This window comes from Lactuca virosa, chromosome 8 (genome assembly GCF_052849685.1).
Source record: "Lactuca virosa cultivar CGN04683 chromosome 8, Lactuca_virosa_CGN04683_v6, whole genome shotgun sequence".
Lineage (NCBI taxonomy): Eukaryota > Viridiplantae > Streptophyta > Magnoliopsida > Asterales > Asteraceae > Lactuca > Lactuca virosa.
The window spans coordinates 147,581,151-147,653,239 of NC_136433.1; the positions used below are offsets into that span (position 1 = coordinate 147,581,151).

General features: G+C 36.8%; 2 protein-coding genes and 2 long non-coding RNA genes across 17 annotated transcripts; 2 read left to right on the forward strand and 2 right to left on the reverse strand.

Annotated features, from left to right (window-relative positions):
* Positions 1 to 11,089: 11,089 nt before the first annotated feature.
* On the forward strand, positions 11,090 to 12,798 carry CLH2 (chlorophyllase 2). Its single transcript, XM_079067938.1, has 2 exons — positions 11,090 to 11,542; positions 11,987 to 12,798. The coding sequence occupies exons 1-2, from the start codon at positions 11,297 to 11,299 to the stop codon at positions 12,662 to 12,664; spliced, it is 924 nt and encodes a 307-aa protein (XP_078924064.1). The 5' UTR covers positions 11,090 to 11,296; the 3' UTR covers positions 12,665 to 12,798.
* A 3,067-nt stretch (positions 12,799 to 15,865) lies between these two features.
* LOC145130928 (uncharacterized) lies at positions 15,866 to 33,344 on the reverse strand. Its single transcript, XM_079065679.1, has 2 exons — positions 33,209 to 33,344; positions 15,866 to 16,344 (listed from the first exon to the last, which is right to left on the reverse strand). Exons 1-2 carry the CDS (start codon positions 33,342 to 33,344, stop codon positions 15,866 to 15,868), a joined length of 615 nt encoding a protein of 204 aa, XP_078921805.1.
* Positions 33,345 to 53,225: 19,881 nt separating this feature from the next.
* On the forward strand, positions 53,226 to 56,505 carry LOC145132670 (uncharacterized). Of its 14 annotated transcripts, none has more exons than XR_013718193.1 (6): positions 53,226 to 53,988; positions 54,110 to 54,232; positions 54,301 to 54,726; positions 54,813 to 55,363; positions 55,488 to 55,540; positions 55,951 to 56,505. It is a non-coding gene; the product is annotated as an uncharacterized LOC145132670 (long non-coding RNA). The 14 variants fall into 14 exon arrangements; XR_013718190.1 differs by having other exon boundaries at positions 54,813 to 55,078; positions 55,331 to 55,363; positions 55,488 to 56,505; XR_013718192.1 differs by having other exon boundaries at positions 54,813 to 54,904; positions 55,012 to 55,078; positions 55,331 to 56,505.
* Positions 56,506 to 69,372: 12,867 nt separating this feature from the next.
* On the reverse strand, positions 69,373 to 71,205 carry LOC145129911 (uncharacterized). The gene is made up of 3 exons (XR_013717716.1): positions 71,100 to 71,205; positions 70,105 to 70,168; positions 69,373 to 69,502 (listed from the first exon to the last, which is right to left on the reverse strand). It is a non-coding gene; the product is annotated as an uncharacterized LOC145129911 (long non-coding RNA).
* Between the last annotated feature and the right edge of the window lie 884 nt (positions 71,206 to 72,089).

Below are 72,089 nucleotides of genomic sequence, written 5' to 3' on the forward strand. Positions count from 1 at the left end.
CACATCGTTCACAGCACCTACAGGTTGCAAGCCCGCTAGTGTTCCACTGGGCTGTCTAGAATAGTCCGTGGTTGTTATCTATACTCTGCCAGATGACTGGGCCATCGCTTGGGTCAAGGCTTCTCATCATCTTTCACCTCTCATCATCTATATCATCTTTCATCTCTCATCATTCATCTCATCTTTAGTCTCTCCTCTCATCTTAGCTTTAATCTACCCATCTTTACCCATCATAATTATAGGTATAAAATACGTATACAGTTTAAATCGAATAAAACATGTATATTTTGTTCATCCAGGATAGATATCAAGAACACATATAATATGCACACATAGCACGTAATTTATATTAAATACTTCATATCTATGTGTAAGATGAAAGTAACTATGAACTCACATAGCATGTAATTTATATTAAATACTTCATATCCATGTGTAAGATGAAAGTAACTATGCACTCACATAGCATGTAATTTATATTAAATACTTCATATCCATGTGTAAGATGAAAGTAATTATGCGCTCACTTGTTAAAGTGATGATTCCAAACTCGGGCAACGTTTCGCTTCTAATAATTCTATTTTCCTTCGGCGAAACCTAGTATCATTACCGCTAGAATTTAGTCTAATATTTATAGCAACTATTTATGAGTGATATTGTTTTATAAGTGTTAAACGATACTTTTTAACCACTATGTACAGACAGGGGCCAGACATGAAACACCGGAGGGCAGGACTATTTTGGCATTATAGCACTTCTGAAATCTAACAACCCTATGCGGCCCTTCAAACCAAATTCCCCGTACCGCGAGTAGTTAAAATATATTATAATAACACTTTGTATATTATATTTTACAATATATTTATTGTTTATAAGTTCATAATAACGATATTGAACTTAAACATAAGCTATACTGAAGTAGGGTAAGCATAACTCACTTACTGGGAGGTTTGGCTAAGAACCGGGCTCTGCGGGGGCAGAAATTCCGAGTCGAAAAGCTCTTCTTCTCAGAGCCTTCTAGCGCTCCAAGATTTTCCTCTAGCACTTGGGAGTTACTATGGACTGGGAGGGGTTTAGAGAAGTAATTGAGAGAGAAAGAATGGGATAGGTGTGAATGAAATGAAAGATTTGTGCCTCTATTTATAGGCTGGGAAATGGCCCAACTCGCTGAGTTGGAGCCTCCAACTCGCCGAGTTGAGTTCCAAGTGTCACCATCTGGTAGCAAGGTGTGGGAGGAAGCAATGGTCAGGATTGTGTCACGTCACCCCTTCGCAACAGCACCCTTCCGACTTCTAAATTCCGTAACGTTCGCATATTAGCTCTATTTTTGTCGTTCTTTATATCCAAGCGTAGGTATTGAAAATATCTACAACTCTTCTTTTGACTCCATCGGCTAATTCTCGACCGATTATAAATTTAACAGTATGAGAAAATCACACTGTTTAACGACAGTGTAAAATTCATAACTTCTACGTACAAACTCCGTTTTTGACTTTCTTTTTATCGTTGAGATCCTATTAATGAGATCTTCAATTCTCATTTAGGTTGTGTCAGATAAAAATTGATCGATCTAAAATTCAAATTCCGGGCTGTGCACTGTTATGCTAAATCTTAGAAAAATTATAACTTCCTCATACGAAATCAGATTTGGACGTTCTTTTTATGTACGTTCTCGGTTTAACATATAATACGAATTTCGTTTAGATCCCTAAGGTTAAAAAGTATTTTTTCGCAAACTCACTTTTTGCGATTCCTGGTGTCATGCCGGGTTTGCCGTAAAACTTCGACACGTCATAACTTCTTCGTTATAACTCAGATTTCAGCGTTCTTTATATGTACGGAACCCTTGTGACATATAATATAACTTAGTTAAGATTATTTATTCTAAATAATATTCTATCAAAAAGTTATTTTTGACGCTTATTGTCTCTAAATTGACTAGCCCGAATCTGCGGGCGTTACACAAATGTTCTCCAACCTACCCGACTACCATCCAACTGTCCATGCACCTTATTGAAATTGAAACTTAGGTGGTACCACCCACCACGTCCTCCAAAGCGCCGACGAGTCCGGGCATCCCTAAGGTTAATAGATATGTATAAAATAAGAAATATTATAACAATGAAAAAATCAAATATTATACCACTCTATATTTGGAGTTAGATGTTTAGAAAGTGTGAATATGTCATACAAAGGTTAAACAATATTAAATTGTGAAACCATGTATTAACGAGAAAATAAAGATGACGAGTCTATATGAAAACTTATCTATGTATAATTAAGGGGTGATAAGAAATTTAAGTACATTGTTATAACAAATACTTGGCTTCACTTGTGTTACAAAAGAAGAATATGGTTAACTTGTCAATTGCTATTTCTAATAAGGAGCAAAAGAAACACAATTAATGTATATGGTATTTATGTATCACCATTTCCTCTTTAGGACCTTAAATTTCACTATTTATTCGTTTAGGGTTTAAAGTGTTAACCGAAATCACTAAATTGGTAGGTAACTAAGAGAATTTAGGGTTTTGAGGTCAAATCTTGAATAACCATCGTTTGGTGTGAACTCAAATTTATGAGTTCGAGGTTTAAAAAGTATTAACTGGAAACTCTTAATTGGTAGGTAATCATGTGTGTATGTGTCACACCCTCGGCCGCCGACAGAAATGCCGAGGTGCACGGCATAAATCAGTGATCACAGTTATTGAACATACATTGAATGATACAAATATAATCTTCTGTTATTACCAAAATAGAAATTACATTGATGATTATTGCTAAATCGCGACACACACCTAACAAATTGGCGTTTACAAATGTATGCTACAATAACGAAAAGTCTTATATGCAAACTCTTCCAACCTATTAATAAATCGGAGAATACATGCATTAAGAAACGTCAACAAAAGTTGTTGGTGAGTTCTACAGGTTTTGACACAAAGTGTTTTTCATAACCAAAAGTGTTTTATAAAATTTATCTGGTTGACTAGTTTTTATATGTAACACCCGATCCATGCAGGTAAATTTCGTTCTTTAGTTATTAAGTTTAAGTGTGAAGTTTTGATCTACGCACGGCGTAGATATCCTTCTACGTGTTGCGTAGATGGATACTTAGAAGCGGGGTTTTAATGACTTAGGCATGGCATAAGAATGTGTACGCAGGGCGTACGTGGCCGGATCCCAAACCCTAATTTCAGGGTTTTGAGCCATTTTAAAGGCTCTAACCCCCTTGAGGCCTTTTATTATCAGCATTCACTCCCTTTAAGCAGCTACCTCGAAACCCTAATCTTCATTTGATAATTTTTGAGCTATTTGAGTGTTTTATGTTCATCTATGAAGGAAGGATTCCATTGGAGAGAATTTAGGAAGCTTCAAATCTTTTGGATCTGGAACTTTCAGCTCATAAGCATTCTCTAGGAGGTATAAAGTTCAGAAATTGATGAATACCTTGATAGATCTTGTTAGCTTTTAGGTTAATGTCCTTTTTCCCATATTCTTGGTATAGTGGGGTATGAGATACTCTAGACCTTATGAGTAGCCTTTCAGACGTTTTTGTGTGCATGGAGTCATAAAAATGCAGTCTTGGTCCTTTTCTTCCCATCCATTCATGAGTTATGGAGCTTGGGATTTTGTGATAAGTTAGGGTTTTGGATTTGGACACTTTCTAGCCATCCAAAGGCATAAAGTTGGAAAATTTATGATTTATAATGCTCTTTAGGGTTAGATCTGAGTATTGGGTGAAAGGTCTTACGCAAATAAGTGCTTAATGGAGAGTTTGGATTCAACATGAGTACATAGGGGTACTTAGGGTTACGCAATGCGTAACCTGGTTGGATCCCATATTCTGGGATGAGACTTTACGCCATGCATAAAGATTGAGTACGTAAAGCGTATTCGATTTGATGTTGACCTTTGACTTTTAACCGTTGACTTTGACAAAGTTTGACTTTAGGTCATTTGGGGTAATTTGAATTGTAGATTGAGACTGGACCCCTGTCTATTGCATAGGTGATCTGTAGAGATAGTGATCGGAGCAATGATCGGCTTAGCTATCTTCCAGTTTGTGAGGTGAGTCTTCCTCACTGCACTCGTGGGTCGAAGACACTAATGCCGACCCATTATATTGTGTTATGTATCCTAGTATATAGGATGTGTTATGCTAAAGTGACCTGTTAGATTAGCATAATTGCATGGTTACCTGTATTTTTTGATTATGGTTTATCTATTGCATATTTCGACATATTGGTGGTTGGGTTGAGGAGGAAAGCCTACAAACCCTGGATGGGTGGGTTGAGGTGGTACTACTTCGTGCGGTAGACTAACAAACCCTAGATGGTTGAGTTGAGGTTGTCGGCGAACAAACTCTGGACAGGTGGGTTGAGGCCATGGGCCAACAAACCATATTTGCATGTTCTGGGTTGAGGCTTTACTGCTATGTGCGTGATCCAACAGTCTAGGGGTAATCCATCTCAATGGCTGTGGACCCGAGGGTATTCTAGTCCGATGACTGAATGGGCTCGTTACATATTGGCATTCCATTCCAATTATTGATTGGGCATGTCACATGTTGGCATTCCAGTCTGATGACTGATCGGGCCGGGGGTAATCCAGTCTGATGGTTGTGGACGCGAGGGTATTCAATGGGCGATGATTGAGTAGACCTATCATGCATGATTGTATATGTTATCTGTTGTGTGGTGGTACTTTAGGGAAAATCACTAAGCTTTGGCTTATAGTTTGATTGTTATGGTTTCAGGTACTTCAGAGGACAAGGGCAAGGCGAAGGCTTTATCATGCGCATCATCCTGGATTTTTATGAGATTATGATTTTGGGATACTCTGATTCATGTTTATGACTTGTGGAAACTATGTTTTGTAAAGACTTATTGTTTTGGATTCGTTTCAAAAATGAAAAATTTTACCTGGATTTTTGGGATGTTACAAGTGATATGTAGATCTGTATGTCTACCTGTACTTGCTGGCAAGGTTCTAAAAGGCGTGAGGCATGGCGTGGCGGCAATGCCAAGCCTTAAGCTTAACGAGCCATGTCATTTTTCAAGGCGTGATGTAAGGCGGAGATTTTGTATTAATTTATAATTATATTACAACATAAGTATAGATTTATATCAAATATAACTAGTTTTTAGAAGTGTTATATCAACAACTAATAACAAAAGGTTAACAATAAACACAATACTTGTATGTGCGATTAGAAAAGGCATAAAAAGAGCAAAAAATGTGTTTCAAACGAAAACACATGTGCCATAATACGCCATGGCACGCCATATCACGCCTTGCCACACGCCACGCCTAAACATCAACGTTATGAGGCTTTTCGTAACGGCGACGCCGCGCCTTGGTGCGCCTTTTAGAACACTGCTTGTTGGTCATCATCTAGTGGAGTGGCCTAGGGGCTGTATGTAGTAATGTAGGATAGCCTGAGAACTCTTGATCTAGGCTTTCTTGCCCGTTCCTTGTTTAGTTGTGGCTCTAGAGTAAGATCATCTGTTCGGGTGGCTATCTCACCTATGGTTACTTATGGTTACACATTTCATGGAGGCTAGCTAGTAGCGGGACAATGTATAGTGTGAGGACTAGTAGGTGGTAGTGAACTGTATGATTGTTGTTTTCCTGTATTATGTGCCTACTTGATCCTTTACTGTTTACATGTCGACATATAGTGATAGTGGGTTGAGGCGGTCCTACTTTGTGTTGTAGGTCAAGATACCCGTTGCGGGATGGCTGTAATCCGTAGGCATGGAGGCTCAGGAAGAGCGGCTGGGTTGAGGCGGTAGGCCAATTGTAACACCCATAAAATTCAAGCCAATTTAAAACTTTTTAAAACATTTAAAACCGTTAAGTTATTACAATTTGTTTTCAAAATAGTTTAAATATCAGAGTATCCCTAGAATCAAATCATGAAAAATATAAGGAGGTGCATGATCATGACTTCGCCTTCCCGCGATCATCAGAATTACCTGAAACAATAATCGATAAATGTAAGCTCGAAGGCTTAGTGAGTTACCCCCAAAATACCAACGCCATAAAACATATCAATAACATATAAGCAAACAACATGCATAATGAGCCTTCAGCCCGACTGGACCGCCTCGCAGGCCTTCAGCTTATCTGGACCGCTCTCCGAGCCTTCGGCACGTCTGGACCGCCTCGCAGGGCCTACAACCTATCCGGACTGCTCGTCGGGCCTTTGGTCTGACTAGCATGCCCTCCTAGGCCTGTAGTCTATCCGGACCGCCCTAGGTCTGTTGGCATTCAGCACAAAGCAGGACCGCCACAACCCAAGCCCCAATCAACAAACATATGCACATAAATATCATACGTTAGCATATATAACAGTCAAGCCGATCTAACAGATTATCAATCATAGCAACATCCTATAACCAGGATACAAACCTAACCGGTCACTAACATAGCATCATCCTACATACCAGGATACCGACCTAACCAGGTCACTAAGCATATCACCATCCTAACTACCAGGATGTAAATCAATAAGCATATCATGCAATAACCCGAAAACAAATCCGAAAAGGGCCGGCATTGGTGCCTTAGACCCTGTCGATATAGTGAGGAGAACTCACCTCACATTGCTGAAGTCCCGCAGATAAAACTCCAGCTGCTGGATGACAGATTCCCGAACTGTCATATCAAACAACACCCAATTAATAATTGGGTTCCAATACATAATCACAAGTCCATGCTTGGGGTAAAAGACTACTTTACCCCCAACCTAGCTTGATTCAAGCCCAAGGCCCAACTCACACTCCAAAGGCCCAAAAGTCAAGTAATGGGCCAAAGCCCAACATATGGCCCAATTTTCCAAATTAGGCCCAGACCTCTACATGGTCTTTCCTTAAGGCCCATCCAATTATTCCACTCCAAACTTTTGGTATTCCCATGGCCCAATATCACATAATCATCAAGGCTCAGTTATGGCCCACCTATGGCCCAATTTTCCAAATTGGGCCTAAGTCCTTCACATGGGCCTTATCCTAAAGCTCATCCAATTATTTTGGTCCATTTACTTGTTCTTGGATAGCCCATCAATAGTCCAATCACCAAACCACAATAGAAAGGCCCAACTCAAGGCCCAAGTGAAATTAGGGTTTTCACATGAAACGACGATTAGGGTTAACTGTTCCTACTTAACCCATTAAGGACTTAATCCATTAAGTCCAATAGTGACTTAGGTTAATTGTAAATGATTATTAATTAATATTTTAAGTTTAATAAATAATTCCAGTGCGGGTCCCGATCAATTCCCAAAATTAGGGTTTCATGACATTAGGGTTTCCAAACCCTAATTAGGGTTTCTAACCCAAATACCAGCCCATTAGTCACATGGTTGGGCTTTTAGGTCAATTAGGGATTCATGGGGCCCATTAGAGTTAAACAAGTCGGGCACCACCCACTACCACCTCGGGTAGTGGTGGTCAACGGCGGCTCATGGCGGCGGCCACCACCTAGTGGTGGTGGTTATGACTTTTGGCTAAAAAACTATCCAAGCATCCCAAAATAACAATCACACACACAAAAGCACACAGCTACCCAAGGTGGCGGCTGGTGGCGGCAGAATGGCGGCGCAAGGTGGCAACCACCACCTCACAGCGGTGACCGATTGTTTTCTTTGATTATTCCGGCCATACAATGCATTTTACAACAATATCCAAATACACACACACATAAAATAACACACGCACACACAACCGCTCTGTAGCGGCAGGCGGTGGTCGAAGGTGCTAGCCACCACCTCACGGTGGTGGTGGTGGCCCTCTTGTGATTCTCGGCCAAGTATCACACCCTCACACGCTCTTCTGTTGCGAAATAAACCCAACCACCCACCTGGTGGCGTACGGCGGCGGTGGTGACACAAGGAGGCGGGCAACAACGGCGGTCAGCGGCAACAACTTCGTCATTGGCGGTAGCCATCATGGCCGGCTGCCATGGTGGTTCTTCACGATTTCCATTCGACAGAAAACCACACACACACGCAACTGCATCACAAACCATGAACCCAACCACCATTCCACGGTGACATGTGGCGGACGGAGGGCGTCAGCGGTGTTGAGCAGCCTCCAGACGGCAGCGGTGGACGCCGGTCACCTGCTGATTGAAACAGTGGCAAGGGACATTTTTGCCGGCCGTAAGGTCCTCGACAGCAACGGCACGGCGGCGGCAACAGCTACGGGATGGAAAAGAAGTGAGGGCAGTCGGGAAGCACCGGCAACTGCCGTGTTGCGTCTGCGGATGGCGTCAGAGGAGTAAAAATGTCGGAGGAATGGTGACGACAGCCATTCACAGTCGTCTTAGGTCCTGGAAGCTCCTCCCTAGCGGCGCTAGCACACGTCTGGTCGTGGGTTAGCAGCGATGGTCTTGATTGATCGGAACAACAAGGGGTCAGGTGGTGGCGACTGGATGATGAAGGAAGGAGGTATAAGGTGGCAGCTACAGTATCCGATTAGGGTTAGGGTTCCGGAGGGATAGACGAGTTATATACCCGTCTCACATAAAAATCTCCCCATAATGACGCAAATGGTCCCTCATTCTCTTCTTTTCTTTGAACTTAAGTCCAAATGTTACCAAATGGCCCCTCCATGACAAATTCTTTTCAACTTAGGTACATAATTTACCCTTTTAACCCCAACCATCCAAAATCCTTTCATATTAAATCCAAATGATACCAAACACCCACTGACTTCTAAATCCTTTGCAAAATAAGTCCTGAAATTACACTTTAACCCCCAGAGGTTCCAATCTTGTCATTTGGCTTCCCGAAACCAACACCCCGCTAATTATTATTTGATTTTGGGCTATAATAATTTAAAATAATAATAAAAATTACTTCTCAGGGTTCCGGGTTTATTATTTAATTATTCTATCTTAAACGGAATGTTACACCAACAAACCCTGGGTATTCTAGTCTAATGGCTGGTTGGACCTGTTGCATGTTGGCATTCCAGTCCGCGGACTGATTGGGTCTGGGTATTCCAATCCGATGGTTATGGGCTATTATGCATGCTTGTATGTTTGTCGTATGGGGTATTTTGAGGGAAACTCACTAAGCTTTGTGCTTATCCAGTTGTTTATTGTTTCATGTATCATCGGTTATCATGGGAAGACGAAGGCGTGACTATACACATTCATCAACTACAATGAAGATTCCGCGCTTTAATATTACTCTGATTTTTTCTTACCAATGTAATTTGGAGCAAATGTTTTCCTAATACGGGTCTTATTATATGGATTTTTACCTTAATAAAAAATGAAAATTTTTGGTTGTGAAAATGAGACGTTACACTAAAAAAACAGAACCCTAGAAATTGGAGAAGTTAAAGAAGCCCAAATTGAAATCATACTTGACCAAGAGTTATACCATTCAAATAAAACCAGAATCAAGGAGAGAAAAGGGATCGATGTTCTTTTGTCACCTCTAAAGTTTCCAAATATGATCCGGATTCCTCAAACACATCTCCATAAGCCCGAGGGTATCCTATGACGCCTGAAAAGTTAAAAATCAGATGTAGAAATTTCATTATCGACTTTAGTATCAGATAAAACACATAAAAACAAAGCATCTTACATATTTACATATTTCGGTTGAATCAAAATAAAAAAATACAACAACTCCATAAATATATTCACTTCTAATAGCCGGATGAAGAGACCATAGTCTTGATGTTTGTAGATTGTATCTCATGTTCAGAGACAACGTGAAGTTGAAGAAGGAAGCATGCTGCCTTAGTCTATTGAAATTGATTTCGAGATGATTTCATTTTAAAACACTAGCTTCCTTTAAAAGTTGTTGATTTGTAGTTGTTTGTGAGATAAAACGAAACCGTATGTAGAGGAAAAGTAGGAAACTTCATAGCATGAAAATGAGCAGGAAATGAAAAACACAAAGGAATATGGTAGTGACACGTGACATAGTGGAGGCTTAAAAGAGTGTTAGGTGGCGGTTTATGAATTCTTTGTGATAGCTATGATTAATAGTCTCTAATTAACCATCAATTCATTAGAGATATGCCATTATCATCGATATTAAAATAATCGAAATAGTAGTTTTTTAAATTATTTAATTATAACATTAAGAATTAAAAATAATATTAAATAAATTATAAATAATTTTATACTAGCACAACAAGACGATTGTTTAAAGCTGTTAAAATCATGTAGTTTAAAATAGATATTTATTTCAAATGATATTAATTTAAATTTGTTTTGAATTGTATTGATTATTATAACTATTTCAATATTCAACCTTCCAATGTACATCTATTTAATTATGAGTCAAGAAAATAACAATATGTTATATAAACTTTTTTTTATTTATTTTAACATTAATTTTGGAAAAAATTTAATTAAATAACTTTAATTGGCCATACATAGGGATGTCAACGGGGGTAAACGGAACGTTGAGTGCATCCCCGCTCCCGCCCCCGAAATTTCCCCGTTCCCCCGTCCCCGCCCCCGAATCCCCTTTATTACCCCCGCCCTCGCCCCCGTTCCCCGCCTCCGATTGATTTTGAGTTGTCTTTTTTTGGGCTAAAAGAAGTTATTTAGGCTAAAAGAAGTTGTTATTTAGGCTAAAAGAAACTATTTTTTAAGTAACAAATAATTATTTCAGCAGAATTTTACATGTTAAAAATAAAAAAGTTATGACATCTAAAAAAATATTATACTAACAACTTAAAAACATGTTTTTTTGATGAATTTTGGAAGTTTAAAATCATGTTATTGTTTATTATATTTATATAATTAATATATGTAAAGATATGTGTAATTTATTAGCGGTGTCCCTATGGGGGTTTCGGGACGGGATTGCCTACCCCCGCCCCTGCCCCCGAAATTAAAACGGGGATTAACCTTGCCACCGCCCCCGATATTTTTAAAAAAATTCCCTCAAACGGGAAGGGGCCCCCACAAGAACTGGGTCCACGGGACTTTTTGACCTCCCTAGCCATACACGGATGTTCACATAGTATAATTATAAAACTTAACTAAAATCAAGGATGCCAATGAAAATTGAAACAATTTTGTGCGAATGTATTAGACCCACGTTTTGGCATTATAGCTTTTTTTCATGATCTCAAAATTACATAGGAGCCCAGAAGTCCCAACCTCCCATACTTTTTGCGTCTCCACTAACCTTCAAGATGGGTCTATGAAGACCACACAATTAAAAAGGAGTGAACTTTATCTCAATATCATATTATATTAAATATAAATATCCCACCAAGAAAAATAAAAAATCTAAACTTGATTCAGTTCATCGATGGCTCCTTCTTCAGTTGCAGCTGTAGGTTCAGAAACAGAGGTGTTCGCCATTGGAAAGCATGAAACAAAGCTCGTAAAACCAGAAGAAGAAATCACTCCAAAGCCTTTGTTGATATTTACACCATTAGAAGAAGGAGAATTCCCAGTTCTGGTTTTACTCCATGGTTATCTTCTCTATAACTCCTTTTATTCCCAGCTCAGTCATCACATCGCCTCCCATGGCTTCATCATCGTCGTTCCCCAGGTTTCTTCTTTTCTTAGTTTGTACTTTAGTATATATACACTAATTTGAATTTATAAATAAAATAAAAGAATTATCACAAACCAATCGACATTTAATAAATTTATACTTTTTTTTACCGATAAAACAAAATAACTTGTATTTAATAAATTATCATTTTTTTGTGGTGGAAAAAAAGCAAGTTTCTTAATTTGCATGTGAAGTTGGTGGTCATTTTATAATAATAATAGTCAAAATAATGGTTAATTTGTTGAAGATGGTGGTTACGTACTTTTTTCCACTAAAATAAGTTATTTAGTTAGTACTTATAGATCAATTAGTGTAAAAAGATTGGTGCTACGTGAGAGTTCAACCATATTTTATATAAGATTGGTGCTATATGAAAAGATTTATATGTTCATATGAATACCAAAACATTAACGACTAATATTTGCTCCCATGCAACAGTTATATTCAGTCACAGGACCCGATGCAACTAAAGAAGTCGAGTGTGTAGCTGAAATAACTAATTGGCTACCTGAAGGACTTCAACAGTTCCTCCCATCTCAAGTAAAACCAAACCTAAAAAAGCTAGGATTGGCTGGCCATAGCCGTGGAGGAAAAGTCGCATTTGCCCTTGCTCTAAACAAGCTTAACACGAAGTTAAATTTGAAATTTTCTGCACTGATTGGAATCGGTCCTGTTGATGGAATGGACACAGGGAAGCAAACTCCACCAAAGGTGCTCACTTATGTTCCACATTCGTTTAACCTTGAAATGCCAGTTATGGTTATTGGTTCAGGTCTTGGTGAAGTCAGGAAAAACCTGTTGTTCCCAGCTTGTGCGCCAAAAGGGGTAAACCATGAGAACTTTTACAGTGAATGCTGTAAACCGGCTTGTTATTTTGTAGCGAAAGATTATGGGCATCTTGATATGCTTGATGATGAGACGAAAGGGATTAGAGGGAAGACTACTCATTGTTTGTGTAAGAATGGGAAGTCTAGGGAACCTATGAGGAGATTTGTTGGAGGGGTTGTGGTTGCTTTCTTGAAAGCTTATTTTGGTGGGGATTTAAGTTATTTAACGGGTATAAACGATGATGGAAGTGCACCTGTTTTGCTCCAGAAGGTTGACTTTATGCTTTGAAATTTGTGGTCTATCGTAGTAAGAGAATTTGGTGAACTTACAAATGTTGATTATTTGCTATCGTTTTTTGTTTAAGGATGGATATCCTATAAGACATTGCCAATTATGCATTTTGGATTCGTTTGTTGCTTGTTTCTCTTGACACCTTTTTGGAATCTTATTTTTAACCAGGGTAAAACTGACTTAATGGCTACAAATGATTTCATCTGTTGTGGTCTAGAAAGTTGACTTTTGCTTTGAGATTTTGGTCAATGGTAGTTACGACAGAGTTAAAGGTAGAGTACTTAATATACTTCCAAGTTTAATTAATGATATTGGCCTTATATAGCTAGGCTTACAAGTTGATGGTACTACCAAAAGAAAATAGAAATTAGAAAAATGAAAAGTTGTCAAGGTTCTAATTAACACTACTAATTAGCTTTTATGAAAGTATTCAAATCAAAAACTGAAAGGATAGTCTTTGAAGCATTGTATTAGCAATTAACCAAAACACCCCCTTGCTTCAAAGTTGTAAACAGCCATATGCATTCTGTGTAAGGTAACAGCATGATGTTGCCTTGATGATCAAAATATAAGTTGATCAACAGTAGAAAGAAAAAAAAACGAACAGAGGAAACTAGGAAATAACAGGAAAAAAAGGAACTTCTTTTACTTTGTTAACAAGGTCTATTTTCTAGAAAAACTTAACTTAATAACGTCTAACATATGTTTCTATATATACTAGACAGAAAGGTATCCAAATCAAATTTAAACACAATGCTCGCCTTAAGAATCGGTGGACCTCAACGTACTCTTCCTTATTCATCTTGTACATAAAGAAAACATTACACCCAAATGACCCATTTGAACTACCGACCCATTGACATGTGATACGCGTGATCCGCAAACAAACTTGATTCTCGACATTTCCCGAACACCCGACCTCCACCTCGATCACATCCAAAGTCTTTTCTCATTCCCTTTGATCATTTACAACACATGTAACATATAACATGACATCTAGTTGGACACGTTCATTACCATCTAGACTTTTCCCGGATTCACGATCTCTCCCCGACCACATCCAAAGCCATATCCGATTTGAACTCCAACGCCATAATGTTCATACCGTATAGTTTCTCCAATCTCTTCCTTTGTTTCAATCACCGTTGTTTAAAGAGACATCTCCACCGACTAAGAAAACAAAGCCACATGCTACACCATTTTCTTTCAACCTGCCAAACGAAACGAATCAAATCCAAAGCCACCTGCTTTGACGAATCCTTTATGCCCGCTTTTCATGCACCTATGTCAGTCTCCCTTATCACGAACAAGTCAATATGTCTTCCTCTCTAATCATTGCCGTCCGATTAATGTAAACACAATCCTTTGATTTTTCTATCTTCTGATTTCAACTGATCAATGTATTGTTCTCTCTTTTGACAACCCCGACCGCTTTAATCAAGCTTGTTTCGAGAGCACTCTTCCACCAAACAAGAAGACAAGGTTATAGCCACCTTTACCGTCTTCCATCACCCGCAAAATGAACCGAATCAAAACCACCTACTTTGATGTCTTTCCGCCCGTCTTTTCCATGCATCCGGTTAGTCTCTCACTACCTTAGAACAAGCCCGACAAAAGAAATCGAGGCTGCTGTTGAGACACTTCAATTTGTGATTAAAATCGACATACACCACCTTCAACCACCTTCAACCGAACCCGGTTTCCTGTTGCGTCTGCCCTGCAACGAAAGCTACACTTTTGTTGAAATCAACTCTCAAATAGGCCTTCTATGTCATCACCAGCCCTATCTGATACCAAGTGTAACGTAACAACCTGATGCTGCCTTGATGATCAAAATATAAGTCGATCAACAGCAGAAAGAAAAAAAAACAAACAGAGGAAACTAGGAAATAACTGGAAGAAAAGGAACTTGAATTTACTTGGTTAACAAGGTTTATTTTCTGGAAAAACTTTACCTAACAACGTCTAACATATGTTCCTATCTATACTAGACATAAAGGTATCCTAATCAAGTTCTAAAACTATCTAAAAAACCAACTTTCCAAGAATACTCTTGGGCTAAATCTGCTCCATATTTCTGAATTAATCCAACATTCTGAAGTCTTCAACTTTTGTCGAAGGTAACAACTTGGTATGCCACCTGTTGATTTGTACCAGAATACTTTAACTCAATCATCCCCTTTGCTGCAACATCGCGAGATAAAATGATGTCGCATATGGATATGCTTCATTTGCTAGAAAGACTGCATTTTCTAGAAAGATATTGTTGTCCTACCATAAAAGATCAGCGTTGCAGTGGTTTACTCTTGAAGGAAATCTACTAAACTCTATCTTCTAAGCAAAATATAACTTGACAATCTGTTGTTTATTGATGCATACTTTGCATTTAAATGATGACAACTCCACATGAACCAAAAGTGTATATATATATATATATATATATATATATATATATATATATATATACTTTTTCTATCATTTATACAACTTACCCGATCACTATCAGTGTAATCATATGGCTTGAAATTTGATACTTTAGAATATTAAATTCCCAAATTTGTAGTGCCCGCAATAAATTTCATGATCTTCTTTAATGCTCCAAAAAGATGCCTTGATGGACTATGTATAAATTTGGCAAATACGCTTAGACCTCATGTGAAATAATTAGTATTACCAAAGCATATTCCAACAAATCAACACATAACTCATCTTTTTACAAAAGGATTATGCACCACAGTTCAATTTTATTTTGTCCAAGATGAACTTTAATGACATTCACCGAGTTTCATCTTGGGGGGAGGATATCAAGATTACACGTGTACACTACTATTTGTATTTATTCAGTTAAATTACTAGGTGTGGGCAACATGTTATTACATGTTATCACACCCAAATTGTCCACCTCATCATCCTAGTCACAATTTGGTGTTATAACACCCAATGTGGAAATGGGCAACATCTAATAAATGTGATAACACCAATTATTTTCTATTTTATTTTTTATTTTTTTTTATGTTTATTTTTCTATATTTCGAATTTGTTTTTTTTATTTATTTATATTTGAAAAGTAAAAATAAAATTTTAATAAAACTTAAATTAAAAACAACATTAAAAAAATTACAACAAAACACAAAAACATTTAAAAACCTAAAAAGCCAGAAAAAAAAAGATGATAAACCTACATTTTTTGGCCTAAAACTATTCATCTTCATCTTCGTGACCAACATAAATGTAACCCGCCAAGTCTTCACGGAGTTGCTTGTGTTTTCGCTGATCTTGAATATCAACCACTCTATGTAAATATTCCGATGTCCCCGGCTGAAATTGCACATATCTTGGCTCCGTAGGCGAATACGTTGCAATATCGCGTCCTTTATCTTCGACAACCATGTTATGCATTATGATACATGCATACATGATATATCGTAGAGTATCTAACTCATAAGGTCTCGCCGCATGTTCAACTATGTGCCATTTTGATTTCAAAACCCCAAAAGCACGTTCAACGTCCTTACGTGCTCCTTCTTGTCGTCTCTTGAAATATTTGTCCCTTGGATCTATTGGGTGTCGAAACGCCTTCACAAACTTGGAATATTGTGGATATATTCCGTCTGTAAGGTAATACCCAAACTTATATTCATTTCCATTCACTGTGAAAGGAGCATCCGGGGCTTTTCCTGACAAAAGATCGTCAAATATTGGTGATTGATCGAGAACGTTGACGTCGTTATTAGAACCCGCAACCCCGAATATATATATATATATATATATATATATATATATATATATATATATATATATAGGATCCGGTGATGACTTATTTTAAAGTGAGTACTCGTGAGAACACCTTAAAAAAATTGAAAAAAAATCTAAAAAAAATACAAATAATAAAATCGAGCATAGATCTATGTCCAGGAGAAAAAAATTTGGAAATTTTTTTTTTGGATCATTAAAATTGAATCATGGATCATAATGATGCAAAATAAAAATTTAAAATTGAATCATGGATCAATTTTAATGATGCAAATTTTTTTTTCCAATTTTTTTTCTCCCGGACATAGATCTATGCTCGATTTTATGATTTGTATTTTTTTTTTGATTTTTTTTCAATTTTTTAAGGTGTCCTTACGAGTTCTCACTTTAAAAGGAGTCATCACAGGAACCGCACCCTATATATATATATATATATATATATATATATATATATATATATATATATATATATATATATATATATAGGGCTAGGTTATAATGTGGATGAACAACTATTGTGCGTGCGTGTTGACAGTGCTATTCTATGAGAATTACTAAGAGAATAAGTTGTTTAGTAATGTGAGTACGTTCAACCTCACACGACTATTGTCATTTTCATGCATTCTCATTAATTTTTATTCATTTTTGTTCTTACGAATCGTTTTTCACTCATTTTCATTTTTATAAAATACGACTCAATAAACATTCTGACAGAATGTGAATAATAAAAAAACAAGTCTATAATAACCTTTTAGATGATTTAATTAGTGTGAATGCGTAATAATGACAATAGGTATGTAACATTGAACGTATTCACATTATCAAACAACATATTATCTTTGTCATTCTCACAGAATAGCACTGTCCACACGTCCGCACAATAGATGTCAATCTGTAACACTAGTCAAAATAGGTCGATAGAAAATCACATGTGATTATGCCAATCATGCAATGTGATTTTGTTAAACTAGTAATGTGATAAGAGTGTTATGTAGTTCATGATAAATTCTAATACAAATATGAACCTTCTTTATGATACAACTCAAAGTATACGTCCATACGATTCAAAAAATATAGAGAATGTCTGAATCTGACTTCACATGAAGAAGTTATGATAAACCGAATAATATAAATCTCTATAATAAGAGAAATTTAAAATAGACTTAGAATTAGCTATTGGAGTCTAAAAGAGAGTTGTAGTACTTGTAAATACCTACACGTGGATATAAAGAACGTCAAAAACGGAGTTCGTATGCAAAAGTTACGACCTTCCGAAGTTGCAGCTGTTTGAGAACATGACACGTGGCAGGAAACCCTAATTGTCTGGATTCACGACGTGAACCTTAAATTCACGACGTGAAAGTAGTCCAGGACACATTTTCAGATCTAGAAGATGCGTGACGAGGCTACGAAGGGTATAAGTTCAATCCTCACGACGTGGACATCAAATTCACGACGTGAAATTGGAATTGTGACACCTTCCGAAGCTAGGAATGCAAATGGCAAGTCTACGATGATAAGATCCTAAGTCACGACGTGGGGGTCCAAAACCCACGACGTGGGGGTCTAAAATCCCTACTATAAATAGCAGGTCCGACTTCAGCCATTCTTACACCAAAACTTCTTTCTCCTCTCTCATTTGCTGAAGCCCTCTTGCATCCCGAGCCCCGACGACCTTGTACGCTGACATTTTCTGCTTAGATTACATAAAATCACGCTACTAGGGTGAGTTTCACGGCCACACTTTCTAATATTTCGGGGGAAAACGCATGCTAAATATTATATATACATTATTATTATTATTATGTATATATGATAGTATATAGTTATATTAGCCGGGTATAGTTGTTCTAAATATAATATTTTGAATATATATAAAACTATTATCAACCTGTCGGCATGTTATTTTACTAATGTAGATCTTGAGTTATACTTAGGATTAGGGATGAGATTTAGAACCGGAAAACCGGACTGGAACTGGAATCGGACCGGAACCGGAACCGTTTGAACCGGAATATGTAAAACCGGTCCGGGTCCCGGGTTTAAAGAATGGCTCTATCCGGGTTCCGGGTAATCCGGATTTCGGGCCCTTCGGGTCTGGGTAAACCGGGTTTAAGAACCGGAACCGTGTTTGGAACCGGAACCGGTTTTAGGGGCCGGAACCGGTTTCTATGAAAAGTTTAAAACATACATATCTCATTCGTTTGAAGTCGGATTGGCTTGAGGTTTTTTCCATAGTATAGTTTATAATTTTAACATGATTTTAGACTATAATTTTGTCATTTTTGGGTTTATATTCATCGACTTATAGTCTCTCAAAGTCGGGATATCAAAGCTGGAAATTTTATGTTTTTAAGCTTTTTTTTGTATTCTGTGATAGTTTTAAAACATGCATATCTCATTCGTTTAAAGTCGGATTGGCATGAAGTTTTTTCCATAGTATAGTTTATAGTTTGTACATGATTTTAGACTATAATTTTGTCATTTTTGGGTTTATATTCATTGACTTATAGTTTCTCAAAGTCGGGATATCAAAGCTGGAAATTTTATGTTTTTCAGTTTTTTTTTATATTCTGTGATAGTTTTAAAACATGCATATCTCATTCGTTTGAAGTCGGATTGGCATGAGGTTTTTTCCAGAGTGTATTTTATAGTTTTTACATGATTTTAGACTATAATTTTTTTATTTTTGGGTGTTTATTCATTGACTTATAGTCTCTCAAAGTCGGGATATCAAAGTTGAAAATTTTATGTTTTTCAGCTTTCTTTGTATTTTGTGATAGATTTAAAACATGCATATCTAATTCGTTTGAAGTCGGAATAGCATGCGGTTTTTTCCAAAGTGTAGTATAGAGTTTGTACATGATTTTAGACTATAATTTTGTCATTTTTGGTTTCATATTCATTGGTTTATAGTCTCCCAAAGTTAGGATATCAAAGCTGCGAATTTTTTTTTCTCAGCTTTATTTTTGTATTTTGTGAAATTTTAAAACATGCATTCGACCACTTTACCCGGTTCCCCGGGTTTTTCGGTTTTAGACCCATTTTACCCGGTTCCATTCGACCCACTTTGATATTTCCGGGTTTTCCGGTTCTAGACCCACTTTACCCGGTACCTTACCCGAAACCGAACCGAAACCGGTTCCTATATACCGGTCCGGTTTCCGGTCCTAAAAAATCTCGTTAACCGGTTCCCGGGTTTTCCGGGTCCGGGTCTACCAGTCCAGGTTTGGACCCACTCTCATCCCTACTTAGGATTCTATATATATGTTGTGTGCGATATAGTTCCGAAGTTATATTCGGAAGTTCTATATGTTAAGTTATAAAGTATGTTGTTATTGTTAGTTTTATGTTAAGATAAAACTTAGTATTGTTATTGATAGTTTTATGTCAAGATAAAACTAGGAACGTTATATGTTGTTATTATTGGTTTTAGGTCAAAATAAAACGTGGTTTTACTTCAAGATATAGCTGTTATACTGCCTAAATGTTATGAAGTTAGGAGTAATGTTTAAAAGCATAGTCTAGTGACTTAGGGTTTTAGACATGAAAATGCTTTTGTTGTTAGAGCTATAGGAAGCCGTCGAAGTCTACATGAGTAATTGTATTCATCAACTAAGATTGGGGATCTTAGCGGAAATCCTCTGAACTGTAACCATTAATCCCGTGTGAGCGAGGAAGTTGTGTATAATTAGTATACGGGTTGACCACCCCACTTGTGACTGTTAGCTACAGTCAACCAAAAGCGAGTGATGAACTATCCTTTTATTTGTTATTGTTCCGGCGTTGATGAAGCATACGATGTTGTTTCTCATGGTAAATAATGAGTGTGTTTGTTTCTCATGGTAAATCATGAGTGTGTTCTATCAGAGGTATTATGTCATAGCAGCGGTTACAGGCTCATGGTAGCAAATCGTTAGAAACATTATACTTTGTCGTATACAAGTATTAATGTTAAGTATAAGTTTCCCCCTACTTATACCTTAGGTTTAAGAAATGTTTAGGTATAACACTTAATTGATAAGTAAACTATTATACCTAACATACCTACTAAATGTTGGAGAGTCAAAATGATACTTTCAAAACTATACTTTTGAACGTGGAAAAATGTATTATTTTATGGAGTCAAAACCTGTGGACTCGCCAACTTTATGTTGACGTATTTTAAAATGCATGTGTTTTCAGGAACTTGAAAAGCTGGTATGTATTCGAACAGAAGAAGTTTTACTATTACCTTTCTGTTCATTAAGAAGTATGCCATAGTCGGATATTATGTAATAGGTCCTAGAAAAACAGTTATGTAACTTTCAGTTATCAATAAAGGTATGTATTTTCTTTAGTACTGTTCAATGTATGTTATATAATTGTGATACGAAGAATGTCGTTACACCACCCGGTGTTTCCGCCAATGGCTGGGGGTGTGACAGAGATTGGTATCAGAGCTATTAACTATAGTGAACTATTACTTTCTTAGGAAAGCACGTCTATAGTTTAGGGCCTACTCTATTAGGTTTAGGTATATCCCTTAGCCTACAATAAAAAGTATTATTAATTATTCTACTGAAGGACTACTTACGGGAGCGGTGACAAGGATAGACATGTAGATTTGGGTTGCTGGATTCCAGAACGGCTATATGCTAAAATGATCCCGCCCTTTCGACTGTCCTGACTGGCCGGAGCCTTATCAGATAGACCTGAAGTAACAAACAATAGTTTAAGCGTGAATACAATAAATAAGAATATAGAGTTATATATAAAGACTCAGACCCGCGATGAGAATACACCTTAATACCCGGAATGTTTTTGATCTCAAGGATTTAGATCAAATATTCCAACTAAAGTTTATATGTGCGTATATCCTATCACAATTAGGTGTAGGTGCACAACTACATTTTATTATGATCAGATCATATGAACTATTTAATTTGGGAGTAATATTTGATAGACTAAAACTCTTGGTGATCCAAAACGTATAGGAATTCGACATGGCACATTCACGAGAATGGATAATCATCGAGGATACGGATGAAGAAGAGGAAGTTTCATTCCCCATGATGGTAGGCGATCCTTACTACCCTATAAATCCAACCACCTTTCATCCAATACCTTCTGATGATGGAGCACCTTTACCCTCCAATGAATGGGAAGAGAGTGAACCAATGGAAGAAAGCGAATCAATGGAGAAGACAAAATCGGTGGCATCATCTTTACCACCACTGAACACTCTTTACCGTAAAGTTCCAGGAGGAGTAAAAATGAAAAGCACGACACGTAAATCCATACTGATATGGCAAAAGATTAAGAAGAATCAGAAGGCGACATCTTCAGGAAGTCATAGAGTTCAAGATGAACCTGCACGGATTGCACAAACCGTTGATAGGTGGGTGGCAGAAGAAAAAGCTGCTAAGCTGTATGAGACTGGTCAATCATCTCGACCACATCTCCCACATTCTTCTGAAGTTAACACTTTATCTCAATTGTTTGAGAAAAGTGTGAAAATTGAAGATAAGATGGAAATTATCGAAGGGAGGGCTACTCATCTCTCTGGAAGAGTACGAAGGCTAGAAGGACAAAGGACGCGAGATCAGGAATCGGTGATGGATGTCCATCATCGTATAAATTTTGCTTATAACGACATGATTACTCACGATGCAAGGATTGCAGAGTTAGAGCTCTACAATCAAACCTCAAGAAATGAAGAACGCACGGGAAGTCTTGAGCAGAGAACTCAAGAACTTGAGGAGCAAGTGGTTAATGTCACTGACGTGCTAGGTCATCACTTAAGTTACTGGTAGATAAGCTAAAACTAGTGGTTGTGTAAATAAGAGAAATCAGACTAGTTAAGGCGAAAAGAGGAAAGTTTATAGCAAGGATGTAGAAAACCTTGCAAATTTTGCAATGTTTATAGAAACTTTTCTCTTATAAGCCTAAATAAACTAATGTAACTGCTGGTAATAATATGAAGCATATATTACAGTAATCATTGTGTTATCCATTATGTTTTACACTTTGAAGAATAATTAAAGTATTTAGTACTCATATAGTAAATGACTAATTCTTCATAAAATTCTTATTATTTATAATAGGAACTAAAACAAAATGCCTAGAAGGAGTAATCGACTAAACCCTAACCAACCATCAGCACCACAACAACCACCAGAACCAAACCCCCCAATAGGTACAACACATCTGGAAGAAATCATAACTCAAAGAATTGTTGCGGCTCTATCTAATGTCACAAGAGATGGAGTTAGAAATGAAGGCCATGTAGGGACCGCTAGAACGTGTACCTACAAAGATTTTATGAATTATAGGCCAAAAAGCTTTCATGGAAATGAAGGGGTAGTTAATTTGACTAGGTGGATAGAAAAGACAGAGTCCGTCTTTCAAATAAGCTTCTGTCCAGATGATTGTAAAGTACGATTTGCAGCATGTACTTTCGCTGATGCAGCACTCACATGGTGGAACACCCATGTGAATACAATGGGAATTGATACTGCAAATTCCATGAAATGGGAGGAGCTAAAAATGATGCTAGTGGAGGAGTATTGTCCTAGGGAGGAGATACATAAAATGGAACAAGAATTGTGGACCCTAACCATGAAGGGTTCAGAAATAAAAGCTTATACCGCTAGATTTAATGATCTTGCAGTAATGTGTCCAACACTTGTAACCCCTGAATATAAGAAAATTGAGCGATATATCTGGGGTTTAGCATCGCAAATTAAAGGCATGGTGATCGCATCAAATCCTACGACCTATGACAGCACCAAGAGAATAGCTCATCACCTAACCCTCACAGAGATCCAAGGAACAGAAGTGGTCTCAAAGGCTGAGTCTCCCAAATCTGGTATAAACAAGCGCAAGTTTAATAGGAAGAATCCCAAACAATCATCTGAGAAAAGACAAGAAGTGGCAACCAATTATGCAGCCACGACAGCAGTACCTACACAACCAAAATCTTCATGGTGCAATCAGTGCAACCGTCATCATCCAGGTGACTGTTTTGTCAGCACGAAGTGCAAGAAAAAGGGGCATACTGCTAGTTACTGCAGGAGCGCAACACCTGTAACAGTCAATCAGCAAACAAATACTGGAACAGGCCGTGGTGAAGGAAGAAAGTGTTATGAGTGTGGAGAGGTTGGACACATCAAGAAAGAATGTCCAAAGTTAAGGAGTCAAGGAGGCATAGGACGTGGCAGGGCGTTTGTGATCGGAAGCAGAGAGGCTATCCAGTACCCTTCGGTCGTATCTGGTACGTTTCTCATAGATAATTTATATGCTACCATACTCTTCGACTCTGGGGCAGATAGAAGTTTTATAACTCTGACATTTAGAAAATTGTTAAGTCATCAGTCTAGTAAATTAAAAGAAATCTATGAAGTAGAAATCGCTAATGGTCAAACCGAGAGAACACATGAAATCTTAGAAAACTGTCTGTTAACTCTTAATAACTACCTTTTTCACGTCAACCTCATACCAATGCCTATCGGTAGTTTTGATGTCATAATTGGCATGTATTGGTTATCTTCACACCGCGCCGAAATTCTATGTCATGAGAAAGCCATACGACTACCCTTACCAAACGGCGAAGCCCTGATTATCTATGGTGATAAATCTGGGAAGAACCTCAAAGTCATCTCTTGTACTAAGACCTAGAAATATCTACATAAGAAATGTAGCGCATTCTTAGCCCACATTGTAGATAGGAGGAGAAATATAAAAGAAATCAAGGACATACCTCAAGTATGTGATTTCCCTGACGTGTTTCCTGAAGATCTACCTGGAATACCTCCCATCCGACAAGTTGAGTTTCGAATCGACTTAATTCCAGGAGCAGCACCAGTAGCGAAATCTCCTTATCGGTTGGCTCCATCCGAAATGCAAGAATTGTCTAGTCAACTACAAGAACTTCTTGACAAAGGCTTTATCCGACCAAGTTTTTCACCTTGGGGAGCACCAATCTTGTTTGTCAAGAAGAAGGACGGATCCTTTCGAATGTGTATTGATTATCGGGAGCTGAACAAGCTAACGATCAAGAATCGTTATCCGCTTCCAAGAATTGATGATCTATTCGATCAACTGCAAGGATCCAGCTACTACTCAAAGATAGATCTTAGATCAGGATACCATCAACTTAGAGTACAAAAAGACGACATTCCGAAGACAGCATTTAGAACTCGTTATGGTCATTATGAGTTCCTAGTTATGTCTTTTGGATTGACCAATGCCCCATCAGTATTTATGGATCTCATGAATCGTGTTTGCAAACCATACTTGGATAAATTTGTGATCGTATTTATCGATGATATATTGATATATTCGCGAACCAAGGAAGAACATGGTCAATACCTGCAAATAATCTTGGAACTACTAAAAAAAGAAAATTTGTACGCTAAATTCTCCAAATGTGAGTTTTGGATTAGAGAAGTACAATTTTTAGGTCATGTAGTTAGCAACGAAGGAATTCATGTTGACCCATCCGAAGTTGAAGCAATCAGGAATTGGGAAGCACCAAAGACGCCAACAGAGGTGCGTCAATTCCTAGGACTTGCTGGCTATTACCGTAGATTCATAGAGAATTTCTCCAAAATAGCCAAGTCGCTTACAACACTAACCCAGAAGGATACGAAGTTCAACTGGGAAGACAAACAAGAAGCTGCTTTTCAGAAACTGAAGCAAATGTTGTGTAGTGCACCAATCCTATCCCTTCCAGATGGGACAGAGGAAAAGTTATCGCCTATGCATCACGACAACTTAAGGTGCATGAGAATAATGACACTACCCATGATCTTGAATTGGGAGCTGTAGTTTTTGCACTAAAAATTTGGAGACATTACTTATACGGTACTAAGTGTACTATTTTTACCGACCACAAGAGTCTCCAGCACATCTTCAACCAAAAAGATCTTAATATGAGACAACGAAGATGGGTCGAATTGTTGAATGATTACGAATGTGAGATTCGTTATCATCCCGGAAAGGCAAATGTGGTAGCAGATGCCTTGAGCCGGAAATAATATATTAAAACTCGACGGGTACGAGCATTAACTATAACTATCCATTCTAACTTTACCGCACAAATAAGAGAAGCTCAACTTGAGGCTCTAAAAGAAGAAAACATCAAGAACGAAGCTTTGCGAGGATTGGAAAAGCAACTTATACAAAAAGATGATGGAACGCGACACTTTATGAATCGAATTTAGACGCCTAAGTTCGGTGGAGTCAGGGACTTGGTCTTAGAAGAAGCCCACAAGTCCAGATATTCCGTGCATCCAGGCTCTGACAAAATGTACTTAGATTTAAAAGTACATTATTGGTGGCCAAACATGAAGGCATAAATTGCTACTTATGTGAGAAAATGCTTGACTTGTTCTAGAGTAAAGGCAGAACATCAAAGCCTTCAGGTTACTTCAACAACCGGAAATACCTGAATGGAAATGGGAGCAGATATCAATGGACTTCATCACTATGTTACCTAAAACTCCTAGTGGGTTCGACACTATTTGGGTAATAGTCGATAGATTGACTAAGTCTGCCCATTTCTTACCAATTAAGGAGAACGACAAGATGGAGAAGCTGACTAGAGTTTATCTTAAGGAAATTGTCAGATTGCATGGAGTTCCAAATTCTATTATTTCTGACTAAGATAGTAGATTCACTTCACGATTTTGGCAATCTCTACAAAAATCCTTAGGAACACGTCTAGATATGAGTACAGCTTACCATCCACAGACTGATGGTCAGAGTGAGAGAACCATTAAGACTTTAGAAGATATGCTTCGAGCCTGTGTAATAGAATTTGGAAATGTGTGGGATACTTATTTACCGTTAATTGAGTTTTCCTACAACAATAGTCATCACACCAGCATCAAGGCTGCACCGTTTGAGGCTCTTTATGGACAAAAATGTCGTTCCCCAGTATGTTGGGCAGAAGTTGGAGATACACAGATGGCCAAAGAACGTACAGGCGATACCTTACCTACTGGACCAGAAATAATCCATGAGACAACTGAAAAGATCGTGAAAATTAAGGATCGATTAAAGGCTGCACGTGATCGTCAAAAGAGTTATGCTGACATAAGACGTAAGCCTTTAGAATTCCAAGTTGGAGATAAAGTAATGTTGAAGATCTCTCCTTGGAAAGGCGTAATTCGATTCGGGAAACGAGGCAAACTAAACCACGGTATATAAGACCTTTTGAAATTCTAGCAAGAATTGGTTCTGTCGCATACCAACTCAAGTTGCCTCAGGAGCTAAGTAATGTGCACGATGTTTTTCACGTATCAAATCTCAAAAGATGTCTTTCCGATGACACTCTTGTTATACCTCTCGAAGAGATACAAGTCAATACGAAACTCAACTTTGTAGAAGAACCTGTTGAGATCACGGATCGAGAAGTCAAACGATTAAAGCAAAGTCGTATTCCCATAGTGAAAGTTCGATGGAACTCTTTATGAGGACCTGAATTTACTTGGGAACGTGAAGATCAGATGAAAGAAAAATACCCCCAACTGTTTGATAAAACCCCATCCATAAGATAAATTTCGGGACGAAATTATTCTAACGGGGGGAGAATGTAACACTAGTCAAAATAGGTCGATAGACAATCACATGTGATTATGCCAATCATGCAATGTGCTTTTGTTAAACTATTAATGTGATAAGAGTGTTATGTAGTTCATGATAAATTCTAATACAAATATGAACCTTCTTTATGATACAACTCAAAGTATACGTCCATACGATTCCAAAAATATAGAGAATGTCTGAATCTGACTTCGCATGAAGAAGTTATGATAAACCGAATACTATAAATCTCTATAATAAAAGAAATTTAAAATAGAATTAGAATTAGCTATTGGAGTCTAAAATAGAGTTGTAGTACTTGTAAATACCTACGCGTGGATATAAAGAACGTCAAAAACAGAGTTCGTATGCAAAAGTTAGGACCTTCCGAAGTTGCAGCTGTCTGAGAACATGACACGTGGCAGGAAACCCTAATTGTCTGGATTCACGACGTGAACCTTAAATTCACGACGTGAAAGTAGTCCAGGACACATTTTCGGATCTAGAAGATGCGTGACGAGGCTACGAAGGGGATAAGTTCAATCCTCACGACGTGGATATCAAATTCACGACGTGAAACTGGAATTATGACACCTTCCGAAGCTAGGAACGCAAATGGCAAGTCTACGAGGATAAGATCCTAAGTCACGACGTGGGGGTCCAAAACCCACGAATTGGGGGTGCAAAATCCCTACTATAAATAGCAGGTCCGACTTCAGCCATTCTTACACCAAAACTTCTTTCTCCTCTCTCATTTGTTGAAGCCCTCTTGCATCCCGAGCCCCGACGACCTTGTACGCTGACCGTTTCTGCTTAGATTACATAAAATCACGCTACTAGGGTGAGTTTCACGGCCCCACTTTCTAATATTTCGGGGGAAAACGCATGCTAAATATTATATATACATTATTATTATGTCTATATGATAGTATATAGTTATATTAGCCGGGTATAGTTGTTCTAAATATAATATTTTGAATATATATACAACTATTATCAACCTGTCGGCATGTTATTTTACTAATGTAGATCTTGAGTTATACTTAGGATTCTATATATATGTTGTGTGCGATATAGTTCCGAAGTTATATTCGGAAGTTCTATATGTTAAGTTATAAAGTATGTTGTTATTGTTAGTTTTATGTTAAGATAAAACTTAGTATTGTTATTGATAGTTTTATGTCAAGATAAAACTAGGAACATTATATGTTGTTATTATTGGTTTTAGGTCAAAATAAAACGTGGTTTTACTTCAAGATATAGCTGTTATACTGCCTAAATGTTATGAAGTTAGGAGTAATGTTTAAAAGCATAGTCTAGTGACTTAGGGTTTTAGACATGAAAATGCTTTTGTTGTTAGAGCTATAGGAAGCCGTCGAAGTCTACATGAGTAATTGTATTCATCAACTAAGATTGGGGATCTTAGCGGAAATCCTCTGAACTGTAACCGTTAATCCCATGTGAGCGAGGAATTCGTGTATAATTAGTATACGGGTTGACCACCCCACTTGTGACTGTTAGCTACAGTCAACCAAAAGCGAGTGATGAACTATCCTTTTATTTGTTATTGTTCCGGCGTCGATGAAGCGTACGGTGTTGTTTCTCATGGTAAATCATGAGTGTGTTTGTTTCTCATGGTAAATCATGAGTGTGTTCTATCAGAGGTATTATGTCATAGCAACGGTTACAGGCTCATGGTAGCAAATCGTTAGAAACATTATACTTTGTTGTATACAAGTATTAATGTTAAGTATAAGTTCCCCCTACTTATACCTTAGGTTTAAGAAATGATTAGGTATAACACTTAATTGATAAGTAAACTATTATACCTAACATACCTACTAAATGTTGGAGAGTCAAAATGATACTTTCAAAACTATACTTTTAAACGTGGAAAAATGTATTATTTTATGGAGTCAAAACCTGTGGACTCACCAACTTTATGTTGACGTATTTTAAAATGCATGTGTTTTCAGGAACTTGAAAAGCTGGTATGTATTCAAACAGAAGAAGTTTACTATTACCTTTATGTTCATTAAGAAGTATGCCATAGTCGGATATTATGTAATAGGTCCTAGAAAAACAGTTATGTAACTTTCAGTTATCAATAAAGGTATGTATTTTCTTTAGTACTGTTCAATGTATGTTATATAATTGTGATACGAAGAATGATGTTACACCACCCGGTGTTTCCGCCGATGGCTGGGGGTGTGACACAATCCACATTTGAACCTAGCTCTCTCTCTCTCTCTCACACACTCTTTCTCTCTCTCTCTCTCTCTCTATATATATATATATATATATATATATATATATATATATATATATATATATATATATATATATATATATATATATATATATTGAATAAACATATTACCGATCTCATTACATGAATTGAGTTTTCTATTCTCTCTCATACATATGTTGTTATACTTTGTTATTTATCATTTATATTTATTTGAATGGTATTAGAACATTGATCCAGTACTTCTGTAATTAAGAACTCAAGCCCGATTATAGATCAAAATGTTAATCATTCATTTTCTTCTTGCAATAATTCTGCACCTAATTCCAAAAACAATGATCTGAATATGTTTTTGGTTTCTTCTCATTTCACTGGGAATGAGAACTACATGCAATGGAAATATTCGATTCAAATTGCTTTTGGAGCAAAGAAGAAGGTCAGATTCATTGATGGATCTTCAAGAAGCCTGAATCTAAAGGGAATGAGCTTGATGATTGGACCAACAATGATTGTATGGCCCGATCCTGGTTGTTAAATGCAATCTCGAAGGAGATTGTTGGAGTGTTTATCTTCGCTACTACTGCTCGTGATTTATGGTTCGAGCTCGAAGAACATTTCTCAGAAAGCAATGGTCCTCTCATTTATCACTACAAAGACAAATTGAATCAATTCATTAAGGCGATTCTTTTATCTCAAAATAATATACAAAACTCAAACAACTATAGGATCAATTGAGTTGTCTTATGCAATTACGTATGTGTAATTGTGGATCTGCAAAGTCTATGTCAAATTTTACATAATCTACTTGACTTTTTTAGTCCATGATGGGATTGAATGACACATATGATACTCTAAGAAATCAAATCTTAGTTCTTGATCCTCTTCATTCTATTCACAAAGCGTATTCTATGGTATTGAGTGTGGAGAAACAAAAGAGATTTAGATGAATTTTTAGTTCCATCTGAATCGGCTATGCTTGTGAAAACATCATCCAATAAAAATAAAAATGAGAAAAGATAGTTCTCATACAAGCCTAAATCTGATTACAAGAACAAAATTAATGGAGATAAATATTTCAATTTTTGCAAAAATCAGTGGACATCGAAGAGATGTATGTTTCAAATTGAATGGCTATCCAGATTGGTACATGGATCTAAAGGAATAGAATAATAACAATCTCAACACAACACACATGGTGAATACAGGTTTACGAGACAATAATCCTTTGTACGACAACAATGAATAAGTTCCATCAAGTCAAGACCACACTGAATCCATGAATGCATTGTTGTAGTTGAGGCATGATCAAAGATTAATTTATGTATATACATGAAGAACCCTAGATTAATTGAAGAATACTTACTTGAAGAAGATGATATCCAATTGATGTTGAAGATAATGACTTCATATTACGATTCCTTCACTTCCGGTAATGATGTCTTAGTCATGAATTCTAATGTATAGAATTACACATAGTTATGGTGCTTATATAGTGAGGTTTTAGGATTTGAAAGAGAAGAAAAGTTAATCTCTTCATATCCTCTCTTAAATGTGTGTTGAATTGATTAACTACACCTTATGGGAGAGTATTATAACCACTCATATTTTGTCCATCAATTTATGGACAAATGTCATATCCATCATACTACACATAATGAATCCTAGGACCTAATATATCATATGGAAAATATTATGGTATGTAATGTAACTGTACCCAACACATAAAACATTACAAAGTAGTCTGATGGCCAGATTAACATGTTATTTTCTAGCATTCTCCCACTTAGTCAAATGACTATTTGTATGTATGTATTTATTATTTCTTTGGCTAAGTTAAGTTCATACTGTCTCATATTATTACTAAAAGCAGAAAAGTACAACCTAACATGTCATTTTTAGACAAGAGACCCCCACCAATTATACTTTAGTGATTCATATGAAAGTTATGACTAATTTAAGCCAAATGACATTATATGTAAGTGGTAATGTCGTACATTTGTCTATATAAAAAGTAAATGTGCACAAGTTATTAATATAGATAAATTGCATATTATGTATGACTAATAATTAAGTACTTGAATAATAAAAATAAAAATTAAAAGTTCCATCAAAACACTATGCTAGAATTATATTATAATAAGCCTACTCTCAAACCCATATCGACGACATAATAAAATGTTTTGGGTGGTAGACCTTTCGTTATTGGATCCGCTAGCATATTATACATGTTGATGTGCTTGATACAAACATCATTCTCCTCCATATGCTCTCAGACGAACAAGTATTTTATATGGATGGTAAAGCCCCACTCCAATTTAATTAGTGCTAGTAAAAAGCTTATAGAGGAAAGGTTATAACAATAAAGTTTCCATTCACGACCTTAAAATGAAACTTACATTAATGAGTCTTGTAATTAAATTTCTCAACAAAATTAGATGGAAAGTGACAACATATCTTGCCATCATAGTTGATGCAATCGTTAAATTTTGATTAAGGCTCTTTCATAATATTGACCAACTGATAGCATAACTATGTATCCCAATAGTGACTATTTACCTTTGCATTTTGCAAATTCAGAGTCAAAAATGATATCACTTCTTTCATAGGAAAGTTTATAATTAGTAATCCCATGTAAATATTGCAAAACTTTCTTGGCAATTTTTTAGTGATCTAGACTGTGATTTGATTGATAATGGATCCCATTCCAGTAAGATAAGCAATTTCGAGAGGAATATAAAATTAGGCATACATAAAGCTTCTAACTACTGAAGTATAAGATATTAACTTTTGATCTCATTTTACCTCTTTTTCAGTCACCGAAATAAACTGAGAACCCTTGACTACATAATCAACTAAAGAAAAGCATTGTTGCATGTTGTATTGATTTACCACACACTTGATATACCCATTTTGGGACAATCCTAAAGTCCTTTGAGTTCTATCTTGATTGTATGAGGTTTCAACAAGAACTTTCATATCGAGGTGATATGCTACCAAATATTTTAATGCAACATATCAATGTTATTACTTGCTAATAGAATGTCATCTATATATATATATATATATATATATATATATATATATATATATATATATATATATATATATATATATATACAACGAGCATTATAAGTTTTCTCCCACACATCTTAAGGTATGTACTTTGACCTACCTGATTCTTAATGAGGTCGTTCCTCTTTATGACTCCGCCTAACTTTAGATAACATTGACACGAAGCTCGTTCAGCCTATATAATGATTCCTTGAGTTTTACACTAGATGTTCTTGTGTAACATCCCAGAAATCACAATAAATATGAACTTTTTATAAACAACCCATTAACCATAAAGTGTATACAAAAACCATTGTTTCAAAAGTATTAATCAAAATTAGAGTATCCAAGATCCAATGTCATAAAAACAGGAAGATGTGCACGATCACGCCTTTGCTTTCCCAGAATCCTCTGAATTACCTGAAACAATAAACTAAAACTGTAAGCCAAATCTTAGTGAGTTCCCCCAAAGTACCATCACACAACATAACAAACAATAGCATGTAAATATGAGCCTTCATCCTAACTGGATCGCCTCGTAGGGCTTACAGCCTATCCGGACCGCCCTGAGTATCTTGGCCTTCAGCACAAAGCACGGCCGCCTCAACCCAACCACAATATGTTGACATATGTAACAGATAAACATAAACACATATCCAACAAATAAAGATAATCATACAAGTCTACTAATCAACCATATAACTAGCATAACACCATCCTATACACCAGGATACATAACCTAGTAGGCTAACATTGGTGCATTTGACCTGCAAGTATAATGAGGAAAACTCATCTCTTGGTCTGAAGAAATAGCTACACAGATCACTGCTCCAAATGTTGACTCTATCAACCATCTATACAATCACAATCACTTAAGTTCAACTACTAATCAAAATACCCAAAACACCCCTAAGTCAAACTTGGGTCAAAGTCAACGGTTAAAGTCAACCTACAGCTGACCGCCACATCGTGGCCATCAATAGCCAAGCTGTGGTCATAATTCCTAAAAACAGGCATGCTCAACCCAACCACAACGTCGTGGTGAGGCTCCACCATGCCCTGGGGATCAGTAAGAATGACTTAATTCCTTAAGCTGATTTCCAGCCAATTCAAGGAGTTCCCAAGCTACAAATAGGTCCAAACCATAACCTAGGTGGATAAAGTTTCCAACTTTATCCTTTAAACCTTGCTAATAAGTCAAGATCCAAAGCCCTAAGCTCTTAATGGAAGCATAAAGCACATACCACTCATTAAGCACTTGATCCTTAGTTTTACTTCTCCAAAGTTTCCAGAAGTGTTTCTAACACCTTCTGGACCATAAAAATCATAGCTTTAGGGACAAGCATGTCCAATGCATGTCCTTTCCATTTTTAGGGAAAAACAAGGGCAAAAAGGGCCAAGATTCCATGCATGGCCTCAAAACTCAAGTCTACTTCAGATCCAAAGAGTTAAATGCTCCAAGTGGCCTAGAGATTCATAAAGTTGCAAGATTTATGAGATCTCATCTTCCAAAACCGACCAAACATGAAGAAAAGGAGCCAAATCCAAGATCTAACAAGCTAGCAAAGAAAAGATTGTCTCTTGAACACCCACTCATGTCCAAAAGAGAAGCTAGAAGATGAATATGTTGCTTACAAGATAATAATCCTCACCAATGGCTTATTCTCCTTCAGAAATCCCAACAAAGTATGAAGAATGAAATTTCAAGAGTGATGGAGGCTAGGGTTAGGGTTTTTGTGCTTGAGAAGGTGATGGAGGTTGACTGACCTCGAAACCCTATCCATAATGTCCTTTAAATAGGGCTCAAAGTCCAAAGGATAAGGGTTTCACCAAAACTGGCTGCCAGGCCGTGGTGGTTCATGAAAACCCACGACACCAAAGATAATGCCACGCCGTGGTGAGGCTCCACCACTTTGTGGCCACCCAGAACAATATTTCCATTTGAAAATTGAATTTGTACATGAAACGGTTGTTAGAATTCTCCCCCACTTGAATCAGAGTTATTCCTCGAAGTCCTCAACTACGAATAACTCAGGGAAATGGTCACGCATCTCTGCCTCAGGTTCCCATGTCCACTCGGAACCCTTCCGATGCTGCCACTGGACCTTTACCAAAGGTACCTCCTTGTTGTGTAGGGTCTTCGTCTTCCTATCCAAAACTGTCACCAGTATCTCAACATAATGTAGGCGATCATCCAACTAAATATCCTCCAAAGGGACAATTGCTGAATCATCAGCTACACATTTCCGAAGCTGCGAAACGTGGAAAGTATTGTGGATCTAACCGAGCTCCTTAGGAAAATCCAGCCTGTAAGCTACCTTGCAAACCCTGACAATCACCCGAAATGGCCCAATATATTGGGGCCCTGACTTTCCCCTCTTCCTGAAGCATATTACACCCTTCCAGGGTGATACCTTCAGTAGCACCATGTCTCCAACCTGAAACTCCAACTCTGATCGACGCCTGTTAGCATAACTTTTCTATGGAATCTGAGCTGTCTGCAATCTCTGTCTGATCTGCTGAATAAGCTCTGTCATCTGAAGGACTACCTCAGTCGTTCCCATGACCTTGTGACCAATCTCTCCCTAATACACTGGGGTTACAAAACTTTCTCCAATAGAGGAGCTTAAATGGCGGTGCACCAATGCTGGTGTGACAGCTGTTGTTGTAAGCAAACTCAGTTAGGGGAAGGTAAGATTCCTAACTCCCACCGAAATCAATCACACACGCTCACAACATATCCTTGAGTGGCTGAATAGCCTGCTCACTACGACTATCCATCTGCGGATGATAAGAGGTGCTAAAATGCAACCTCGTTCCCAGTTCCTTGTGGAACCTTTGCCAAAACCGTGAAGTAAACTGAACATCCTGTCAGAAATAATAGAAACCGAAATACCATGCCGAGTGACAATCTCGCGCACATAAGCATCAACCAATTTCTCGGCCGACGAGATCTCACTGATGGCTAAGAGGTGGGTACTCTTGGTCAGCCGATCCACTATCACCCAAATCACATCAAATCCCATAGTCGTAAGTGGTAATTTGGTGATGAAATCCATAATTGTTTGTTCCTATTTCTACATGAGAACCTCCAAAGGCTGAAGCATGCCATGCGGTCTCCGGTGCTCGGCCTTGACCATCTGATAGGTCAAGCACCTCTCAACATACCAGGTTATCTCTCTCTCTTCATGCACAACCACCAGTAACTAAGTCTCAAGTCCAGATACATCTTGGTGGCTCCAGGGTGTATCGAAAACTTGGACTTGTGCGCCTCTTCCAACACAGTCTGCCTGATCCCACAAAAGTCTGGCACCCAAACCCGTCCATACCGGGTCAATAATCTACTACTGTCAGCAGTGAATTTGTCAATCTCACCCCTAAGTCTCTCCTATTTCCAATTCTCCTTCTTGAGTCCCTCAGCCTGAGCCTCCCTACTCCAATCCAACAATGACGAATCAATCGAAATCCTCATACATAGGCTCTCAGAAGCAGAACTGATGGAATTTAGGTAAACAAACAAAAATAAAACCCTTAAGTTTGCATGCAACCTAAATAGGATCTATGTTTTCTCTATTCAACCTATAACTAAGAACATCAGAAAGAACCCTAGAAACCCTAGGATACTTTCAAAAACAGAAGAGAGGGTTTTAAGATTACATACCTTTTAGTTGTTATAGCAAATAACTAGAAATTCCATTTGAAGATCTCTTGGAAGCAAGCACCACAAGTGTCGTGCCTATAATGGAATCACACCTAAGCTAGTAAGAGAATGAATTAGGAGAGAAGAGAGGGATTTTCTTCCAAGGCTTGTGGATGGAAGGCATGAGACGAAACACAAGGCTAGGAGGTTCCTTAAATAGTTGAGGAAACTTGGTGCTAAAGCTAGGGTTTAAGGGATAAACCCTAGATTCCTTTGCTTGGTGACCAAGCAGCCCAATCCCCTTATCCAAGGGGCCTTGGACGAAATCTCCTAGGCTTACCCTAAATATTTTCGTCCACCTCATTCCATGAGGTTCTAGAGCCTTTCTTTCTCAACTATCAATAATTAACCAAACAATCCCTATACTTTTAATTAATCCCAAAATTAATTCAAATTAATTTCTGATTAATTATTAATTAAATAATATGATTTCTAATTAATATATTATTTTCATAACACATTAATAAACCGTTTATTTAATTTATTATTCACATAATAAATTAATTTCTCTCTCTCTCTAAAAATCATCCTGTCTAATTAGTACGTTTGAGGGCAACCCAAAAGGACTGTGCCACTATTAATTCAAGTATATACCAATTTTAGTTATGGGCTTAGACACCTAATCCAACATTCTCCCACTTGGATAATTCTTTAACTATAATTTCCAGTACAACTTCTGAATCGATCAGCAAATTGTAGCTTCCAAAAGCTGGTGCCTAACTCTGACCCAATTAGTTATGTGTCCTAAGATAAGTGATCATATAATCCTCCGTTCAGCTAGATATCATTCGGACATGAGACATGGAATATAATCAATCTCATTGTTAAAGACTGTGTTTTGCCGGTTTATGATTTGTGATGATATAGGGCTTCTAATTGAACACGTCAATTTTGTCCTGGCTGGGCCCAACACTACAAGTCAACACTAAATCACCGAGGGGCCCAAAGATATCGCTTTTCCGGTTAGGGAAAACCGAACGAATAAACTTTGACTCATATGCTTGCATCTTTTACTCAACAAATTATGCATGACAATACATTTTATAATATCAAGTTACTGATGTGTTTATGCATTACCAATGTACAACCGATTTGTAAATTACAACTCGTATATCTCCGTTTCAACATCATAAGATATTATTGTCTCAGAATTACTCGTGATAAATTCCATGAAGTAATTCTCTGAGTGTGGGTTTATCCAATACTTAAATCTCCATTTTCTAAGTACTCATGAACATTGCAGAAATCTTACTGCAATGTCTAATCTCCAAAGACAATCTACAATTCAATTCATGACAGTCTTAATTCACTACTTATTTCCAAAAATATGAGCAACTGTGGAATTTCGAATAATTGAATTATTCAGGAAGTAAAACATGCAAAGTGAAACACAATAATAAACTAATTAACTATGGTCTCAAAAATTATTGAATATAAATAAAACTCTTATTATTTAATCACCATTATAATTAAGACTTTATTCATTGTATAATTTTTTGAGTAATCAGCTAACCACTTGAATTAAATAACTCCAGTGATGCCATGTTATAAATATGCATACTAAGTCTCTCTCTGGTCTTTCCTTTGTGAGCAGATCGATTGGAAACTATTCCAAAGATGCGCATTTCACAATTCCAAATTCTTGTCACAGTCTAAAATGTATTGGAATTCCAACCTTACATGCATTGACCTTCTGTGATGCCGAGGCTTCAAATTCACAGAGACTGAGCCAACGATATTACAAAATTTACCATTGGAACTTTGTTACTAGAGGCAATTCCATGATAATGAAAGTTCAAGTTCAAGGTACACTCCTTGAATACTTTTCTTGCATTAAAGTTTCCAACTCACATGTAGATTTAATAATAAACCCCCATTACGGAAGCATTTCCATATTCCCATATGTCTATCAATTCTTATCAAGAATCATCTTAATCCAGAATCATGTCACTATGGTCCATCCAAATTAATACCATACTTCTAACAACCCACAAGTAACCAATCTTCAGTAAACCTCAAAATGTTCTTGACAGTTGTTTATCAACTCTAATCACACAAAAATTCTAATCCTTTCCCTCTCAATGCTCAAGGCATTTGGTAAAATCATAATAAGTGAATATTACAAAATATGTAATCGATCCTATATCCGAAGCATATGGAACTTGATTCATTATATCTGATATCTGTTCAATCTCTTGCTATAATATTTTCATATATGGAATTTCCTATGTTGAACCATTTCAACATGATATTCACAGATGTCTATGACTAAGTTCTATACAATCTAATCCTTTAGATTCGAAACAAAGTATGAGTGTCCTCTCCCTTAAATATACATATAGCAGAACAATTCCCAAACTGTGCAATTTGCAAATTTGAAACATTGTTCCATACGAACAATATTGTCAACATGAATTACTAGCATAACAATTATGCTTCCACTAGCTTTGACATGTACCAAGAAATCAATTGGACTTCTAGAAATCAACACTGTTGACTTACTTACTAAAGTAGATATTTTTTGTTACGCGATGCTTTGATAAGTCTCCAACTAGACTTCCTAAGCTTCTACACCTTCATTGGATATCATATGTGTGTATTTAAACCCTTTCATAACTATAAGTCTTTGAAAGTTCAAACAATTACTTGCCATTCCTCACAATTCAAAATATGAAGAGAGATGTCGTAATCATATTGTGAATTTGAGAATGCAATTAATACAACCAATACCCATGTTGATATTTATCAGATCTTTAAAATCTACTAGCACAAGTGATTCCTCATAATCATTTTCTTTACCACATAGATTTCAAGGTGCATACGTTCCCATCCATATGAATCTATCATTTGCAACCAACAATCATAAGATAAGGTTTAAGACAAAACCAAAACCAAATTTAGCTTTCCATCATGGACTAAACTTCACAATTCTAAATTTCTGTTTCTCTGGTGGCTAAAGGGCCTACCAATGCTTCCATGTTGTTAGCAGCTCACGCACTTTGATCAATGTACTTTCACTGACCAACGAGCTCTTGTATTTGTAGTTAAATGAAAACATAGAACTCATAGGTATTGCCAACTCAACTAGAAGGTGCATTGAAATAAGAATGTCTCAACCAAACACGACTGGTCATCAACCTTAGGTCATGTGCTAATGATAACTAAAAGGTTTATTGTCGGTTGACTCTTGAAACTCTTAAGATCAATACAACTCCCACCAACTTCTTGACATATGAGTTTTCACTCAAGGAACATTCATTGACGAACTAAAACAAATATTCAAAGTTCATGTGGATTCCCGACAAGAAAACACCTCATAGAATAGGTCTCAGTTTATCCTTTGTTTCTTGATTAACGAGAACATCACAACTCCAATTTTATATGTGCTAGAGTAAGAAACATTTTAACTCCATATATTTCGAGGTGTTTTCAAACTTCTTAGTTTGAAGAGAGTTTCAAGATACGATTTGTAGTTACTAGAGAATGACTCTAAAACTTGATTGGAACAAAGTATAATTCATCTATGATATACCCATTTTCACAAATTTTCGATTCCTTTTCTTAGTCATACAATTATATTAAGATGTTCTTCCAGGATCAATTGTGGTATAGCTCCACAATCATTAAGATCACTAGTACCAAAATGACCTATAGTCACACTTTTCAAAAAACGACCTGTCACACATTTTATTAAAAGTATGGCGAAAGGTCACTAAAAAAATTTAGAGACTGTTTTTGATACATTTAAATTAGTTTGTGTGGCCATTGTATAGATAATCAAAACTTTAACCACATTTAATTATACCAAATGTGACAATTATTAGCCACACTTGAACACTGTGGTCATATGTCATTATCAGCCACGTTTACAGATTAACATTATGATACTTTTTATTATAAGAGACAATAGATAAATATATGGTGACATGAGGAAAATGTATATGTTTCTATATAATGGTGCTTATTTATATACATGAAATCCAATGTAGCTAACAGGTGTCACACCCCAAAACCGGAACGGCGGAAACGTTCGGGGGTGGAGGACGTCATGTTCAGTATCACAACAATGCAAAGTAGTAAACAAGAAACAACATCATCCATTGCATTAATAATATAATTTCATACAAGTGTGTTCTGTCAAGTTATATAGACACCAAAAATATACATAAAAAATAAAAGATGAGTCTTGAACGAGCTCCATCTTCTCAGAACCTGGCACCGGTACCTGTCTACTGGTGACCTGAGAATACAAGTTATTTTGAAAGAGTTTATCAGCTTTAAAGCTGGTGAGATCATAAGTATATAAGTGTCTGTATTTGTATGAAAGTGTTTGTAAGTCTGTATGTATAAGTTTTGTAAAAGTTTGTAATTGTTTGAACTCTCCTAGAAAACCCTATGTTTCCTACTAAAAGTAGCCTTCTACCAAGGCATCTAGTATCTGTGTGTGTGTCTCTTGTAAGAGTGTGTATTTTCCCAAATCTGACTATTATTAACCAAAAATATAGTTCTTACATTATTGTTTATTATGTGAATATCACAAAGTAAATGTAAAGGGGAAATGAAATAGTACTGTAGTGTTGTATTAAGTAACTACTGCTGTACTAATTACTTTAAACTATTTGTTATTTAAAGTACCATGTGATCGGCCTGTATCCTGCTACCGACTCTATAGTAAAACGACGATGTAAGACGTCGTAAGAAATGACGTTTGGCACCCGTAGACTTGCAAGTCCCACTGTAGCGAGCAACAAGGTGTAGGATAGTCAATCCAGTATAGATCTATACACAAACTCATACGCTCCCCAATTAAGGTGATTCTGGATACAAAACGGGTCATGACAGGTAGTGCCATGTCCCCCGTTAAGTGGCTCACATAACTGTATGTAATGTATATGTATATGTATATGTATATGTATATGTATATGTATGTGCTAGCTGTATTGTGTGTTCTTTCTCTGTCTAACTTGTATGTTTTGTTTCTCATCACTGTGTATTATGTTTGTTTCTCATCACTATGTATTATGTTTGTTTCTCATCACTATGTAATATGTTTGTTTCTCATCACTATGTATTACTCATGAATGAACTGACTCATTGTATGTTTCATTGTTCTAGTAATAGTACCTTCCTAAACTATACCTATTATAGTTTACTAGTAATGTTGTTTGTGTATATGGACATGTTTGTATACCTTTGCTACCCAAAGGCATTGAACTGAATGAAAGAAGTAACCTTTTATATCTACACACATATACATGATATATAACTAGGATTCAAACGACCTTCAGACAAATAACTTGAATGCCCTAAGTCCACAACCAAACAAGGAACAGGAAGTAAGGTGAGCTATCAGTCCTAAGTCCTTTCAATCCTACTTATATAACTATATCTATATAGATACACAGAATATAAGTTAAAATAATTTAAGTAAAAGTATTTATCATGTAAAAGAGTTTGATAAAAGCATTTGGTATGTAAAAGAGTTTGTAAGACAGTTTGAAGTAAAACAGTTTGGTAACACAGTTTGAAAAGTAAGAAATCCACTTGTTTGGTAGTTATTAATCACATGTGATTGATATAATAACTATAATTGTTCAACTTGTATCCCCCCCATAAAAGCATTTAAAAACATTTAAAAGGTTAATTAAGGGGTATGAACTCACCTGTAGTGAGTGGTTTGGATGAACGGAATGTATAGGATGCTAGGTGTCAAGTGAAGACTTGTACACACACGATGATCCTAGGTAGCATATAATATCACATATATGTATCCAATTAGTGTTTAAACAACTAATTAACAAAGTTATGACATCCTAGGACATGTAAAACACCTTATATAAGTGCTATAAGTCCTAAGGATTGCATCTAAGTGTTGTAGGACATTGCTATTGAGTTTAGGGTTCAAGGGAACCCTTTATTTGAGTTTACAGTTTTGTGACCATAACTCATTGAGTTTACGGTCGTAAACCCATGAGTTTACGGCCGTAAACTCATGTTTCTTGACCAATTTGCGTTTTGAAGCCTTAAAGATCACAAGAAGCATTCCTACTTCATGTTTAAGCCTCAGGAAGAGATTAGGGCACCATTTCACTCCTTTTTAGGAGTTTACGGTCCTCGGATCATTTCCCTTTGGGTTTACGGCCGTAAACCCAAATGGTTTGTGGTCTTTTGATGTTTTCAAGTACTAAACTCATTAAGGAAGGGATCTATGCAAGTTTCCAAGGCTTAGAAGGGACTAGGGCACACTTTGGCACCCTTTTTAGGGTTTACGGTCCAAGGTGTTCTTGGACCATAAACACCTTTGATCCTTGGTTTCCTTGGTGTTTTCTTGATGTATAGAAGTGTAACAAGCCTTATTATACTCTAGGATAGAAGTACTTACAAGATAGAGGCTTGAAAAGGTGCTAAAAGTCCAAGAACACTAGTGTGTGTTCTTGGTGAAACTTGAAGATCTAACCTTTTGGAATGATTTCACGGATGGAAGTGTGTTAAATCACTAGATAAAGTAATATATCAACTTATTAGGGCTAGAAACACTTACAAGTTGAAGATCTTGAAGAATTGTTGGATGATACTTGAGAGAGAATTGAGTTTGGATCTTGAATTTGTGAAAAATGGTAAATAATGACTAAGTGTCATATATATACCCCCAATTTAGGGTTTACGGCTGTAAACACCTTTGTTTAGGCCGTAAACTCCAAACTCTTGGAGCTTTGGGACTTTGTTGTTGCATAATAAACCCTAGAGCATCCTCTCTCATGGTATCTCCTGAAGTACTAATCTTAAAATACTCAAACTTATTCCCAAAAGCTTGAAAATTAGCAGAAACAGTTTTGACTCCTATTGAAGTGAATGGTTGTACAGAATAGAAATTTCGGGTTGTCACATCATCCCCCCGTTCGAAGGAATTTCGTCCCGAAATTAGAGTTTAAGCAAATAAGTAGTTACAAATAACTAAGTAAAAAGAAGAGGATATTTCAGTTTCATCTGATCCTCTCGCTCCCAAGTGAATTTAGGTCCTCGCTTGGCGTTCCAGCGAACCTTCACTATCGGGATACGACTTTGTTTCGTTTGCTTGACCTCCCGGTCTTTGATCTCTACTGGTTCTTCCACGAAGTTGAGGCTCTCGTTGATCTCGATCTCGTCGAGTGGGATTACAAGAGTCTCGTCGGACATACACTTTTTCAAGTTCGAGACGTGGAAAGTAGAATGTACGTTACTGAGTTCGCGTGGTAAGTTAAGTTTGTAAGCTACAAGGCCGATTCTTGCGAGAATCTCGAAAGGCCCTATGTACCTTGGATTTAGCTTTCCACGCTTTCCGAAGCGTATCAAGCCCTTCCAGGGTGAGACCTTCAATAGAACACGGTCGCCCACCTGGAATTCCAACGGTTTCCTTCGTTTATCAGCGTAACTTTTCTGTCGGTCTCTAGAGGCTTTCAATCGTTCACGAATCTGAACGATCTTCTCTGTCGTTTCCCGAATGATCTCCGGACCTGTGAGAGTGCTTTCAGGAACTCGTCCTTTAGCTAACTGGGTATCACCCACCTCAGCCCAGCACAGAGGGGATCTGCACTTTCGGCCATAGAGGGCCTCGAATGGAGCAGCCTTTATGCTAGTGTGATAACTATTGTTGTAGGAAAATTCTACAAGGGGTAAATGAGTATCCCATGCTTTCCCAAAGTCGATCACACAGGCTCGCAGCATATCTTCCAAGGTTTGGATAGTCCTCTCACTTTGCCCGTCTGTCTGTGGATGGTAGGCTGTACTCATGTCCAGCCCAGTTCCTAGGGAACTTTGTAACGACTGCCAGAACCTCGAAGTGAATCTACTATCTCTGTCCGAGATAATAGATATGGGAACACCGTGCAGTCGTACAATCTCCCTAATGTAAGTTCTTGTAAGCTTCTCCATCTTGTCTGTTTCCTTGATAGGCAGGAAGTGTGCGGACTTGGTCAATCTGTCGACGATGACCCATATGGTATCAAGTCCACCCGTTGTCTTGGGCAACTTGGTTATGAAATCCATAGTGATCCGCTCCCACTTCCATTCCGGTATCTCTGGCTGTTGTAGTAGACCGGAGGGTTTCTGGTATTCGACCTTGACCTTTGCGCAAGTAAGGCATTTACTTACGAAGGTAGCAATCTATGCTTTCATGTTAGGCCACCAGTATAGCTTTTTAAGATCCAGATACATCTTATCTGAACCCGGGTGGACGGAATAACGAGTGTTGTGCGCCTCGTTCATGACCAAGTCTCTAAAACCACCGCGTTTTGGGGTCCAGATCCGATCCAGGAGAAAATAAGCTCCGCCACCCTTAACCTCCAAGTTCTTATACATCCCTCTCAGGGATTCACCCGCCACGTTTTTAGGTTTCAAAGCGTCGAGCTGAGCCTCCTTAATTTGCGTGGACAAGTGTGAATGGATAGTCATAGTCAATGATTTGACTCTACGACCAGAATATTCTTTCTGACTTAGGGCGTCAGCTACTACGTTGGCTTTACCCGGATGATAACGAATTTCGCATTCGTAATCACTGAGTAGCTCGACCCACCGTTGTCTCATGTTGAGCTCTTTCTGGTCGAATATATGTTGTAGGCTCTTGTGGTCTGTAAAAATTGTGCTCTTTGTACCGTACAGGTAGTGTCTCCAGATCTTCAGAGCAAACACAACTGCTCCTAGTTCAAGATCGTGGGTAGTGTAGTTGACCTCATGTTTCTTTAGATGTCTCGAGGCATAGGCGATGACCTTACCTCGCTGCATCAGAACACATCCGAGTCCTTGATTTGACGCATCACAATAGACAACAAAGTCTTCTATCCCTTCGGGGAGGGATAGTATTGGTGCGGTGCACAAGGCCCTTTTGAGCGTTTGGAACGCTCTCTCCTGCTTCTCTACCCAGTCAAAGGCCACACCCTTCTGGGTCAGTGTCGTAAGAGGTTTCGCAATGCGGGAGAAGTTCTGAATGAACCTGCGATAGTAGCCAGCGAGACCTAGAAATTGACGAATTTCTGTAGGCGTCTTCGGTGCTGACCAGTTCTCAATGGCTTTAATTTTGGAAGGGTCCACGTGTATTCCCTCTTCGCTAACCACGTGCCCTAAGAATTCGACTCGCCGGATCCAAAATTCACATTTCGAGAACTTCGCATAGAGCTTCTCCGAACGAAGGGTTTCTAAGACTAGTCGTAGATGCTGACTATGCTCCTCCTTACTACGAGAGTAGATAACTATGTCATCGATGAAGACGATGACGAACTGATCCAAGTAAGGACGACACACCCTATTCATTAAGTCCATGAATACAGCAGGTGCATTTGTTAATCCGAACGGCATCACTACGAATTCGTAGTGCCCATAACGAGTTCGGAAGGCTGTCTTCGGAACATCCTCCCCTAGCACTCGTAGTTGGTGATATCAGGACCTTAAGTCGATTTTTGAAAAGAAGTTCGCCCCTTGAAGTTGGTCAAATAAATCGTCAATACGAGGCAAAGGATAACGATTCTTGACGGTCAGTTTGTTGAGCTCCCTGTAGTCGATGCACATACGAAACGATCCGTCTTTCTTCTTGACGAACAAGACTGGAGCTCCCCAGGGTGAGAAGCTTGGTCTTATAAAGCCCTTGCTGAGCAGTTCGTTAAGTTGACAGGACAGTTCTTGCATCTTTGCAGGTGCTAGACGATAGGGCGATTTGGCTACGGGGTAGCCCCTGGAACTAAGTCGATTCGAAACTCGACTTGACGTTGCGGAGGTAATCCTGGGAGTTCTTCCGGAAAGATGTCGGGAAAGTCGCGCACTACTGGAATGTTCTGAATGTCTTTAGTCTCTTGACTCACATCGACCACATGAGCAAGGAATGCACGACATTCCTTTCGCAAGAATTTCTGAGCTTGAATGCTCGAGATGATACGAAGGTTCGTGTCGGGTTTGTCGCCATATACTACTAGAGTTTCGCCAGATGACAGATTAAGGCGTACAACCTTTTCGTAACACATGATGTCGGCACGATGAAGACTCAACCAATCTATGCCGATAATGACGTCGAAACTTTTAATAGAAACCGGCATGAAGTCGATCGAAAATGAATGGCTATCAAGTGTTAGGGTACACCCTATGAATATACTGCTAGTTCTCTCTGTCTTTCCATTAGCCATTTCTACAGTGAACGGTTCTTTAAGTGCTCGTGATTTTTGCTTAAGTAAATGAGCAAATTTTTGGTTCACGAAACTCCTCTCCGCTCCACTATCAAACAGAATGCATGCATAAGAGTTATCGAGGAGAAACGTACCAGTGACCACTGTGGGGTCGGCAACCGCTTCCTCGTGGCCTATAGCCAGAACTCTTGCCATTCCACCGGCATTCCCTGCCTTCGGGCAGTTCCTTTTGTAGTGGCCCACCTCGCCACAACCGTAGCAAGTTTGGCTCACACCAGCGCTGGGGACTTGGGTGATTGGCCTCGCCGAAGCTTTACAGAAACGGGCAGTGTGCCCCTTCCTGTTGCAGTTCATACACTGCATTTCCCGGCAGGCTCCTACGTGGTGGAAGTTGCACTTGTTGCACTTGGGCAAACTTCCTGCGTACTGCTTTACCGGAGCAGCAGCGGCAGGTGCTATCGCAGCATGAACTGCCACGAACTGCTGCTTTTTGGCAGCCTTTGTCTTTCTCTTGTCATCCCAAAACTTCCGCTTGGAATCAGCGGTTCTGACGGGTTCTGAGATGGCCAGGGTTGTTGTTGCGGCCGGGGTACGAACCCCATGGTCTATGAGCCGCTGTGCCAATCGCTTGGCACTATCAAATGTAGTGGGGTTTGAAGCCAAAACATTTCCCTGGAATGGAGGCACCAGCCCCCATATGTACCTTTCAATCTTCTTCGCCTCTGTAGGAACCATGTTGGGACAGAGGGCCACCAGTTCACAGAACCTGGCGGTGTAGGAGACTATGTTGGAGCCCTTCATGGTTAGGCTCCACAGTTCTTCCTCTAGCTTTTGGATTTCGCCCCTCGGGTAGTACTCCTCAACCATTAGCTCTCTCAGAGCTTCCCAGCCCATAGCATTTGCCACTATAAGGGATAGTGACTTGACATGGCTATTCCACCATGTTAGGGCTTTTGACTCAAAGGTGCAAGCAGCAAACTTGACCTTGCTTCCCTCCGGGCATGAGCAGATCTCAAAGACCGACTCTGTCTTTTCGAACCATTGCGAGAGGGCAATGACTCCGCCAGTCCCCTTAAAGGACAATGGCTTGCAGTTTGTGAAGTCCTTGTAGGAGCACTCTCTGGAGCGCACAGGGATTTCACCATGAGTAGATAGGACAGGGGTTCCTCCTCCAGTGGAACCAGAAGAATGGTATTGTGCCATGGCTGTAGCCACAGCTGCAGCTACAGCAACATTCAGGTCTACCGTGTCGAATTGAGGAGCAGGTGGTGTTGGTGCGGGAGGATCGCGTCTTGTTGATTTACGTGGAGGCATCTTTTAACTATAAGTTTAGAAAGATGAAGATATTGATAAGAATTTAATAGGAAGTAGATAAGAATGACTCATGGACTAACTCTCCATTGTCCAGCAGCACAAATGAATAGCACGATTGAATAGTATGATTGAATGAAGATCTAGTACTAGTAGATGATAACAATTGGATATTGATTTCCATAAGATTAGATATCTGTCAATAATACTGGAATTACAGACGTAATGAGTTCGGGAAAAATGACCTAGAAGTAGGTCTTACATCAACCAAGATGGAAAATTTTGACAGACCACTACCTAATCAAGACCTAACGGGTCTAAGATTTACAAAGATAGGAAATTAGACTAGAGTTTTTACACAAACTAGGTTATATCCAAAAGAGAAGTCGATAAGACTCTATCGGCGACGAGAACTACTAGAGTGAGTTCTTGAATCTGACAGAAGGTGTTCTATGTCTCTCACGCGCCTATCAGATCTTGCTTGCTGAGCTCGAAGTTCCCTGACTTCAGCTTGGGTTTCAGCAAGTTCCCTCTGTAGAACTGTATTGCGGACCTGAGTCCTTTCATGAGCAGACTCTAGTTGGCGAATGCGGACAGTGTTAACACCAGAGTTGGCGTCAATCTCCACTACTCGGTCGATAGCTGCTCGACCTTGCTCGGTGTTCCGAGCAATCCTACGGACCATTATGGGTAGGACCCTGTCAGCTGAACCTCCCTCAGTGAGGTTGTAGAAGCTTCTGTCTCCATTGTAGGGTATGGGTTGACCCTGTTCCTGACTCCATCTGTTCAAGTTTGTGGCCCACAGCGGAGTGGGTCCTTGAAATGCTGGACGAGGGTTCAGGTTTGGGTCTTGAGCAGCTGGGGGTAGGTTGTTGACTTCAGGCTCTGAGTCAGAACCATCAGAAAAGCCTTCAGCTTCGTGATCATCCAAAGGGATTGGGTGATCATCTTCTGGCTCTTCACCCAGCCATCCTGCATTGCCGTTGTTGGGATAGTACGGGTCTCCGGGAAAATGGAATCCAGCCATTATATCTACGCGAAAAAAGGGATAAGGAAATAATTAATAGACGAACTAACTAGATAATTATAAGATGATCTTTATCAGTTACTCCAACATTTGCGTAGTGCATACCAGTCATAAGTAACCTAGACAGGATAGACCTTCGAATAAGTGACCCTAACTCTAAGCCCACAACCAAACAAGGAACAGGAAGTAGAGCAAATATCACAGATTCTAAGTCTATGCCATCCTAGTTACCTATAACCTTAATGTATCCACCCCTCAACTATTGACATACCAATAAAGACCTTTTTAGTTCTCAGATAAGTAGTTAATAGTCACACAAAATACTCCTATAGTATTTTAAGTTTATGTTCTGTTCTACTGTTCTCGTTGTAGTAGTGTTGGTAAGTTTTAGACTTGTTGCAACCTCACAACCATACTTAGGCACATGCTAATCACTTATCGGATAATGTATTTGATCAGGCTACATCTTCCCAGGGTTGACCATATGTCTCTAAGTCTACTTGTGCTGTCCAACAATCGTAATACTTTTGCTCTGTCCTAGTGACACTGATTTTAGTATGAATGCAGGTATGTATACTTGGTTAAATATTTTATTATTTAAAAGTATAAACTCTTTATCAGAGTATTTTAATCCCGCTGTGTTTATAGTTTGTATATCTTTTATGGGTTGATACACTCAATTCACTATAAACAATGCTCTGATACCAATCTGTCACACCCCAAAACCGGAACGGCGGAAACGTTCGGGGGTGGAGGACGTCATGTTCAGTATCACAACAATGCAAAGTAGTAAACAAGCAACAACATCATCCATTGCATTAATAATATAATTTCATACAAGTGTGTTCTGTCAAGTTATATAGACACCAAAAATATACATCAAAAATAAAAGATGAGTCTTGAACGAGCTCCATCTTCTCAGAACCTGGCACCGGTACCTGTCTACTGGTGACCTGAGAATACAAGTTATTTTGAAAGAGTTTATCAGCTTTAAAGCTGGTGAGATCATAAGTATATAAGTGTCTGTATTTGTATGAAAGTGTTTGTAAGTCTGTATGTATAAGTTTTGTAAAAGTTTGTAATTGTTTGAACTCTCCTAGAAAACCCTATATTTCCTACTAAAAGTAGCCTTCTACCAAGGCATCTAGTATCTGTGTGTGTGTCTCTTGTAAGAGTGTGTATTTTCCCAAATCTGACTATTATTAACCAAAAATATAGTTCTTACATTATTGTTTATTATGTGAATATCACAAAGTAAATGTAAAGGGAAAATGAAATAGCACTGTAGTGTTGTATTAAGTAACTACTGTTGTACTAATTACTTTAAACTATTTGTTATTTAAAGTACCATGTGATCGGCCTGTATCCTGCTACCGACTCTATAGTAAAACGACGATGTAAGACGTCGTAAGAAATGACGTTTGGAACCCGTAGACTTGCAAGTCCCACTGTAGCGAGCAACAAGGTGTAGGATAGTCAATCCAGTATAGATCTATACACAAACTCATACGCTCCCCAATTAAGGAGATTCTGGATACAAAACGGGTCATGACAGGTAGTGCCATGTCCCCCGTTAAGTGGCTCACATAACTGTATGTAATGTATATGTATATGTATGTGCTAGCTGTATTGTGTGTTCTTTCTCTGTCTAGCTTGTATGTTTTGTTTCTCATCACTGTGTATTATGTTTGTTTCTCATCACTATTGTTTGTTTCTCATCACTATGTATTATGTTTGTTTCTCATCACTATGTATTACTCATGAATGAACTGACTCATTGTATGTTTTATTGTTCTAGTAATAGTACCTTCCTAAACTATACCTATTATAGTTTACTAGTAATGTTGTTTGTGTATATGAACATGTTTGTATACGTTTGCTACCCAAAGGCATTGAACTGAATGAAAGAAGTAACCTTTTATATCTACACACATATACATGATATATAACTAGGATTCAAACGACCTTCAGAAAAATAACCTGAATGCCCTAAGTCCACAACCAAACAAGGAACAGGAAGTAAGGTGAGCTCTCAGTCCTAAGTCCTTTCAATCCTACTTATATAACTATATCTATATAGATACATAGAATATAAGTTAAAAGAATTTAAGTAAAAGTATTTATCATGTAAAAGAGTTTGATAAAAGCATTTGGTATGTAAAAGAGTTTGTAAGACAGTTTGAAGTAAAACAGTTTGGTAACATAGTTTGAAAAGTAAGAAATCCACTTGTTTGGTAGTTATTAATCACATGTGATTGATATAATAACTATAATTGTTCAACTTGTATTCGCCCCCATAAAAGCATTTAAAAACATTTAAAAGGTTAATTAAGGGGTATGAACTCACCTGTAGTGAGTGGTTTGGATGAACGGAATGTATAGGATGCTAGGTGTCAAGTGAAGACTTGTACACACACGATGATCCTAGTTAACATATAATATCACATATATGTATCCAATTAGTCTTTAAACAACTAATTAACAAAGTTATGACATCCTAGGACATGTAAAACACCTTATATAAGTGCTATAAGTCCTAAGGATTGCATCTAAGTGTTGTAGGACATTGCTATTGAGTTTAGGGTTCAAGGGAACCCTTTATTTGAGTTTACAGTTTTGTGACCATAACTCATTGAGTTTACGGTCGTAAACCCATGATTTTACGGCCTTAAACTCATGTTTCTTGACCAATTTGCGTTTTGAAGCCTTAAAGATCACAAGAAGCATTCCTACTTCATGTTTAAGCCTCAGGAAGAGATTAGGGCACCATTTCACTCCTTTTTAGGAGTTTACGGTCCTTGGACCATTTCCCTTTGGGTTTACGGCCGTAAACCCAAATGGTTTGTGGTCTTTTGATGTTTTCAAGTACTAAACTCATTAAGGAAGGGATCTATGCAAGTTTCCAAGGCTTAGAAGGGACTAGGGCACACTTTGGCACCCTTTTTAGGGTTTACGGTCCAAGGTGTTCTTGGACCGTAAACACCTTTGATCCTTGATTTCCTTGGTGTTTTCTTGATGTATAGAAGTGTAACAAGCCTTATTATACTCTAGGATAGAAGTACTTATGGCTTGAAAAGGTGCTAAAAGTCCAAGAACACTAGTGTGTGTTCTTGGTGAAACTTGAAGATCTAACCTTTTGGAATGATTTCACGGATGGAAGTGTGTTAAATCACTAGATTAAGTAATATATCAACTTATTAGGGCTAGAAAAACTTACAAGTTGAAGATCTTGAAGAATTGTTGGATGATACTTGAGAGAGAATTGAGTTTGGATCTTGAATTTGTGAAAAATGGTAAATAATGACTAAGTGTCATATATATACCCCCAATTTAGGGTTTACGGCCGTAAACACCTTTGTTTAGGCCATAAACTCCAAACTCTTGGAGCTTTGGGACTTTATTGTTGCACAATAAACCCTAGAGCATCCTCTCTCCTGGTATCTCCTGAAGTACTAATCTTAAAATACTCAAACTTATTCCCAAAAAGCTTGAAAATTAGCAGAAACAGTTTTGACTCCTATTAAAGTGAATGGTTGTACAGAGTAGAAATTTCGGGTTGTCAGAACAGGTGATACATATGGCCACATTAAATATTTATGTGTCCATAGGATGGTTGTAAGTAGGGTAGGTAAGGGTAAGGGTTGGGTAGGTATGGAATGGGTGATGTTATGGGTGGGTGGGCTGGGAGTAGGTAGATAGGCATGTGAGAATGGGCATATAAGTATGAGTGTGTAAGAGTGGGAGTGTAGGTATGGGAGTATAAGGATTTGTGACCTAAGTGTTTATGACTTAGGGTATAGGGCTTAGGCTTTATGTTTTAACGTTTCGGGTTGATGACAAATGGATTTAAGGGTTAGTGCTTAATGCTTAAGGTTTATGGCTTATAGTTCATGGCTTAATGCTTAAGACTTAAGGCTTAGGAAGCCGGGCTTACTACTTACAACTTATGTCATAAGGTATAGAGCATATAACTTAAGGTTTAAAGCTTAGGATTTAACGCTAATAACTTATGGCTTATGCCGTAATGATAGTAGCTTAAGGCTTTTTGATAAGGTATTACAACTTATGGCTTAAGGCTTACACTTATGTATTTTGGTTTATGGCTCATGATTAAGGCATAGGGCTTAAAGCTTATGTCTTATGACGTAAGGCTTAGTGCTTACAACTTACAACTTAAGCCTTAAGCCCTAAGCCATACCCCTTACGTCGTCAGTCCTAAACCATAAGCCTTAAGGCTTAACCATACGCTAAATGACCTAAACTATAAGCCATAAGCCAAAAGCCAAAACCCCTTAAGCCCAAATCCATATATATATATATATATATATATATATATATATATATATATATATATATATATATATATATATATATATATATATATATATATATAAATGATCCGTGCTTCAATTTTAATGATATAATTTTTTGTCCAATATTTTTTCTTCCGGATATAATACTATGCTCGATTTTATGATTTGTATTTTTTTAGATTTTTTTTTAATTTTTTTTAAGCTGTCATCACGAGTCCTTACTTTAAGAAGAGTCCTCGTCCGATCTTATCTCTATATATATAATACTTGAAAATTTTAAAACCAAAACATAATAAAAGTTAAAATTATATAAGGTTTTAATCTAAATAATTTTGATTTCCCTCCCAATAAATTTCATTTCCCTCTAACATCTTAATCTTAATAATATCAAATATCCTCTCGATGAAATGAAATTTTCATTTCCCTCTTTCATATTATTTCCCCCACACTTAATATTTTTGTACCCTTCCTCCAAATCCCGTTCAAAGTTCAAAGTCCATCGTCTAATTTTATCTTCCCTATCCCATCAGGAATCGCCGCATTCACACACAACAAATCAAGAATCCTTTAAGCATGTTTTCATCGGAACATTCTGAATCACAAGTCGCATGCTCATCTAAACTCCGTAGCCCTCATTGCCTCGTTGGACCATCCAAGTCGATGGCTCACAACCATCTATTTCTTTCTTTGTTGATACGAAAATGGTGAACAACTGCCAAGGAGAACGTATAAGGTAAATTGTTTCCTTCCCAATCCCTAATTCCTTTGACATCGTCTTTAGAACAAATCATTTTTGGGTAACATTTGTTCCCCACCCACCCATAAACACCACAAAACCTAAAACGGCGGTCCCCGGTTTCGCTCATTCGCCCATCCGTTCATTTGCTGCTACACTACTTCCCTACTTCGAGACCGACCACCGCCCGACGGTTTGTTCACTATCACACACACTCTTTCTCAACTATCTATCATATTTGAAAACATTTTTTAACATGGAAATCAAGTCTGGATATTGAAGATACCATTTATTATGTGTGCCCCTTCCATCCTATTTCTGTAAGTGCAAAATCAAACCCCGTTATATGTGTTGTTGAAAAGTAATCTGGACAGTGAGAAAACCAAAATACCGGGGATTACTAGCAATCGCTTGCTAAAGTATTTTTTCGAAGTTCGTGGGCACCACATCACCTCTGTTCATCAGGTAGCCAAGCAAACCCACGACTCCCCTATTCTCCAGTTTTGTTTTTCTTCCATAACATGACATGTGATCGGTTGCTCTGTTCAAATGTTGTTTCTTCTTTTGTTTTTAAAAAACTTCTCAGGTATTGAAGTACACGATTTGAGTGAAAACCATTTTTTCTTTGATCATGGACAAGAATTCCCAATATACCTCTAGTTCTCAAGTTATTATATTTGCCAATCAAAGTTCTGGTTAAAAGCGAAAGGTTTGTGATTAAATTGTTATTATTTTCTTTGAAGTCTGATTTAAAGTTTTGCTTGGTATGAAATGCAGAAATTGGAATAGATGGTGCAAGTTATTCTTCTGATCTCAAATTGAACTTAGCCATTGAATTTAAGATGAAGAGTTGGTGATGTTGAAAAGCCACAACTGGTAACTTTATTTAAGGGAAAAAACATATAAATATCACGATAAATCATATATGATTTTTAACAATCTCTTTGATATGTGTTCTTGATGGTTTGAAAAAGGGCATTTAGAGCTAGATGAAAATGGATAAGGTCTGGAATGAAATAGTGCTGTTATTTAGGTTTTGGCTCCGCTCCCCACCACAGATCCGCCATATCGTCCATTAGCCGTTGTCGTCGCCGATCCCAAAATAGAAAGCTTATTTGTCGGTGATTGTATTAGACGAGAATATGTAGGACCACAAACTTATGTCTTCCGAGATGGTTCAACCTACAGAAGATCTAAATACTTGTAACGATCCTTTTTATCTCCTTTATTCCGATAATTGGAACAAATTTAAATCCTCACTGATGAAAATTATGGTTGATGGAGTATAGTTATGTTGATCCCACTTTCAGTCAAGAACAAGATTGAATTAACTGATGGTACATTGCCTAAACAGTGTCCAGATGTCGCTACCGCCTATCATGTAAGTATGATATTAGATTATGTTTTTTTTGGAATGATTTTTATCAGTAGTTCATTATTTATTTTGGATTTTAACTTTACCCATAATGAAGTGTAACTTGGGTGTAGTGTTGGTTTTTGATTTCGATTTTCTGGAGTTGTTGTTGAAGATTCACCACATAAAAAACTACAACCGGTAAATGCACATTGTGGATCTCATTTTACCCAGACCGTTTTGCCCCTGGATGCTATTCTGTCTTATTGGGACTTTAAATATGTTGTCGGACCTAAGTTTAATTAGTTGTGGATCTTCATCATTGTTAAAGTGTTGGTTTAGAGGCTTGATTAGTTAAGGCTTCTTATATTATTTGTTGACAACTTTGAATTCCCACAACTTAAGTCACCCTTCTCTTATACTTTGTTTTAACATATCAAATCATAATTGCAGGAGATCATTCAACTTTATCTACTGGAATTACAAGTAAGTTTCTCTTCTCCTCATGAGCGGTAAAGAAAGCATCTTTTTAGATTTTGATCTCAAATATTTATCAAGTTGATTTAATTATTGGCAGTGTTATATAATTGATGTATTTTCATTTTTGTAGAAGTGTTTGTGAGTAAAAGGTGGCTATTTTATGTTTCGTGTATGAGATTGAAGGTATGGTTTGTACAAAAATTTCAAGGTTATTATTGTATTCGACAATCGATCTCTAGAAAATTTTAAGAATGTCTCCAAGAACAATGAGTATGTTGTGAATGGCATAATGCAAGAAATATCAACTAACTTTGATTTATTTGTGTATTAATTATGAGATTATTTGCTATGTTGTATATAGGTTGTGTATATTTTTTCCTACAAAGTAGGGGCATTATATAGCCTCTTTGCCCAGGGCATGGTAGACCTACAGACTGGCCCTACTCGTTCTGATATTTGATATCTTCTCCCAAATTAGCCTTTATCATGAACATAATGGCCCGATGATTTATCTACTGCACTCTGGTAACGATATAATGGATGTTGATGTTTCATGTATTTTAATTCAACAATTTTTATATTTATATTTGTAGGAAAGACAATTCTTTCATGAAGTTCCTCTACAAGGTGATTGCTATAAAGTGTCCATTGATGAAATGGTAAAAAAAAGATTCATTAATACCCCATGAAATTGGAGAAATAAAAACATTTGAGTAGGCATATAAAACTTTTGTCTCATTGCTAAAATAACTTGTGAAACATTCAAAGGTTTGTTTAATTCTGTTAACTTTATGTGCATTACATTTTTTTTTCTTTCATAAACTATTCTATTAAGTTTTTTATTTACTCAAGTTTGTTTCAATGTTGTTGGTATAGGTACCAAATATGAAATCACCTCAAGACAATGAACTTTAAAACTCAAACAAGCGCAAAACAACTTTTATATTGAGTGATAACCTTCTCAAGAAAACAAGGAACAATACTAACAAAATGAAAGTGTAGTTATATCTATTTTTTGCTGTACGATGTTATTGCTTTCTTTACAACTTTTTATTAGTACAAGGTTGTTTTTTTTGATATTTTAATTAGGGATCTTATGTATGGATTTGCATTTCAATTATTAATAAATTGATATCTTTTTCTCGTTTCATCTATATTGTGTGTGTGTTGACAGAACACTAATGGCTACAGTTTAAATTACTTTATATGATTGTAATACAAACAATGGTCACAATCAACAATGTTTTCGTGTCAAATGATAAAATAGGTTTTACTAATAACCACTTTTTATTGTAGTAATTGGAATATTGGTCACACTTGCAACGACTTTGTGTCTATAAATCAGTTACAATTATTTTTTAATTGATTCTCTATGTCAAAATGATATAAAATAATCATAGTTACAATGTTTTATATGTCTGAATGATAACATCGGTCATGAAAAATAATACAAATATGGTCGTAAACTAATATTAAATCCGTAATTTTAATAAAATATGTGTCTTTATAATACTTATGATCATGTTTCACTTAATTGTGTGTCTCTATACGATATGCAATAGTCACCAAAATTGCTTCTTTTTGTGACTAATTATTAGCAAATAGTCACTTATGAAATTAATTACATGTGACCATTTAGCGAACATGGTCATGTCCACCGTAATTATATGTCTGCAAAAGATACCCAATAGTCTTAATAAACTTTAAACTGTGTGACTATTTATTAGTAAAACGCCACACTGAAACAACATGCTTGTCGCAAGTTGGTGATATATAGTCACTACAATTACTAAATAAATGTGTCTAATAAAAGTTTAACGCCACAATATTGGATAAAATGATTGATTTTAGCAACAAAATTCCCTACCCAATAGCCATACTTTTATAATACAGCCACACTTTTTCATATCATACGAACACTACATTTCAAAGTGACCATAAGACCCACACGATGACGTCACCTTCCGTCACACTTTCAGTGAAAAATAAAATGTCACTGTACGCATATGGTCACACTTTTATGGTGTGTCCGTAGGTCATTTTTGTACTAGTGGATGATCATAAAACATGATACTAAAGTACTCTCCTTTCCTTTCAGATTGGAGAAACTTTTATCTTTCTGCCTAATAGATTCTTCTTATTTGTTCTGCTACTCTTTGAATTTTTTCAAAGTATCAGAATTATGCTTATTCTGATAAACACAACCACATTTACTGAAACATGAGTAAATCATGACGAATAGAGTTATCGTCCTTTGTGGTGGATCTGAAGAGTCCATATCAATATGTACTAGATCCATTAGTCCTTCATTTGACTCACATAAACATGTGATCAATGAATCAGTCATAATTTTCCAATGAACATGATTCTCATATACTATACAATACGACTTGTACAACACCAGGTATCTGTCTAGTTGGTGATGAGATTTCTTTTCACATGGTCAGTTATTACAATACCACAAGCAATATCATAAGAATCAAATCCATAATTAATATTGCTAATATTATAAATGTAGCCAACACTTTCATAAATTCCATTGCAAGGAAATATAAATAAAATTAGGCAATGAGATAAACCCAAAATTTCACTTTTACTAAAAATAAACGAAAAATTGGAACTTGTCCTTACAATGCATAAAATGAAAAACTATTTCTTTTCTAGACATCTCCTAAGAGTAATAGCAATCTATTAAATTATCCTAACTCCTTAGTAGTAGCTTCAAATTTTGATCTTCGAACCATGTGACTAAAGTCCATTTCTCATAATCTGATTTAGCTCACTCTGCTTAAGTTTCCTTCTTTCTCTTAGATCCCGCAATAACATCAAAATGTGATTATCACATCATGTATTAAGAGTCTATGAATAGAAACTTGATAAAACAATGGAGTTAGATAATGGATGTACCTAAAGTAGAGTCAGAGAACTTGACATTACAATCTCCGAGATCTTTTAGGTACTTTGGGCAGTTTTTCAACCAATGTCCCTTCAATTGGAAATAGAAACATATGGACTATTTGGGGTTAACACATGAAACTATCCCACAACTTATGTCTGGCTTTCTCCCTCGGTTCTCGGACTAAAATATAGTGATTAGCCCTCATTACGAGTCTGGCACGATCGGTCTGACCCTCAACTCGTATCTGGAATGCTTAGGAGTCCTAAGTATGAGTCTAGCATGCCCTCCCTGGCCCTCAGCTCATATCTGGTATAGTCCAGGGTTTTTTGGCTACAGCACGGAGCAGTACAACCTCAACCCAACCCACACAACATGTCGATATGCAAAAGATAAATACACATACAGATAATCAGGCAATATCACAGGTAGTCCTTAAGATCTACCGGACTAGCATATCAAACCAGCATGCATATCTAACTGATACTCAGCATATTAATAACTACTAGGATATCAATCCAATGGGCCGACCTTTGTGCCTTCGACCCCTAAGTATAGTGAGGAAAACTCACCTTACAAGTAGTGCTGAACCGGTAATATCAATCCTAACTCACAGCTCCAACTCAACTGCATACAATCACCAATGACTACTTCATCAAAATCCTGAAATACCCTAAATACCCTCAAGGTCAAACTTGGTCAACCATGGTCAAAGTCAAAGTCAACATTCAAGGTTAATAGGCAAGGTCAACAGTCCATGTTGACCCAACTCGTCGAGTGCATCTACGGACTCTTCGAGTTCCTTCATATCTAAGAAAATCGTGAAAAGCTCGATACAACTCGTCGAGTTACCAGAGCAACTCGTCGAGTTCTTCAGCATCCAGAAAGCGAGAAAACCCGATTCACCTCGTCGAGTTGGCTAAGAAACTCATCGAGTTATCCTAGTCTTAATACATTCAGTCGCTTTCCAAGCGAGTCTAATGCCTCCAAACTATAGATCTGGTCCCCTAGGGTTGAGATACCATGTAAAGCTGCAAGCTTTACATCCATGCATGGCATCAAGGGGCTAAAACACTAAAATCAAGCTTATTAAGGGACTTAGAGCATGAAGGATGGCCAAGACTTGATAAAGTTGGCGACTTTAAGTCCATGGAGGCCAGGAAATGTCCAGATCTGAAGTCATAGCTTCATAACATGCTCAAATCCCAAAATAGGCTAATAATGGCCATAAACTTTCAAATGAAGAGATCTAGCAAAGGGATGGTCAATGTATCGACTTTATACCTTAGAATGACTGCAACAACAATGAAAATCTCAGATCTAAAGTCTTCATCTGAATCAATCCACTTCAAGCTTCAAGTTCCTTCCAAAAGAGCACCAAAAATCACACTCCAAGCTCACACACACTCAAACTGAGAGATGAGGCGCAAACTAGGGTTTCTCTGGATTGCGGGGATGATGAGGGAGGCCAACAATGAGTCATAAGGACTTTAAATAGGGTGCAAAACCCTAAGAATTAGGGTTTCATGTTCAGCCTTTAACTCCTCGAGTTGGGTCCTTCCAACTCGTCGAGTAGACCTTAAAAGATACGCGACCATTTAAAACTCTACACGACGAGTTGGAGCCTTCCAACTCGCCGAGTTGCCCTAAAAATGCATATATATATATATATATATATATATATATATATATATATATATATATATATATATATATATATATATATATATATATATATATATATATATATATATATATATATATATATATATAAGGCTTTGAATTCATACCCGAAGGTTGGGATGTTACAATGATTCATCTGACTCGTGTGTTTCTAATTCTCAAGTGATTTCAAAAACAACCCTAGTGCCAATCAAGCCTAAGTTTGACAATCCATCAGCTGGCCAAACTTCCAAGTCATCATTTGACTCTTTGAAAAACCCTTTGTTAAATAGGAAAGATGTCGTCGATCCTAAGATTGAAGCAAAAAATGCCTTAAAAAAGAAAATTAGGTCAAGAGATGATTCTAGATTCATTGAGAACTCCAAAAAGAAAGCATCTCGAACTGTTAGCCCATCCACTTGGAACCACAAGACATTTGCGCCTGTTTAGATTCTTAAAAGGCCATCCAATCCTCCTAGTTGGGTAGCTCAGAACAAGGTTGTTAGTCCCATTCCGAAAAAAGACTACTGTTGATACTCATCCCAGCAGAACTAACTCTCCTCGGATTGTTTCCTCTGTATTCATTACTAAATCTGATGGTACGATTTTCAAACCGCAACAACTTTCAAAACCAAATGTGTTATCAAAAGTATCAAACAAAGAACGAGTTGCTAAGAACACTGTTACTCAAAATTTTCAAATGATTCAAAGAAAAAATTTGAGTGGAAAGTAAAAAGTGTTGAAAAAGAAACTGTAACTTCTAGTGACATTGTGATTCCTACAACTCCAAAAACTATTGGTCCTGGAAAAATTGTTCCCAAACAACCTGTTGTTGAATATGGTTTCTAGATCAATGAAAAGAACATGGCTTTTTGCTTATTTCCAAAAGTATCACGGAACAAACCCTCCGAGACATCCATTGCTCAAAAGTCACAACCCAAGTCCAAAGCCCGTTCCAAAGTACCAAAACCTAACTCAGAGCCTAAAAACTCCAAAATTCACTAATTTTACAGGCACTCTGCGCTTCAGAACAAGATACAATATGGTATATTGATAGTTCTTGTTCCATGCACATGACGGGGCCGAAAGACATTCTGCGTGATCTCAAACTCTCTCCAAATGCTGGCTATGTGACGTATGAAAACAACTCCCATTCTCAGATTCGAGGTTATGGCATCCTCACCAATGGAAACTTCTCTATTTCAAATGTGGTAGATGTAGCTGACCTGAATCACAATCTGATTAGTGTGGCTCAACTCACTGACTCTAACCGAAGAGTTGAGTTCTGCAAAAAGCATAGATACGTCATAACAGAATATTAGAAAGAATTTCTAATCAAATCGAATCGCAAGAAGAACATGTATCCTCTAGACATCAACATGATTATTGGAAGGCCATAACTCTGTCTACTCTCAAAGGACGTTCCTGATGTCAGTTGGTTATGGCATCGAAGGCAGGTTCGGTCTAGACGGTGGGCAACACGGGCAACCTTCCAGGGTCCACGTCTCCAGGGGGCCCAAAATTTATGGGCTATTAGTTTATATATATATATATATATATATATATATATATATATATATATATATATTACCTAAATGATTTTTAGAGCCTAAATTTGGTTAAAACTCAAACTAGCTCAAAAGATAAACAATTTGGCTTGCATGTTATTGCTAATTGAACACGTCTATAGTGAAGAATAAATGATATTTTTTTGAATATTTATTATATTTAACTTTGAGGGGCCCTTTTTTTTCATTTCGCCCGGGCCCCATATATGATTGGACCGGTCCTGATCGAAGGCTTGCTCATCTAAACTTCCAATATATGAATGATCTAGTTTCCGATGAAATGGTCAGAGGTCTTCCACTCCTCTAGTTCGAAAATGATTACTTGTGTGCTGCATGTGAATGTGGGAAGCAATCCAAGAAAGGTCACCCTGTTATTATTGAAAAATCAATTTCGGAACCATTAGAACTTCTATATATTGATCTTTGTGGACCCTCCAAGGTAGAAAGTCTGCATCACAAAAAGTACATTCTTGTGATTTTTGATGATTTTACAAGGTTCACCTGAGTCTTCTTCCTTAGGCTGAAATCTGAGACAGTGTCAGAACTTATCAACTTTATCAAAGGAATTGAAGTTCTCGTCAAAATACCTGTAAGACGAATCTCAAGTGATAATGGCTCGGAATTCACCAATGTCACAATTGAGAAATTTCTCTTCGACAGAGACATTGACCACAATTTCTTTGCTCCCTACACTCCTCAACAAAACGGTGTAGTTGAAAGAAGAAACATAACTGTCGTTGAAGCTATTCAATCGATGCTCAACTTTGCAAATATTCCATTTTATCTTTGGGATGAAGTTGTATCCACTGCCTGCTTCACTCAAAATTGAAGTATCATCAATCGACGCCTCGACATGACACTGTATGAAGCCATGAATGGTCACAAGCCGAGTATCTCATTCCTGTTGGATTAGGTGTCTAAGTTCATAACTATTTCTGGAATGTACTTGACCCGGTTGGCATGGTCCATTTGGGTTGCAAGGCATTGCAACACTTGGATAGACTAAATGAGAAAAAGGACACTTATGATTTATTAATATATTATAAGTTCTAATATATTAATAATATTATTTAATTAGTTTTGATCTAGAACTAATTTGGTGATCAAAAGGAGACTAATTAAATATATGGGGTTGATTGTGTAAATCATCCATTCTTTTATAGTGTGCTAATGATCCATGGTTTATTGAATTAGGCTAAAACCCATAAGGTGCTCCATGGATAGTCCATGGAGGTTATGAACCCATGGATCATGGAATATGAAAAGCCATGTCACATAGGGTTTACATGTTGTAACCCTACTTGTGACACAACTACAAAAGGACCCCATAGGCTACCAAAATCGGCACTATGTGTAGAACAAGAGGGCTAGCCGATTTTGAGTGATAGTGTATTTCTCTCAAAGTTATTCCAAGAGTTGTGGTGTTGTGTGAAACATTTGAGGCATCACATTTGAGGTGCTAGGTTCACAAGGTTCTCAAGGAATCCAAGCAACAAGAAAGGTATGTTCTCCTACTAGCTTTTATGTTTCAAAGTTCCCTATGCCATGCTAGTTAGGTTAAGAACCTTGGAAAATCAAATTTGCATGTATCTTAGTAAAACATAGATCCAAGGTTTCTAGGGTTGCATGTACACCTCAGGAGTGTTAGAATGCTCAAAACCCTTCAGTGGTATCAGAGCCTAGGCTTGTTTTCTTGATACTTGATGCAAATAATTTAACAAACTCAAGATTTCTGCATTCTGCTGAGTGAACTCGCCGAGTCCATGGGGGGAATCGACGAGTCCATGTGTTATTTCAACCTACTCGTCAAGTAGGTTCTTGCACTCGACGAGTAGGAGGCCCTGAATGTAGATTTTTGAGTTTTGCTACTGGAAATGGACTAGAAACATTACCCTAAACTGTTCTGGTCTTATAAAACTTGTTTTAGATGGTGTAATGGTTATGCTATTCCATTTACAATGGCTATTATCAAAATTTCAAGTTTTGTATGTGTTATTTATGATTCTTGAAATTGTTGATATGAATTTTCATACACTTATGAGTTTAGAAGATCATAGGAATTATTTGCAAATTGTTTGTTAGTTTAATTCTTGATCTTGATGTGTTTTAATGGAATCCATAATTTGTCCTCAAGTTATGGATTACCAAAAGTCTTCCTTTTAAAGTCCATTAATGAACACATAGGTTACATAAAATGAAGAGTCTTTCATTTTAATAAACCATTAACTCATAAGTTATGCATGATGAAAAGTTTTGAAAGTTACAAAACTTGCCCTCAAGTTTTGGTACATGTAAAGTCACCTTAAAAACTTTAGTTCCAACCCCTAGAATTTTAAAAGTTAAAAGTCAACCCTTATACTTTATAATATTATAAGTTAATAATATATATATATATATATATATATATATATATATATATATATATATATATATATCATGGAAATCACACTTCACTACCTCCACTTCCTCCATTTATTCTCCATGACCCACAAGCTCGAAGACATGAAAAGTTCAAGGTCACTCAAGCCCTACTAGCAATGAAACATAAAGATGGAAGACCTGTGTGCACTCATGTCTTAGGAATGAGGTCACACATTGACAGGTTGAGAATGTTGGGTGTTGTTGTCCCGAGGAAGTTGGCTATTGACTGGGTTCTTCAGTCACTTCCTGAGTCATATAGTGAGTTCATTAAGAACTACTACGTGATAGATCACGACATGACCCTAATAGATCTATCTTATTTTCTTGTTGCTGCTGAGTCAGAAATGATTTGGCGCAATGGTCAAGCAAATACATGGACATTGACAATGGTAACATTGGAAGTCCAGACAAGCTTTCTCTTCCCAATGGAAAGAGATCGGCCTTGGTCAACCCGATTGACCAAAAGGTAAAGGGAAATGCTAAGTCTGTGATAGCCTCGTGTACCATTCACAAAGAGTCTATCTGTTTTCATTGTCGAGAGAAGGGGCATTGGTTGTGAAGCTGCCCTAACTACCTGAAGGATATGAGAGAAGGAAGAATCAAAAAGTTTGACTTTGCTTTAGGTAAGTCCACTATCTAACTCTGTTAAGTTCCTAGTTGATGATTCTTAATACAAAATTTGACTCGGTTACATTTTGGTGTTTGGCAGGATCAAGCAAAGGGAAGGAAACTTAAAGGAAGAGTATGTTGAATCTGATCACGAAGATGGATTTCAATCGCATGGTTCGAAGATCGGATTCTTGAGCTACTACTTAGGAGTTATGATAGATTGCTAGAAAATATGTAATAGCATAGTTTTCATTTAAAGTTGCATTGTAAGGAAAAAGTTTTTTCCGCATTTTATAAATAAATAAAATTTTACTTTATTTTATTATATCTCCTTGCAATGACATTTATGAAAAATTGATGTTTGTATGTTTCTAGAAATATTGGAAATATGAATTTGATTCTTTCATTTGTGGTAGTGTCTAAATTTACCAAATAAGGAAAGATTCTCATCACCCAAGTTTCAATTGGACAAAAAATTGTAATCGTGCAAGTCCTATGATGAATGAGAATTTTCATCTTTGGAAAATTAAGATTAATTCCTTGTTCACATGTATATGTGAGTCAAGTGAAGGACAAAGGGACCGGGTACACTTGGTTGTGCGCTGGTCAGGTCCACCACAAAAGACCGATAAGACTATTCGTCATGATTTAATAAAGTTTAGTAAATATGGTTATACTTACAAGTTTAAGTATAATTCTGAAACATTGGAAAAGTTTCGATGTATGGCAGAACGAATGAGAAGAATCAAATTAGGCTGAAAGATAAAAGTTTCTCAAATCAGAAAAGATGGGAGAGTACTTTAGTATTGTGTTTTGTGATCATCTTAATGATTAAGAAACCATATCACAATTGGTCCTCTAAGGACATCTTAGTGCATTCCTATGGCTAAGAAGAGGAATCATGAATTGTTGAAATGGTTAAATCAAGAAGATGAGTGATACTTCGTTCCAAAACAATTCTTAGAGTCATACTACAAGATTGTAAATTGAGTGACATATCTTAAAATAAGGTTTATAACACTTGTCAAATGTAAGAGTAAAATGTGTTCTACTCTTGTACATTTGAAATTGGTAAGTTGTGATGTTTTGGATAAAACAAAGACCAACTAAGGCCAATTGTGTGAAGTGTTTGTCTTGATAAGAATCCGCACTAACTCTTGAATATTTGCTTTGTCAAGGAATAGTTTTTGACAAGAGAAACTCATATGTCAAGAGGTCAGTGGGAGTCTTAAAGATCTTGGAAAAGTTTCAAGAACTAATCAAGAACAAAACCTGTTGGTTATCACTAGCACACGACTTGAGGTTTGTAACCTATCGTGTTGACACATTCTTATTTCTGTGCCCATTCCAGTTAAAGTTGACTATGCATCTGAGTTCTACAAGTTCTCAATTGATTGCATAACAACTTGGAAGCAATGGTAGACCCTTGTGCTGCCAGGTTGCAAGAATTTAAGATTACACAAGTTCAGTCCATATGAGTTTAAATTTGTCACTAACCTTGTCTTGTGATTATGGTTGTGACAAATTCACATGGATAGGAACACATACACCATAAAATCTAAGTGTCACAAGGTTTCTCTCCGATTCTTGAAAATGACGGTGAGGAAACGCTTTCACTAAATAGATTTTAAGTAGATAACAAGTGTGATATTTGCATTCTCAAAGTCGTTAGTGGAGTGTGTGTGGTTAACCGGCACACTAACATGCACTTGTGAGGAATGGCAAAGGTCTAAAAAATTGAGACTATGATTACGACATCCCTTTTCATAGTTCTGAAATTGTTTAGACACACATGTGTGCTATCTAAGGAAAGGTGTATGTTTTTAATAAAGTTTTATCAAAGCATCTCGTATCAGAAATCTGAACTTTGGTAAGAAAGTCAATAAAGTATTGATTTCTAGAAGTCCAGCTGATTTCTGAGTACATGTCAAAGCTAGTGGGAGCATAAGTGTTATGCTAATAATCATCATGTTAGTGGGAGCATGATAATTATAATAGGTGTTGCAAGTTAGCAATGTTAATTATAGAAAACAAAAGTTTCAATTGCGAAAAGTTGTTTTGCTATAATTAAGGGAGAGGAAATTATACTTCATTTCAAATCTAAAAGCTTAGATCGTGAGATTTTAATCAAATTTAGTCAAGTATATATATGAATGTTATGTTGGAATGGTTCAACATAAGGAAATTCTATATATGGGAACATTATTTGCGTTCTAAATTTTGATTATGATTACGGCGTCCCTTTTCATAATCTGAATTATGAGAACATGGCAAATAGAAATAGAAATATTATAGCAAAAGACTGGTCTAGTATCATGTCTTTATGTGAGACATCATGAATCGTGTCTCATATGCTTCGGATATAGGATCGATTGCATGTGCTATAATATTCATCTGTTCTAAATTCTTCCAAATGCCTATGGCATTAAGAGGGAAAAAGTACTAGAATTGGATATGACTAAAGTGATTAAGAAATTGTCGAGGACAATCTAAGGTTTACCAAAGATTGGTTGCTCAGGGACAGTTGGAAGTATGGTGTAAATTTTTGGAGAGGACCATATTGACATATTCTGAAAAGAGGCAATTCTTGTTCAGAAGTGATAGTCAAAATGGGAATGTGGAAATGTTCCCATAGGTGGAAGTTATTCATTAGATCTGTGTAAGATTAGGAAACTTAATGCAAGAAGGATCTTCAAAGCATTGTACTTTGAATTTGAGACTTCGTTTCCATGGAATGATCTCCATTGGAATACTCTGTAATGTCTGTTGACAAGTCTTTTGTGACTTTGTGCATAGTCATTACGAGAGGATCAATGCATATAAGTTTAGAATCTAACAGATTTAGGTAAATGGCAGGAATTTGGAATTCTTACATTTACGATGAGGATTTGGGATTGTGAAATGAGAATCATTGGAATTATGTTCAATTGATCTATTCCACAAAGTAAGGATCACAGTCAAACATAGTGTGCATACTTGGTGTATGGCGTAACTATTGTTTGGACAAACATAGTGTGCATGCTTGGAGCATGGCATGACTATTGTTTCATATTCAAGTATAAAGTTGATTATTTGAAACATTATACAATGAATAATGAGTAATTAATATGGTGTTTAAATAAAAGGTGTTCTATTTACTCTCAAAGGTGCTTGGGGCCATATTGGTTTTGATTATTCTTGTGTTTCACTTTGCATGTTTTGACTTCCAGAATAGCTAGGTCATTCTTCCCGAATGACTAAGTTATTCAAACCATCCACAGTCGATAATACGTTAGAAGTAGGTATTAAGGAAAGACTGTCATGAAGTTGGTTTGTAGATGTATAAAGTGTTGGACATAGCAAGAGTTGCTACAACATTCATGAGTGCTCATAAGTTCTGAGTATTGGATTCAACCCACGCTCACTTGTATCACTTCATGGAATTTATCTTGAGTGATCGTGAGACGGTAATATCATATAAGTCTTCAAACCTAGAGATATGAGTTGTTGACTATGAGTTGGTTATACATTGATTATACGAAAACGCATTGGTAACTCGATGTTATAAAACGTGCCTTTGCGTATGATTCAACAAGTAGTAGAACAAGCATATGAGTCGAAGTTTATCTATTCCTTCTTTGATTAGAAGCGATATTTGGGCCCCTCGACGAATTTGTGTTGACCTATGTACCGGGCCCGGTCAGAACTAAATTGATGTGTTCGATTCAGTTCTATGTCAAACAAATCGGAAATCGGGAAACAAACTGCTGGACAATAAGTAAGACATTGTTCCATGTATTTGTCCGGCTGATATCTAGAACAGATGATTATATGATCACTTATCTTAAATGGCGTATCATCATCATCTCAGTTCCGCGAGACCTTGAAAGAGCTACGATTGTTGATCGGTTCCTGAAGTCATTCTTGCAGTTATAGTTATTAGACTTATCCAAGTGGGAGACTGTTGGATTAGGTGTCTAAGTTCATAACTATTTATGGAATGTACTTGACCCGGTTGACATGGTCCATTTGGGTTGCATGGCATTGCAACACTTGGATAGACTAAATGAGAGAAAGGACACTTATGGTTTATTAATATATTATAAGTTCTAATATATTAATAATATTATTTAATTAGTTTTGATCTAGAATTAATTTGGTGATCAAAAGGAGACTAATTAAATATATGGGGTTGATTGTGTAAATCATCCATTCTTTTATAGTGGGCTAATGATCCATGGTTTATTGAATTGGGCTAAAACCCATAAGGTGCTCCATGGATAGTCCACGGAGGTTATGAACCCATGGATCATGGAATATGAAAAGCCATGTCAATTAGGGTTTACATGTTGTAACCCTACTTGTGACACAACTATAAAAGGACCCCATGGGCTACCAAAATCGGCACTATGTGTAGAACAAGAGGGCTAGCCGATTTTGAGTGATAGTGTATTTCTCTCAAAGTTATTCCAAGAGTTGTGGTGTTGTGTGAAACATTTGAGGCATCACATTTGAGGTGCTAGGCTCACAAGGTTCTCAAGGAATCCAAGCAACAAGAAAGGTATGTTCTCCTACTAGATTTTATGTTTCAAAGTTCCCCATGCCATGCTAGTTAGGTTAAGAACCTTGGAAAATCAAATTTGCATGTATCTTAGTAAAACATAGATCCAAGGTTTCTAGTGTTGCATGTATACCTTAGGAGTGTTAGAATGCTCAAAACCCTTCAATTCCTACATGTCTTTGGCTGCAGGTGCTTTATCAAAAACAACCGTGATCAACTTGTCACACCCCGATCCTTGTCGGAATCGATCGAGGCGTGATATATTGTTCAAAGTCTCATTACAACTATGTTATAATATGATTAGATTCAATTAAGTACTAAGTATGCAAACAAGATCCACAACATACAAATACAAATCCAAATATGAACAACATTTATTACATCAAATTTAAATAGTCTTGTGGATTTCTAAGGCACAACCTATTTTTCATCAACTTCATTCTTCAAATCTGCATCATGGGTAAAAACAGGTCAACTACGAGAGTTGGTGAGTAATCTAATTTTAGTAGAGAAAATTGTGAAGTTGAAACCTTTATAATTGGAAATTTGTTTTCTTTTGAAGTCGGCAAACAATTGTATTTGAGATAACGGTTTATAAATCAAAAATTGATTAACAAATGATAACAACAACAATAAGTCCTCACCCTATATATACATATGTATATATATATATATATATATATATATATATATATATATATATATATAAATATATATAGGATGGAGCATCTAATCATCATACACACTCAACCACGTGCGATCAATCACCTTAGCGTCCCAAGGCGGGGTGGTCAACCCAATAGCGCTATTATTGTCCATAACGTACCTCAAGAATACGGGCATAGTCATGGAGATTAGACTAAAAATGGTAATGCACTACAAGTACATGTAGCGTAAACAAACAATAGTTATACAATTAATGATTCACGTATAAATGTCCCAACAATGTCTCAATTGTGATAAAACAATAAAATGAAGTTGGAATATATTAGAACCACATGATACACCCCAAAAGTATTGAAAATTATAAAGTATGGGGTAGATTACTCACTTTAGTCCCAAAATGAAATGCGTGTGTCGTACGATAGACGATTCGGGTCAAAATGGCGTAGAACCTAATATAATTAATAGTTTTGGTTTAGGAACTGCTAAACAAGAATGGAGTATTAATACAAATAATTAGACACGTATTCTTATATTAGATGAATTAACAATAATTCATTTTGATTATAATATTAAGGTATTTATTTGTTAAATGAATTTTAAATTGAATTACTTACTTTGCATAATTAATTTATATTTTCAATTTAGGCCAGATTTTAATAATTTCTTATTAAAATAATACCTTGCCCAATTATAATTATTTACAGATTTTAACAATTATTTATATGAAATAATCATTAAAATGCATTTTTTACATGCTTAAATACTTAGGAAAATAGTTTTAAATAGTAAACAGTATTGAAAAATTATGAAATTATTAGAAAATCATTATTTCATACAATATGAATTACTGTAAAATTTGTATATTTTTCTGAACTGTTTTAGTATTTATTTAATATTTTAATGATTAAACAACACAAAATTCGGGAAAAATAGTAAATGATTCTCAAAAAATCTGTAAAATTAACCATAGTTTTATAACATGATGTAGAGCTCAGTGTATAAGTTTCAGATATTTGTGACTAGGGGAAGTATTTTTTATATATTTCATTATTAATTAATCAATAAAATCATAAATAATAGTAAACAGTAATATAAATGCATGAAACTTCATATATCATGTTTAATCAGTATACATGTCATCCCAGAATTTTCTCAGAATTTATTGAATGCAACAAGTATTTTATGTGAATTATTGCCCTACTTTATTGAAATAATTATGATAATTCAATAAAAAAAAAGTTATTTTCTGAAAATTTCCAGAACTTCTTATTTTATTGATGGTATTCTGAGAAAAATCAGGTTTATGAAAAAAATGAGTTTTAGATATTTTGGTGGATTTAATTTGTTTCTTGTATGAATTTGAAACTTTTAACAACATACCTTGATGAATGCTTCAAGAGGGATGAAGATTTGAGTATAATAGATTGTTCTTGGATGGAATATGAGTATTCTTGGAGGAAATTTCGAGATTGAGAGTGAGAGAAAGAATAGAGAAGGTTTAAGTGGTGAAGAGAATAATGTGTTGGGAGAAAAATGAAAGGAAAGTGGATGGGAGGTGTGAGTGGGAGACCATGGGAATAATCTTTTTGCTTTTGGTGGTCTTCATAATTTCCCACTAACACAAGCATCTTTTACATAATTAATATAAGAGTTTTATAAAATTTAAAGTAAAGTTTATAAAAATAGTGTTTTATAAAATTTAATGTAAAGTTTATAAAAATGGAGTTTTATAAAAGATAGGTTATGATTTGATTATAACAATCTACTTTGATTTGAAGTTTAATTATAGCATTCAAGTTTGATTCTTTTAATTTAATTAGAGCATTATACTTTGATTTGATTTTAATATGGTATCATAATTGTATTTGATTATAGTTATAACGTTGTACTATACTATGTTGCTATTAACGTCAATTTATATCGTAGTGTATGGGTTTTGATCCTATTAGCGTCAAGTAATCTTGAGTAGGGTTTGAATGAGATTGAGAGAGGTTTCGTTTGTGATCTTTTTGAGTGTCCGGCTTCGCAACGCAAGGTCCATAGACCCCGTTAAGCCATGATTTAGTGTCCTACACAATCCCGATGATTGTGCAATAGTGTTTTATCGCTTTGGTTCATTGTTTAGCACTGTTAAGGCTAAGGAAAATCAAACACATGAACTTTCCAAATGATGTTTTCTCATTAAAATAGTGAATTGTACAGTGATTACATAACGTAAACCCTATCATACAAGGGTTAATGGAGTTGACCGGTTTGACTAGTTGACTTTGTTTGACTTTGACTTGACCGAAATTTGATGGTTGTCACATCATCCCCTCGTTAGAGGGAATTTCGTCCCGAAATTTGCATTTTGATTGGGACTTCAAGAGT

Bases quoted from the DNA above. Each gene is read 5' to 3' on its own strand.
- CLH2 (XM_079067938.1), top strand. From the start codon at position 11,297: ATGGCTCCTTCTTCAGTTGCAGCTGTAGGTTCAGAAACAGAGGTGTTC. The intron at 11,543-11,986 runs GTTTCTTCTTTT...CCCATGCAACAG, and splicing joins TCATCATCGTCGTTCCCCAG to TTATATTCAGTCACAGGACC.
- LOC145130928 (XM_079065679.1), bottom strand. From the start codon at position 33,344: ATGGTGGAGCCTCACCACGACGTTGTGGTTGGGTTGAGCATGCCTGTT. The intron at 16,345-33,208 runs GTTTGACTTAGG...ATCTTTTGTCAG, and splicing joins AACCGTTGACTTTGACCCAA to GAAAAGCCCCGGATGCTCCT.